Below are 72089 nucleotides of genomic sequence, written 5' to 3' on the forward strand. Positions count from 1 at the left end.
CTGGGGCAGATTGCTGGACAATGGGGCAGATAGATTGCTGGACACTGGGGGCAATGCTGGACACAGGGGCAGATTGCTGGTCACGCTGGGGGCAGTGCTGTACACTGGGGCAATGCTGGACACTGGGGCAGATTGCTGGACACTGGGGCAGATTGCTGGTCACACTGGGGGCAGTGCTGTACACTGGGGCAATGCTGGACACTGGGGCAGATTGCTGGTCACACTGGGGGCAGTGCTGTACACTGGGGCAATGCTGGACACTGGGGCAGATTGCTGGACACTGGGGCAGATTGCTGGTCACACTAAGGGCAGTGCTGGACACTGGGGCAATGCTGGACACTGGGGCAGATAGCTGGACACACTGGGGGCAATGCTGGACACTGGGGCAGATTGCTGGACACACTGGGGGCAATGGTGGACACGGGCAGATTGCTGGACACACTGGGGGCAATGCTGGACACTGGGGCAGATTGCTGGTCACACTGGGGGCAGTGCTGTACACTGGGGCAATGCTGGACACTGGGGCAGATTGCTGGACACTGGGGCAGATTGCTGGTCACACTGGGGGCAGTGCTGTACACTGGGGCAATGCTGGACACTGGGGCAGATTGCTGGACACTGGGGCAGATTGCTGGTCACACTGGGGGCAGTGCTGTACACTGGGGCAATGCTGGACACTGGGGCAGATTGCTGGACACTGGGGCAGATTGCTGGTCACACTGGGGGCAGTGCTGGACACTGGGGCAATGCTGGACACTGGGGCAGATTGCTGGACACACTGGGGGCAATGCTGGACACTGGGGCAGATTGCCTGGACACACTGGGGGCAATGATGGACACTGGGCAGATTGCTGGACAACCTGGGGGTAATATGCTTGACATACTGGGGAAGATTGCTGGACACACTGTCTGGGGGCAATGCTGGACACTGGGGCAGATTGCTGGACACACTGGGGGCAGTGCTGGACATACTGGGGCAGATTGCTGGACACACTGGGGGTAATATGCTGGACACACTGGGGCAGATTGCTGGACACACTGTCTGGGGGCAATGCTGGACACTCTGGGGTAATATGCTGGACACACTGGGGCAGATTTCTGGACACACTGGGGGAAATGCGGGACACACTATGCTTGACATACTGGGGAAGATTGCTGGACACACTGTCTGGGGGCAATGCTGGACATACTGGGGCAGATTGCTGGACACACTGGGGGCAGGACTGGAGGCATGGGCAGAATGTAGACACGGGGCATGATTGGAGACACGGGGCAGAATGAAAGACATGGGGCAGGATTGGATCATGGGGCAGGATGGATACGAAGGAGACAGAATGGGGCAGGATGGGGAGATCATATGGGGTAGAATGGATACTCATGAGGGCAGGATGCGAGAACATATGGCTGGAGCCAGGAATGAGATAAACGGGGCCAGGGTGGGGAATATTATTACCATAGGGGCTAATTAAGGGATATTATTACTGCAGTGATGTATTTATTTTATTTTTTGAGGACACTGTTTTAAATGGGGGGGCGGTCCTGTTAGTGTGCAGAGTGACACTATATCGCCTTTTTTTCTTCATGTGGTGTAATGTAGAAGTTGTGAAAAATTAAGTAATGTGTTCTGCAAGCGGAGCTCGAGATAACTGTGTTATTTCCTGCAGAAACAAGTCCTGGCTGGATGAAGTGACGGTGGTCTGTGCTGGATGAAAGATGAAGGACTTCACCTAGAGACGTCACTGGTGAGTCAGTGTTACCTATACACTGACACTATACACTGTATACTATATAGAGAGGTCCTGTGTACAATGTCACCAGTGATCACTGTATTACCTATACATTATATACAGAGCTCCTGTGTATAATGTCACCAGTGATCTCTGTATTACCTCTACACAGACACTGCATACTAAGTACAGATCTCCTGTGTATAATGTCACTTAGGCTGCCATCACACATTCAGTATTTGGTCTGTAATTTACATCAGTATTTGTAGCCAAAACCAGGAGTGGGTGATAAATACAGAAGTGGTGCATATGTTTCTATTATACTTTGCCTCTGATTGTTCCACTCCTGGTTTTGGCTTACAAATACTGATGTAAAATACTGACCAAATACTGCTAGTGTGACGGCAGCCTTATGATGATAGTATTGTGTTTTGTTTGTTTGTTTTTTATTTCTGATCAGTATTGTAGTATTCAGTCACTATGTGGTGGTAATATGTGGTCTGGAAATGGTGTTGTGGTATTTGTCCCTTGTATGTGCTATTTGGTCACCAAGTGGTGGTAATATGTGGTCTGGAAATGGTGTTGCGGTATTTGTCCCTTGTATGTGCTATTTGGTCACCAAGTGGTGGTAATTAGGGTTGAGCGACCTTTACATTTATAGGATCGGGTCCGGTTTCACGAAACGCGACTTTTTCAAAAGTCGGGTCGAGTGAAATCGGCCGATCCTATAAAAAAGTCGGGGTCGGGGTCGGCCGAAACTCGAAACCCAATGCAGTGCATTGGGTTTCCAATGGTTCCCAGGGTCTGAAGGAGCGGAAACTCTCCTTCAGGCCCTGGGATCCATATTTAAGTGTAAAATAAAGAATTAAAATAAAAAATATCGCCTTACTTACCATCTGATGCGCCCTGGTACTAAGCGGGAACCTTCCTTCCTTAGAATCAGCCTTCCAGGACCTTGCGGTGACGTCGCGGCTTGTGATTGGTCGCGCGGCCGCCCATGTGACCGCTCGCGCGACCAATCACAAGCCGTGACGTCACCGAAGGTCCTGGAAGGGCTGATTCTTAGGAAGGAAGGCTGCCGGAAAGAAGCCGAGGGTGAGTATATTCCTATTAGGTATATACTCACCCTCGGACGCGCCCTGCTTCTTTCCGGCAGCCTTCCTTCCTAAGAATCAGCCCTTCCAGGACCTTCGGTGACGTCACGGTGACGTCGCGGCTTTTGATTGGTCGCGCGAGCGGTCACATGGGCGGCCGCGCGACCAATCACAAGCCGCGACGTCACCGCAAGGTCCTGGAAGGCTGATTCTAAGGAAGGAAGGTTCCCGCTTAGTACCAGGGCGCATCAGATGGTAAGTATGGCGATATTTTTTATTTTAATTCTTTATTTTACACTTAAATCTGAATTCCGATACCAATTCCCGATATCTTAAACATATCGGGAATCGGTATCGGAATTCCGATTCCAGATTCAGAAGATCGCCGACTTCATGGCCGACCCCACACAGGGGTCGGGTCGGTTTTCATGAAACCCGACTTTGCCAAAAGTCGGCGACTTCTGAAAATTGCCGACCCGTTTCGCTCAACCCTAGTGGTAATATGTGGTCTTGACATGGTGCGATGGTATTTGTCCCTTGTACGTAGTATTATTCGGTCACTATGTGGGCTGGTCATGGTGTGGTGGTATTTCTTCCTGTATGTGGTATTATTGGACTTGGTATAGTGGATTGTGTTGTGTATGGCGGTCATTTGTTCTCTCTGATATTAATTAGGAGAAGATTCTTTATTTCCATTAGAGTTGTAATGCTTTGTACACAGCGGCGGAGATGCACTTACAGGGGTTTCCTGTGGAAAAAAGTAATCACCTCTCCACAGGATAAGTGATAACGTATTGATTGGTGGGGGAGGTCTGACTGCTTGGACCCACTCCGCAAAATGTGGAACTTTTTATCCCCATTAGACTGGAGTGGCACGTCCGACTAGATCACTGATCCATTCATTCCCTTAGTGGCTGCACTTGTTTTTTTCTGGAAGCCCCAAAGAGAATGAATGGAGCTGCGGTCAGAAATCCCACCTGCCGCTGCATTTTAAAATAGTGATAAAAGTGTCCTGTCAGGGATAAAACTTCCCCATTCTTCTGATCGGTGCAATTTCTAATAGTCGGATCTAAGCGATCACCTATCCTGTGGAGCCCATGGATCAGTGATAACTTGTTTTAACCAAGAACCCCATTAATGTAAACTACCGTAATTATACATCCCAGTTATTGGGGTACACGTTAGATGTGCAGCAGCCGCCGGTGTTTTACAGCCGATGCTCCACTATAATGACAGATATTTGCATATAGCTGTAGGGTGGGCCCCTAGAGTCCATTCCTCTGGTGGGCCCCAGACACCCCAGTCCGACGCTGGACACGGACTTGTTTCTCGCAAGTGGAAACAAGCCCTAAGAGGGAGGAATACACTTCTGCACTACTGACACCGAAATGGTTAAGCGCCTTTCCCTTCTGACCAATGTACAGGTAGGGGGTTACCCTCCTTGCGAACAAGCTATGCAGATGGTTGAGGAGGGGTGCCATTCCAGTGGACAGGAGAGCAGTAATTCAATAAGTCAGCAGTAATGTGAAGCAGAAGGCGAGGTCGGCTCAGTGACATCATCACTCAGGGAGAGCGGAGAGATGGTGGAAATCAGGTCTGGACTTCAGCTGCTTTTAATTACATGTACTGACTGCGCTAATGTTTGTGTAATTGCTGCAATGTTCTTTTGGTTAGATCTCGCTCTTGCTGCGGTGTCTCAGTGGTAGTAACTAAAAGCCTTCCTTCAAAGGAAAAGAATATTAGATTAGGTAACCCTCACCAGTCTAGGGCAAAATAATTACTTTGTTTTCTGCTGTTTACACTATATAACATTCTCATTTGCATCTTCTTCCCAGTGTACTTTGCACACAGACACTAAACAGGTGTAAACAATTTCAAGCACAGGTACCAATGTCTCTTTGCCATATATAGTGGGGAAAATAAATATTTGATACACGGATGATTTTGTAAGTTTTCCCACCTACAAAGAATGGAGAGGTCTGTAATTTTCATCGTAGGTACACTTCAACTGTGAGAGACAGACTCTAAAAATTAAAACCAGAAAATCACATTGTAATGATTTTTACATAATTAAATTGCATTTTATTGCATGAAATAAGTATTTGATCATCTACCATCCAGCAAGAATTCTGGCTCTCACAGACCTGTTAGTTTTTCTTTAAGAAGCCCTCCTAGTCTGCACTCATTGCCTGTATTAATTGCACTTGTTTGAATTTGTTTCCTGTATAAAAGACACCTGTCCACACACTCAATCAATCACAGTCCAACCTCTCCACCATGGCCAAGACCAAAGAGCTGTCTAAGGACACCAGGGACAAAATTATAGACCTGCACAAGGCTGGGATGGGATACAGCACCAGAAGCAAGCAGCTTGATAAAAAAAATACAGACCTCTCCATTCTTTGGAGGTGGGAAAACGTGCAAAATCGGCAATGTATCAAATACTTATTTTCCCCACTGTATAATTTGGTCAGCTGCTCCTTAGCAGCAGGAGTAGGCCTCATTCACTTGTCCACGTGTAAGCACATATGTTAAAAAAATGGTAACTGTGTCATCCGTGTGTCCGTTTTTTCGCCAACAGTGCGGTCATCAGTATTTTTTCCGATAAGGAAATACGAAGCCCTCAGCAGGGCCACAGGTGTCTTGAGCCATAACTCAGCTTTGAAAAAGCAGGCATGGGTTAAGTAAGTTAGAATAAGAAAAGTGCTGTTTTTTGTGGGGTCAAAAGTTTAAGGGGGTGGAAAAAAGAGCAGTGTGATCAGAGATAGAGGGGCTTATATATAGTTAGGAAGGGCGTGGGGTCTGCAAAACAACATGTAGGCACCACAGAGAAAGGCACTGCTCTCCCAACTTGGGTAATAAGTATTTTATAAGTATTATAGATAATGTGTACGTGTGGTATCCGTAAAAAAAAAATAAAGAATACAACATGTACATGCAACACGGACGTCTGAATGAGGCTCATGCCAACATTTGAAAAATAATTGCAGGACCTTTAAGGGTATGTGCACACGTTCCGGATTTTTGGGGCTTTTTTTTGTCGGTTTTCCGAGGCAAAAACGCTTAAAAAAACGCATACAATAAGCATCCCATCAATTTTAATGTATTCCGCAATTTTTGTGCACATGTTGCGTTTTTTTTCCGCGATAAAAACGCATCGCAGAAAAATACGCAGCATGTTCATTAATTTTGCGGATTTCCCACTATTTAATGCATTGGGAAGTTTCGGAAAAAAACGCAAAAAATCCGCAAAAAAAGCACGCAAAAACAGAGCGTAAAGCGCGATAAAAACACGAGAAAAACGTGTGCAGATTTTCTGCAGAAAATCTCTGGTTTTGTTCATGAAATTTCTGCATAAAATCCGGACGTGTGCACATACCCTTAAGGGTATGTACACACATAGGGACCAATACAGCAAACTGTTTAAACCAGAAAAAAAGAACACTTTGAACAGTCACAAAATTTTTGAGTTGAGCAAAAATTTTGCAACTATTTGCATTTTCACAATAGTTTCCAGTTGATATGCCAAATTGGGCAGAGGTGGGGAGGGATGGCTACACCTGCCCATCAAATTCAGGAATTCTTATGGCAGAATTGTTATTCCAGTCCCTGAACCACGTAAAAAAATTTTTGTTCTCCTAAATTCAATCATACGTAATATATAGTGGCATGTAAAAGTTTGTGCACCGCGGGTCAAAATGACTGTGAAGAGTTAAGCAAGTTGAAGTTGAAATGATCTCCAAAAGGCCTAAAGTTAAAAATGACACATTTTCTTTGTATTTTAGTAAAAAAAAAAATGTCCTTTTATATTTGTTAAAATGTAAAAGATAAAAAAATATATATTTTTTTGCCTAAAATACAAAGGAAATGTGTCATCTTTAACTTTAGCAAAGCGTTTTCAAGTTGCCCTATCCCCAGTTTTGAAATTTAATACTTGCAAAAGGGGGTGCTACTAGGTACTATCCGTGGAGGGTGCCCAATCTTTTGCATCAGCCCACTTTCCTTTTTGTAATTTTTAAAACGTAAAATATATATAATTTTTGTGCCTAAAATACAAATGAAATGTGTCATCTTCTTTAAGTTTAGGTCTTTTAGAGATCATTTCATCTTCAAACTTGATAAACCCCTTTCTGACATCAGAAGTAATAGTCCATCCATGTGCCCTGGGCCTATTTGACCATGGACAGATTATTACGTCTGCGCGATCCCGTACTAAGTGCCAGGAGCGGTCACAGACCACTCCCGGCACTTTAACCCCCAAAATTCTGCAATCGAACACGACGGCAGCATTCTGGGTGCCGGTAGAGGGCTGACAGACCCTCTTCTTTTGGATCGGAGAACCCGCAGCGTGATGCGGGGTACCGATCATTGCCATGGTGACCGGATGTTGTCATGACATTCGAGTCACCAGAGCTAGGAAAGCTGCTGATCATGCGCAGTGCATGATCAGCATGTCTCTCTGTCATTGCAGAGACGACAGTTTCTACAGCATGGGGATGCCGCTGGATCTCCATGCTGTAGAAGCGATCAGTCTCCAAAAAATGATTGTCCCATAGTGGGACAAAGTAAAAATAAGTTAAAAAATTTTTGTTTCAATAACTGTAAAAATTAGTGATGAGCGAATATACTCGTTACTCGAGATTTCTCAAGCACGCTCGGGGGTCCTCCGATTATTTTTTAGTGCTCGGAGATTTAGTTTTTCTTGCCGCAGCTGAATGATTTACATCTGTTAGCCAGCATAAGTACAGTCATGGCCAAAAGTTTTGAGAATGACACCAAAATTATATTTTCACATGATCTGCTGCCCTCTGGTTTTTATTAGTGTTTGTCTGATGTTTATATCACATACAGAAATATAATTGCAATCATGTTATGAGTACCAATAGGTTATATTGACAGTTAGAATGAGTTAATGCAGCAAGTCAATATTTGCAGTGTTGACTCTTCTTCTTCAAGACCTCTGCAATTCTCCCTGGCATGCTCTCAATCAACTTCTGGACCAAATCCTGACTGATAGCAGTCCATTCTTGCATAATCAATGCTTGCATTTTGCCTGAATTTGTTGATTTTTGTTTGTCCACCCGTCTCTTGATGATTGACCACAAGTTCTCAATGGGATTAAGATCTGGGGAGTTTCCAGGCCATGGACCCCAAATCTCTATGTTTTGTTCCATGAGCCATTTAGTTATCACCTTTGCCTTATGGCAAGGTGCTCCATCATGCTGGAAAAGGCATTGTTGGGCGCCAAACTGCTCTTGGACGGTTGGGAGAAGTTGCTCTTGGAGGACATTCTGGTACCATTCTTTATTCATGGCTGTGTTTTTAGGCAAGACTGTGAGTGAGCCGATTCCCTTGGCTGAGAAGCAACCCCACACATGAATGGTTTCAGGATGCTTTACAGTTGGCATGAGACAAGACTGGTGGTAGCGCTCACCTCTTCTTCTCTGAATAAGCTGTTTTCCAGATGTCCCAAACAATCGAAAAGGGGATTCATCAGAGAAAATGACTTTGCCCCAGTCCTCAGCAGTCCACTCCCTGTACCTTTTGCAGAATATCAGTCGGTCCCTGATGTTTTTTCTGGAGAGAAGTGGGTTCTTTGCTGCCCTCCTTGAAACCAGGCCTTGCTCAAACAGTCTCCGCCTCACAGTGTGTGCAGAAGCACTCACACCAGCCTGCTGCCATTCCTGAGCAAGCTCGGCACTGCTGGTAGTCCGATCCCGCTTGAAACAGTTTTAAGATACGGTCCTGGCGCTTGCTGGTCTTTCTTGGGCGCCCTGGAGCCTTTTTGACAACAATGGAAGCCCTCTCCTTGAAGTTCTTGATGATGCGATAGATTGTTGACTGAGGTGCAATCTTTGTAGCTGCGATACTATTCCCTGTTAGGCCATTTTTGTGCAGTGCAATGATGGCTGCACGTGTTTCTTTAGAGATAACCATGGTTAACTGAAGAGAAACAATGATACCAAGCACCAGCCTCCTTTTAAAGTGTCCAGTGATGTCATTCTTACTTAATCATGACTGATTGATCGCCAGCCCTGTCCTCATCAACACCCACACCTGTGTTAATGGATCAATCACTAAAACGATGTTAGCTGCTCCTTTTAAGGCAGGACTGCAATGATGTTGAAATGTGTTTTGGGGGTTAAAGTTCATTTTATGGGCAAATATTGACTTTGCAAGTACAGTAATTGCTGTTAAGCTGATCACTCTGACATTCAGGAGTATATGCAAATTGCCATTAGAAAAAATGAAGCAGTAGACTTTGGAAAAATTAATATTTGTCTCATTCTCAAAACTTTTGGCCATGACTGTATATGTGGGGATTCCCTAGCAACCAGGCAAACCCCACATGTACTTATGCTGGCTAACAGATGTAAATCATTCAGCTGCAGCAAGAAAAACAAAATCTCCGAGCACTAAAAAATACTCGGAGGTCACCCGAGCATGCTCGAGAAATCTCGAGTAATGAGTATATTCGCTCATCACTAGTAAAAATATAAAAAAAAAATAAAAAAAAAATTATGGAAAAAAATATTATAAACAATAAAAGTACACATATTTGGTATCTCCACATCCGCAATGACCCAACGTATAAAACTCTCCCACTAGTTAACCCCTTTAGTGGAAACCATCAAAAAATAAATAAAAAACAAGGCAAAAAACAATGCTTTATCATCATACTGCCGAAGGAAAAGTGGAATAAAACGCGATCAAAAAGACGGATATAAACATGGTACCGCTGAAAACATCATCTTATCTAAGCTGCCATACAAGCACCATCAGTGAAAAAATAAAAAAGTTATAGCTCTCACAATAAAGTGATGCAAAAATAATTATTTTTTCTCTAAAATATGTTTTGGCGCTTTTACACAATAAAAACTAAGAAACCAATATCAAGGAGGTATCGCTGTAATCTTACTGACCTGAAGAATAAAACTGCCTTATCAAATTTACCACACATGGAACGGCATAAAACCCCCCAAAAAAGAAATTCCTGAATTTTTTTTTTTTTTTCAATCTGCCTACCAAAAATCAGAATAGAACGCGATCAAAAAATGTCATGTGCCCAAAAATGATGCCAATAAAAACGTCAACATGTCCTGCAAAAAACATGACCTCAAATGACTCTGTTGGCCAAAATATGGAAAAATTATAGCTCTCAAAATGTGGTGATGCAAAAACTATTTTTCCAGGACGTCCCTCCTGACAGCACCACCAGGAGGTTGTCCTTCATATCCTTGATAGGGACAGGAAACACAGAAGAGGTTAAATAGCCCCTCCCCACCTCCACCCTTCAGTGCTTTTCCTGTCCCTATCAGGGACAGACGCAGGAGAGGAGCACAGACCTGCGAAGAAGCAATTTACCTGAAAGGCTCCAGCTCCTCCAGTGGGGTTGAGGCAGTGGGCGAAGGTGTAAGCCCACGATACCGCGAGAGGTCCCTCAGCGGTCGGTAGAGCGTGCGCTCCCGATGTCAGCCGCATTCCTCCGAGGACCCTGGGCTGCAGCTGCTGTGTGGCGCCCTTTGGGCAGGCGTCCGCGATGCTGGTTCCGGCGATGCAGCGCCACTGCAGGTGGCTGGAAAGCTGCCGCTCGCCGGGTCGGTGTCTCCCTCCAGTACAGCGCCATGACACCGGAAGTTGCACGATGACGATTTCCAGGGGCGGCGCTGAGGATTGCAGGCCGGCAGGTGCTCCTGGAGGGGGCACGGTTTCTACTGAGGATCCAAGAGCCAGGATGCGTTCCATGGGGCGCATGCGCTGTCAGAAGCAACAGCAAGGATCCAAATGAGCACCAGCTGTGATCGGAAGGAGGATGAATCAGATGTATTGAAGCCGGGTAAGACAGACTACTTAAGACAGACAGCTGACAGCACACACTAACCCAGTAAGATGGAGAGTGTTAGCCGTCCTGACATCCAGTCCGAATCTCCCTTGGACCACGTGAGTGAGCTACAATAAACATCTTCCCAGCCAGGCTACATAGAGATAGCTATAGGACCTTCCTTTCCATATCTTTTTTTAGGATAAGGAAACGACTAAACGCTCGACAGCGGTCAAAAGGAAATCTAATAAGTGCCCATTGTGCACCACAAGACTTCCAGACGCATATGACAAGAAGTTGTGCGAGTCATGCATCGCCAAACTGCTCAAACAGGAGCAATCATCCTTATTGGATAATATACGCACCATGATCAGAGAGGAGGTTCAGGCCACTATATCTACTACTGAACCACCCCAAGTTCCCTCCCCTAAAAGACCCAGATGGAACATGGATCCGAACTCGGAGAAGTATCGGGCTACTCTGATCTAGACTCAGCGGAAGGTGAAACCTCCTCTGTACTTCTTTCCGGCGATCGGAAAATATATTTATTTTCTTCTGAAGACACGGACACCTTGTTACAGGCAGTCCGAAACACCATGAAAGTGGAAGAATCCACGGAGCCAATGACAGTCCAGGATAAGATGTTCGGAGGACTAAGGGCCCGAAGAGACAGGGTCTTCCTCATGAATAATCACATATCAGCAATGATATTAGAAGGATGGGAAGATGTGGGGAAAAAACTTATGGTCCCAAAGGACTTTAAATTCTGACTTCCCTTTAATCCTGAGGATACTAAGACGTGGGAAACGGTTCCAAAAATTACATACCAGTAGCCAGAGTGTCAAAGAAACAAGCCATCCCATTTGGCCTTAAGGACCCGATGGACAGAAGAGCGGAGGACCTCCTTAAAAAATCATGGGAAGCTTCAGCAGCAATTATGAAAGCTAATGTAGCTGCGACCTCAGTAGCCAGGTCAATGTGTATCTGGGTTGAGGAGTTGGAAACCCAAATAAAAAATAGAACTCCCCGAGAGGAAATTTTAAAATCCTTACCACAGGTTGCCGCGTGTAGCCCAATCAGAGTCTTCTAAGTAGGTGAACAATGATGATACTTCTAACGTTCTTTCCTTCTACTAAAATTGTGAGGAGCGGGTGAAAAAGATCTGTCCCGGCCGGTGACAGTCACCCCTTACCTCGTCTGTAGTGAGCCTGGGTCTTCAGCGTGAGCCAGCGCTTCCACACGCTTGTTGCCGACGAGGCGCAGAGAGGCTGCAGGACCTCGTGTGACGTCACATGCACGTGATGTTCCACGTGAACGGCTAAAAACTGCACACAGAACCAGAAAGGATAGATCCTTTCTGGTTCTGTGTGCAGTTTTTAGCCGTTCACGTGGAACATCACGTGCATGTGACGTCACACGAGGTCCTGCAGCCTCTCTGCGCCTCGTCGGCAACAAGCGTGTGGAAGCGCTGGCTCACGCTGAAGACCCAGGCTCACTACAGACGAGGTAAGGGGTGACTGTCACCGGCCGGGACAGATCTTTTTCACCCGCTCCTCACAATTTTAGTAGAAGGAAAGAACGTTAGAAGTATCATCATTGTTCACCTACTTAGAAGACTCTGATTGGGCTACACGCGGCAACCTGTGGTTCTAATCCAGGAAACTTGGACTGCAACCGCCCGGTAAATATCAATATATATAATTCAGAGGTAATTTAGTAACTAATTTCAAACTGGGCTACTCACGGTAGAGTGTATGTTGGGTGACATATGTAAAATATTATTTCTATCAACAAATCTCCCTTGTAATCTACAGCGCAGATATATATATATATTGATTCTTGGTGTTGGTTCACTCCATTTCGGACTTTTTGGTAGTTATGTCCGTTTATCTGCAGCAGTAGGATTACCAGTGTTAATACACTGTGTGCAGCGCCCGCAGTTGTTTTTATAGAATGTTTTTACTTGCCTGTTGTCTCTTGTAGCGAAGAGATCTATGTCGGGCATACCCCATTTTATAGTTATCATCTTGAATATCCGACGATTTAACACCCACTCCCCCTGATGGAGGGTATGACGACTGAGAAAGTCTGCTTTTGCGTTGTCTATCCCTCGGACATGAAGTGCTGATAAGGACAGAAGATGATTTTCGGCTATAGTCAAGATGTTTTCGGTTATAGACATGAGAGTGCCTGATCTCGTTCCGCCTTGATGGTTGACATAAGCCACTGATGTCATGTTGTCTGAGAGTACCCTGGTATGTGTTCCGTGCAACTGTGGGAGGAATTCACATAGGGCATGATAGATGGCTTTTAGTTCTTTTTTATTAGATGAGTCGCCTAATTCCGTAACCGACCACAACCCTTGGACAACCTGGTCCCCCAAGTGTGCCCCCCAACCATGAGGGCTGGCATCCGTAAATATTATGTTTGAGGGTTTAACCTCCCAGGGAACCCCGCTAACTAGATGATCTGGTTGTAGCCACCAGGTTAGGGATTGGATTACGTCATTAGAAAGGGAAATTTTACCGTCTAACCGCCCTTGTAATTTTATCTCCTCATGTAAAATTGTATACTGTAAGCACCTCGAGTGGAACTGGGCCCATGGAACCGCTGGGATACATGACGTGAAGGAGCCAAGCAAGGACATGCCTTCACGGAGGGAAATTATAGATTTATCTAGTATAGACTGAACTTTATTCCTAACTGTTATCTGTTTAGTTTCCGGGAGAAAACATTTTTGACTTACAGAATCTAATATAATTCCCCAAAATACCTGGCGAGTAGTCGGGATTAGCCTAGATTTTTCCCAATTTATTAACCATCCTAAGTCCTGCAAGGATGAAATCATACGACATAATCTTTGCTGACATTGTGAGGGGGATTTTCCCACTACTAGAAGGTCGTCTAGGTATGGGATTATGAGGGTGTCTTTCAATCTTAAATATGACATGACCTCTGACATTAGTTTAGTGAACACCCTTGGAGCAATTGATAGCCCAAAGGGCATTGCCGTATACTGAAAGTGCCGGACACAACCATTCAACACAACCGCTACGCGGAGAAACTGTTGATGTTCTTTAAAGATTGGCAGATGATAATACGCATCTTTCAAGTCCAGAACCGCCATAAAGCAATGGGGAAACAGGAGTTTTACGGTGGATCGAATAGATTCCATTTTAAAGGTTTGATTTTCTAAGAAGGTGTTCAGCTTTTTAAGATTTATGATGGTTCTGAATGATCCATCAGGTTTTGTAATTAGAAATAGCGGGGAATAGAACCCTTTCCCCTGCTGAAGAAATGGAACCTCCACCAAAACTCCTTTGGATAGAAGATTCATTACTTCTTACTGTAATGCTTCCTGTTGAGACTGTGATTTTAAAGAAGTCAATAGAAATGAGTCCGAAGGGACTCGGGCAAACTTTAACTTTAAGCCAGAGGTGACGAGGCTATTTGCCCAAACGTTCAATGTTATTCTTCTCCATTGGTTTGAGAAGGAGGATAATCTACCTCCCACAGGTAGATCTGCCTTAACGGGGCTTGTCTTCAGTTTTAAAAGGGCGCTTCCCAAAGAATGCACCCCTCTGTTTGGTGTCTCTAGGGGTCCAGCGATCTTGGTTTTTAAAATCTTTTCTTTTATTAAATATGGGCTTCCGGAATGCTTTCCTATAGAATGGAAGGTAATTATTATTAGGGAAGCCTTTCTTTCTTTCTCACGCCTTAGTTAATATTTCATCCAGTTTGGTACCAAACCGGTACTCACCCTGACATGGGAGGCCACACAATTTGGACTTCGTCTGGGGATTGCCTTTCCAGCCCTTGAGCCATAGGGCTCTACGTGCCGCATTTGTGAGACCTGCTGATTTGGCCGCCAGGCGTATAGAGTCGGCAGATGAATCCGCCAGGAAAGCTGCAGCTCCTCTAATTAAGGGTATAGAGGACATCAGTTTGTCTCTAGAAAGACCATTTTTAAGTCCTTCCTCCAAGTCACTCAGCCAGACCAACATAGATCTGGCGGTGCAAGTAGCGGAGATAGATGGCCTGAAGGCTCCCGTACACGACTCCCAGGCTCTTTTTAATAGTGAGTCGGCTTTACGGTCTAACGGGTCTTGTAATGAGCCAGAATCCTCCACAGGTAGCAAGGATTTTTTTGATGTGGATGCTACCGCAGCGTCCACTTTGGGTGCTTTTGTCCATGTCGAAAACTCTTCATCATTGAAGGGGTACCGTCTTTTTGAGGACGGAGGCAATCCTCTTTGGCCCTGGCTTTCCCACTCTTTTTTAACTAAAGTTTTTATTGCTGCTATCACCGGAAAAGAAGGCCTTTTCTTTTCCGATAAGCCGGCAAACATAATATCCTGCTGTGTCCTGGGGACTTTAGAATCCTCGATGCCCATCGTATTACACACAGACCTGACAAGGTTGTCAATACTGTCGGTGGGAAAGCATGTATCCTGGTCTTCCTCAGAGGATACATATTCGTGGGAAATATCAGAGTCTGCTTTCTCCACGTCAGAGGATGGATCAGATATAGGGGATTCGTATCCTCTTTTACCCTTGGCACGCGGTTCTTTATCTATACTATGTAAGGCTTGTAACTCCTGTCTGATTAGAAGCCTGATGTCCTCTGATTTAACTGAGGCTTCCTCCCGCAAGGTGGAATCAATACATAACTTACAAAGCCTCTTTTGGTAACTATCCGGGAGGGGCTGGAGACATAATGCACACTGTTTGTGTTTCGTTTTTTCAGTTTTCTTTCCCTAGGGTGTGTAGAAGGAAAAGGGAACACTAGTCAGCCTATGTGGGTAGATGCACACTTACCCCAGTGAAGCCTTGACAGTACCAATTGACGAGGGGGAGACCGAGACAAAGGACCAGCCTGGTCCGACTTTTTCCTTGAGGATCCGCTCTGCTTAGAGCGACTGCTGCTGCCACGAGTACGTGGGGTAGATGCGGCGGTGTCTTCTACAGAAAGCATCGCAGGGATCTGCGATGAATCCATTGTGGACGCCGGGGCGATGCGCCGGCGTCCTTTTCATATGGGGGCCGCCATCTTCTTCCGGTTGAACCCGGAAGTGCTAACCACTTTCGGGTCGCGGCCCTGCATTATGCGCCTGCGCTGCCACCGGAATCAGCGCAGGTGCCGTCTGTCTCCTCCCTCACCCCGGAGGATACCGCAATCCTCCCGGGGAAACAATGGACCTCTACGCTGCCAGAACGCTCCACAAGCGGTCCTCTTGCGCTTGGTCCCGCAGACGATCCCCGGGTGGATTCCCATGAGCCAGAAACTCCCACAGCTCTGGCCTCACGGCGCCTGCCAGCAGAGGGGGGAAGCTGAAAAGGAACCCCCGACGCTGCATCCAGCTCTGGAGCCCTTGCCGTCCTCTCAGGTAAACCGCGCAAGCGGCATCCAGGCTGGGCATCCTCTTCTCCGTGGATTCCCGTAGGAACAGGAAACCAAACTGTGGGAGCGAGGGGGACCGCCCCTTTTATCTCTCCGTAGGGTTTCCTGTTCCTAGGGGCGGATCCCCTCTCTCAGTGGGTGCTGTCGTGGCGAAGAGAAAAATGTGATTTTGTTATTTTCATGAATCAACGTTATACACTTCTGTGATGCATCCGTGGGTTCAAGGTGCTTACCATGCATCTAAATACATTCCTTGAGGGGCCTATTTTCCAAAATGGTGTCACTTGTGCATTTTTTTCACTGTTTAGGCACATCAGGGGCTCTCCAAATGGGACATGACATCCGCTAATGATTCCAAGAAATTTTGCATTCAAAAAGTCAAATGGCTCTCCTTCCCTTCTGAGATCCGCAGTGCACCCAAACAGTGGTTTTCACCCTCATATGGGGTATCGGCGTGCTCAGGAGAAATTGCACAACAAATTGTATGGTGTAATTTTTCCTGTAAACCTCAGGAAAATGCAATATTTTGTGCTGAAAACATTTGCGGGAAATTTTTTTTTAATTTTTTTATTTTTATGGCTCAACGTTATAAACTTCTGTGAAGTACCTGAGGGTTCAGTGTGCTCAACACACATCTACAGGTCCTTCTCAAAAAATTAGCATATAGTGTTAAATTTCATTATTTACCATAATGTAATGATTACAATTAAACTTTCATATATTATAGATTCATTATCCACCAACTGAAATTTGTCAGGTCTTTTATTGTTTTAATACTGATGATTTTGGCATACAACTCCTGATAACCCAAAAAACCTGTCTCAATAAATTAGCATATCAAGAAAAGGTCCTCTAAACGACCTATTACCTAATCTTCTGAATCAACTAATTAACTCTAAACACATGCAAAAGATACCTGAGGCTTTTAAAAACTCCCTGCCTGGTTCATTACTCAAAACCCCCATCATGGGTAAGACTAGCGACCTGACAGATGTCAAGAAGGCCATCATTGAAACCCTCAAGCAAGAGGGTAAGACCCAAAAAGAAATTTCTCAACAAATAGGCTGTTCCCAGAGTGCTGTATCAAGGCACCTCAATGGTAAGTCTGTTGGAAGGAAACAATGTGGCAGAAAACGCTGTACAACGAGAAGAGGTGACCGGACCCTGAGGAAGATTGTGGAGAAGGACCGATTCCAGACCTTGGGGAACCTGAGGAAGCAGTGGACTGAGTCTGGTGTGGAAACATCCAGAGCCACCGTGCATTCCCCAGGTAAAGCCACTTTTGAACCATAAACAGCGGCAGAAGTGCCTGACCTGGGCTACAGAGAAGCAGCACTGGACTGTTGCTAAGTGGTCCCAAGTACTTTTTTCTGATGAAAGCAAATTTTGCATGTCATTCGGAAATCAAGGTGCCAGAGTCTGGAGGAAGACTGGGGAGAAGGAAATGCCAAAATGCCTGAAGTCCAGTGTCAAGTACCCACAGTCAGTGATGGTGTGGGGTGCCATGTCAGCTGCTGGTGTTGGTCCACTGTGTTTCATCAAGGGCAGGGTGAATGCAGCTAGCTATCAGGAGATTTTGGAGCACTTCATGCTTCCATCGGCTGAAATGCTTTATGGAGATGAAGATTTCATTTTTCAGCACGACCTGGCACCTGCTCACAGTGCCAAAACCACTGGTAAATGGTTTACTGACCATGGTATTACTGTGCTCAATTGGCCTGCCAACTCTCCTGACCTGAACCCCATAGAGAATCTGTGGGATATTGTGAAGAGAAAGTTGAGAGACGCAAGACCCAACACTCTGGATGAGCTTAAGGCCGCTATTGAAGCATCCTGGGCCTCCATAACATCTCAGCAGTGTCACAGGCTGATTGCCTCCATGCCACGCCGCATTGAAGCAGTCATTTCTGCCAAAGGATTCCCGACCAAGTATTGAGTGCATAACTGAACATTATTATTTGATGGTTTTTTTGTTTGTTATTAAAAAACACTTTTATTTGATTGGACGGGTGAAATATGCTAATTTATTGAGACAGGTTTTTTGGGTTATCAGGAGTTGTATGCCAAAATCATCAGTATTAAAACAATAAAAGACCTGACAAATTTCAGTTGGTGGATAATGAATCTATACTATATGAAAGTTTAATTGTAATCATTACATTATGGTAAATAATGAAATTTAACACTATATGCTAATTTTTTGAGAAGGACCTGTACATCAGTTCCCTGAGGGGTCTAGTTTCCAAAATGGTGTCACTACTGGGGGATTTTCACTGTTTAGGCACACCAGAGGCTCTACAAACGCAACATGGCGTCCACCAATTGTTCCAGCAAATTTTGCATTCAAAAGGTCAAATGGCGCTCCTTCCCTTTCGAGCTCTGCCGTGCGCCCAAATAGTGGTTTTCTTCCTCATATGGGGTATCGGCATGCTCAGGAGAAATTACACAACAAATTTTGGGGTCCATTTTTTTTCCTGTTACCCTTGTCAAAATAAAAAAAATGGATCTATATTTTTTTGTGAAAAAGTTAAATGCTATTTTTTTTTTTTTTTCCTGTGAAGCTCCTGAAGGGTTAATAAACTTCATTAATGTGGTTTGAGTACCTTGAGGGGTGCAGTTTTTAGAATGGTGTCACTTTTGGGTATCTTCTTTCATATAGACCCCTCAAAGTAACTTCAAATGTGAGGTGGTCCCTAAAAAAATGGTTTTGTAAATTTTGACGGAAAAATGAAAGGGAAAAAAAACAAAAACAAAACGCTGGTCAAATTGTAACCCTTAATGGAATAACTTCCTAACAAAAAAAAAAAAATTTGGCTCCAAAATTGTGGTGATGTAAAGTAGACATGTGGGAAGTGTTATTTATTAACTATTTTGTGTGACATATCTTTGATTTAAGGGCATGAAAATTCAAAGTTTAAAAATTCCAAAATTTTCTAAATTTTCCCAAAATTTCCGTCTTTTTTTTTTTTTTTTTTTTTAAACAAATAAACACAAGTCATACGAATTAAATTTTACCACTATCATTAAAGTACAATATGTCACAAAAAAAAAAAAAATATAACAACAATCTCAATCACCGGGATCCATTGAAGCGTTCCAGAGTTATTACCTTATAAGGTGACAGTGGTCAGAATTGCAAAATTTGGCCCAGTCATTAACGTGCAAAACCACCCTCAGGGTAAGGCCGGGATCACACATACGCGAGATACGGCCGAGTCTCGCAGATGAAAACCCAGCTCTGGTGCCGGCACTCCAGAGCGGAGCGTGCAGCCGCACAGCAATACATGGAGCTGCACGCTCCGCTCTGGAGTGCCGGCGCCAGAGCTGGGTTTTCACCAGCGAGACTCGGCCGTATCTCGCATATGTGTGATCCCGGCCTTAAAGTGAACCTGTCAGCAGGATTATGCTTAGTAACCTACAGTGTCAGGTAGGTGCAGCTATACTGGTTAAAATGATACCTTGTTTGATGAAATCTGACTTGTGATTGTTGTTTAATCTTTATTTGTAGCTTTCAGTTAATGATATGCTCGTGTTCTAGGCTGTGGGCGGGGCTTCATGTGGAGCTCTGCTTAGATATTCATCTGTATGGCTGATGACAGGTCACTAATCCCTTACTGACCTGCCCCCTATATTACATACTGCATATCTTATTGTTTGAAAAAAATTAAAAATAACATTCATCATGCAGGCGGCAGCACCTGCGCTGTAGCATGATACCATCTGGAACATCCATATTTTCATTTGATTGTGATATAAAATTTACTGAGAAAAAAAAAAAATTCTTAATCAAAATGGCGCCAGCTGCCCAGTAGCATAATTCAGAACACGATAGATGCTACTGTGCAGGCGCCGCCACCATTTTGCTAGAGAAAAAAATGTGGCTATATGGCGCCAGTCCGAATGATGCTATTGCCGGCGCCAGTATGATTAAGATAAAAAAATTAAAATTCAAATGTAAGAAATTTACACCACAAAATCAAAGGAAAATATGGATATGATAGATCGTATCATGCTACAGAGCAGGCGTTGCAGTCTGCATGATGAATGTAATTTTTTTCCAAACCATAATTCTGTGCAGTATGTAAAATAGGGTGAAGGTCAGTGACCTGTCAGAAGCCATAAATGATGAATATGTAAGCAGAGCGCCACATGAAGCCACCCCAGAGCATGAGCATATAATTACCTGAAATCTACAAATAAAGATTACACAACAACCACAAGACTGATTTCATCCACCCAGGTATCATTTTAATCAGTATAACTGAGCCAAGCTGACACTGTCTGTAGGTTACTGTGCACAATACTGCCAACAGGTTCACTTTCACGGTTTACAACAGTAATTTTGACCAGGGGTACCCAAACTTTTACATACCACTGTAATAGAAAAAATAACTAAAAAAATGTTGCCTTCAGGTATTCTCTCCAGGCAATAATACGGTGCCTCATGGAGGTATTATTTGGCACCATGTACAGTGCCTAGATCTACACATATCGCTCAGCTGCAATTTTTTTTTCCTACAATCCCCTGGAAAGACAGCAAAATTGTAAAATTGAGTCCAAGTACTAGTGATTATTCTCCCAATACTCCAGTACTACATATTGTTAATGAAGACTTCAACACTACATCTCAGTCGCAGGTGTATATTATCAGGGTTTCCGGATTACATTGATTAAAAGAAATAGCTTACTTCAAAAATACTTGTAAGTGCAGGTAAAGCCCATATTAGATTTCCGAGAGTAGGAAATGCTGTGAGACGGAGTCAGACTTTGAAGCTAGTGGTTGATACACTCTGGGGAAAAGTGAGGAAGTGCTCTCTTACATTAAATGCTCAGAAAACCCATGAAGAGCTAATGGTTAAGCAATTCTTGAGGAAAGCATACAAAACGAGCAGAGTACGCTAAAATGAGAGCACATTGTGATTAATGCTCCTCACCCTTGTGTGACACTTTCCATTCTATATACAGGAAAAGTGACTGATAAAAGGGTTCTCTACCCTGCCAGCGATAACGTTAAAAGGACAAATGTCGTTCATACAATGATTTGTAGGATATCATCCTCAGTCATGTGGTTCAGGAAAGATGTGATCACTTCAGTCTTCTAGCATCAGCCCTTGGCTATCACCGGGGGGGGTATCATTGCTACTGTATAAAGCAGAGGTGCGCAAGCTTGATTTCGGGTACATTCATTGTTTGGCAGATCCCAGTGGTCGAACCCCCAGCGATCAGAAACTTGTCTCCTATCCTTTGGATAGGGAATAAGCCAGTATCCCACACTGGGCACAGCTCCTGTATAATGTTTTCTGGTTTTATGTAACTCGTGTTTAATCATTGTATAATTATATCTGCAACTTTACAATTAAGTTTTATTTCCTCACCATTTTTAAAGACTTTTGAGCAGTTCTCTTTCAACACACCAATTAAAAGGATTTGCTCTTCTCAGTTTTGGACAATATATACATTGCACAGTTATGTGGATGGGCTCATATAAGAGTTTGACTAATGCCATGTGCAAAGAAAGGAAAATGTAGGACCGAGAAACCTAACTTCAGCAGAAAAACGGCACAAGTTTGTGTATGAAGTGCACAAAATGCACTAAACAAATTGAGCATAATTTGAACCAGTTTACAAAACTTCGTATAGATGCTAAATAAATTTCGACCACATGCGACAAATTACTTCTGTTCCCAAAACTAAAACCATGGAAGAAACTGCATGCTCGTAATATATTAAAGGGAGATTTAATAGTGATTCAGTCTCAGGACACAATGTAATTTTTAGATTTTTATTTAAAGTGTAATGGATATTTTCTTCATATTGCTTTAATGAAATGACAGACAGCAGTTGCAGAAATTCTTTGCTTAGAAAAACCAAAACAAAATATTTACAAAAAAAAATAAAAAATAAAATGGCAAAATGTTTAGCAATTGTGAGGGATTCCAGAAAGATCATTACAAGCCATGTCAATAAATACCCAAGACAAATCAGACATAAGACATTCTTACATGAATGAAAAAAATAAAATAAAAAGTAATACAATCTGAAGGGTTTTTGGCACAAAAATTAAATGCATACGTTATGAAGGCAGGAAATGTCATTTACCTTAAATTAATCAATCAATCTGTTCTAAAAAGAAAAATAAACGTAGGAATGTTGTAACATGGTGTTAGTGCCAATAAATAAAAAAAAAAAAAAAAAAAAAAAGTACCAGAGTATTGCCAGCATTTTCAAACACAAAACACTCAGATTTTAATGCTGCCGGGACCAGTCTATCATGTACAAGGTCTCCAAATTTACTGGGAATGTTTGTTACTTGAAATAAGAGAAAATGGATGCATAAGAAATAGCGGTGGATATCAGGTGCGTCCTTCCAAGTACGTCCCCATTGGATTATCCCTTCTAGTTTGGCATGGTAGCTGAAAGCATAAATACTAAGGGCAGAATCAGACGGCCGTATAATTCAGAGCAAGATCAGATGCAGTGCCCGGACTGGCCGGTGGCTCTTCTGGCCTGAGTGTGACAGCGGCATAGAAATAAATGAAGCATTCACACTCAGGTGGGGAGAGCGGCCCGCCAGTCCATGTACTGAGTTCTGATCTCTCTCAAATTTATATAAAGAAAAAAAAAAAAATAGCGAAAGCAGCAACAGGCAGACCGTGTATCTGGGTGCCGTGCCTCCAAGGCAACAACCATACCTCAGTACACAAGACAAAAAAAAAAAAAAAAAAATCAGATTGCACTTTCCTCAATGTTTCAGCTCACAACTCCAATTATTTTCTCATGCAGATTCGGCATGTGAAAACCATTGCAGCATGCTGCGATTGCACCCAAGAATCAGATCGCACACACCCCAAAAGTCTATGAGTTTGTGTGAAACACCGACGCCAGCAGCAGGGGAGATGGAGAAATTACTTTCTCTGTCTCCTCCGCAGCTGTGCTCTGATCTGGTCATGCTGGAGGATCAGAGCACTGACACTCGGCTCACAATGAGGCTGAGCAGGAGCCTGATTAGTATATCGCATCGGATGCCCTCGCTAATGGGACCCTGTCCTAAGCCTAAAAATGAGGGGAAAATAAAAATTCACTAAAAGGAGTGTTTCTCTTTTTTTAGCCTAGATCTGGTATACTTGGAAATGCAGACCTAAAATACTGATGAAAACACCAAAGAAATTACTAGATGGGTAGGTTTGCAAAACTTTCAGCCTACAAAACAGCTGCTTCTGCTCATATAAAAAGGTGTATGCCAGGTACGGTGTTTACAGGCACAGTTATCAATTCTTTGCTCTGCAGACTTAATATGCAATCACAAATTTAACCATAAAATGGAATTCGCCTTTTGGCTACAAATTAAGTAATGTTAACGCAAGCCAGCATTATTCCTTCCAGTAAGTGAATATTGCTGCACTGATCAGACGACAGACACTCCAATCAGAAACACATTAAAGACATATGAAATAACACCGGCATACAAAAGTAGAGCTGGCAAAGGCACTTGTGTGTATCGCTAGAATGAGAATTATGCCTAAATAAGATTTCAAGAGTGCAACGCACATAAACGACACCCTAAAGTTTATTTAATACACAGGATTGGAGGGTGTAAATGTGTCATAAGTCAATATATCCACTGGACATAGGCATAATAAAAGCCACCATGTATTATGGCACATTTGCTTCGGTAATTAAATAAACCTTAGTACATGCATGGTAAACCTTTGGCACACAGCTTAGACCACGAGATGGATTGCAATTAATGTTTCTTTTACCACTTTAGCCATTGAGGAACCAAGAATGGTTTATTAATTGGCATGGACAAAAATTTCTGCACATTTAACACTATCAGGAGGGGCTATTTTGGGATGCCATTTACATCCGAAATTTTTTTTTTTTAGGTAGAGCAAAATTCTGACAGTCCCATACAAAGACATCCAGCTAGAATTTGTTCAAAGCGTGTCACTTTCAAAGTTTGTCCTGTCAAGCAGGACAGTTTTCACAGTAGCCAATGAGGTCACACACAAACAGAAAACTTCACAAATAAAATCAGAAATATATCAAAAAATAAAAAATAATTGGACGGGTAGAGTAGTAGGCTGGTACTGGAAAGGCAGTTTAGATACTTTCTTCATAATGGTAATGGGTAACCTTTTGGTAGAACAGCAAAAAAAATAAAATAAAATAATGGTCTTGGTCTCTGGCATTAATAACAAAGTTTTATAATTTAGAGAAAATATATAAAAACATAATTTTCATCTTATTAGACACCATAAATGTTCATTTTCATTAAACACTATCAATTAAATATTTGCATTTTATTTTAAAGCTTAAATAGTGTCAATTTTCAGTTAAATACGTGTGGATTGAAGAAAAGAAATCCATAAAAAGATATTCACTGTGTTTTTAAAGGTCGTAAAGCAATAAATAATCTATTTTGTATTACATATACATAAATTTTCTTAAAGAAATTTAATATAAATAGCCGGGACCAATAATTACGGGGGAATATAGAACCCATCCATCTAGGCTTTCTAGTAAGCAGATGGAAAGAAACATTATCTTTGCTCATGCTGTTCTGGCTCCATGTAGCTTTAGTTATATTGCAATGGTTCCGCACCACGTTCAGCTGAAAATTGGGGTGCATTCAGCTGCTTAGGATCTTATGGCCAAATCCCCAAATTTAGCAAATAAATATGAAATAACTTATAGAAAGATTAAATAATGTAAAATTATGGCTTGCGAAAGGAGCACAGATGGGACATCTGAAGGGAAATTCTAAATTCAAATATAGAAAATGCTGTACTTCCCCAAAAACGTCCTTGTGCTTTTTTTGTCTTTAAAACATTGCCAGTGATATATAGAATTAATGGAGACTGCTGCTGTAATATTGCACAATAGGGGAAGAAAATGAATGAAATATTTAACTTATTGTACAGACGTTAGGAAAAAAAAAAAAAGTCTATAAATATGCAGATATATTATGGAAAAAAATATGATTGTACTCATAATACATCTGAGGTATTTCCAATTTAAATAAAACTCATGCTAGTTCAAGCTTCAGTCTCATTCCTGGAATTCGCAATAAATTAAACAGCTCTGTATAAAGTATGCGGTTTTCATTTATCCTCTTTTTTTGTAAACCCGAGTAGTGCACACTACCTCTGCAAATATTTTTACAATAAATACATGAATAGAGTTTCTTAAAAGCATTGAACACAATTTCTATGGGCACACTTGTTTACCCATTCCTAAAATAGTTTTTTTTGTTTTTTTTTCACAGTTCCACAAATTTAAGAATTTTTCTCCAAACTCTATGGACAAGTCTTTTACAAAATGATTTTTTTTTTTTGTTCAAACACACAAAGTAAACAGATTGCAGTGACAGTGTTCCAAAAAGGCATTTTTTTTTTCCTTTCTCCATAAAAAGACCAAAATAGAGTTATCCATGTAAAATCGACATAGAAACATTCCTTAATGTATTCACTGTTCCTGCAAATAATCCACAGCTTGGATTTTCCCCATTTATGCTACGAGGGATTCAAAAGGAGATGGCGATTTTAAGGCATCCTCTAAAAATTGATTGTCATTACAAGATTCTGAAGAACTAATTAAAGATTCCAAGAAGCTGGCAGTAGTATCCGCAGACGATGTAAATCCAGGAAGAAGAGTCACCGGACACTGCTGAGAACACAAGTTTTCAAATTCATTCAAGGAATTGTAAAGAGGTCCAAAATTATACTCTGTTTCATCAGAGATATCAAAGGCTTCCGAGGAAAGGCTGATATCCATATAATTTTTTAAAAGTGGCTCTCCTTGTGCCACGGTAGAATCAGTAGAGATGGCCACAGATATCTCATTGTCAGTAAAGCAATCTGCGCCTTGGTTTGCATTTTCATCTACGCACTTTGAAATGTTCGATAAAGAGTTGGTGTACAAACCACCATCTGATTTTTCGGAGCTGTAGAGAGATTCGTAAACCTTATCGCAGAAGAAATCCGTAGTATGAAAGAAACTCAAGTTGTCCTGGCAGTCACTGCTATTCTCCTCATACTCCGAATCATTGAAATGAAGAATCCTAGCCAGATAGTCTTCTTCAAAATCTGGCTGGGACTTATCAGAAGATGCAAGTTCAAAAGGACTTTCTGAGCTTTCGCTCTGCCCAGAGGATGATGAGCTGTCCGTTGTGTCACTGCTGCAACTGTTTTCACCAGCTGGCTCCAAGTCAGTGTTGAAATGATAGGGAGTAGTGGATGAGGTGGTGCTAGTAGTGGTGGGAGCAGTCCTTTCTTCATCCTCACTAGACTCCATAGAGGAGCACCCAAAGGGGTCCAACCTTTCGCTGCATGACAATTCAGACTGGTCATCTCCATCGTCATTATTTTGACTTTTTTCCTCAAGCTCAAGTTTCATGACCGTATGGATGAAATGGGTCTGTACCCTGGATGAATTGAATTCTACTCTTCCATTTCGATTTCCACATCCATCCTTAGTACATCCACATGGGAAAGTTGAATGATCTCTCTAAAAGAGAACAGAAACATAATATTAATCAACGTTTTTGTGTACCGTATAACAATCTTCGAAAATCCTTCTATAATGAGAGGCAAATCTAATTCTGTTACAGGGTTGTTATAGTGTTACTGCGGAGAATTGAATAGTCCCAAGACTTAAAAAAAAAAAAAAGGGTTCAGCTAGTGGCTATGGTGTTGAAACAAAGATAGTTTTGTATATCTAGAGCTGATGCAGAAGGAAATAGGACTCAAGTATTAAAAAGGGAGGGTAAGAACATTTCTGAGGAGCCATCACAAAAACTGATACAAACCTGACACTTGATGCCTGCTAAGGTGCAACTGCAGGTCTCTGGCTCGCAGAAGTCCTGGCAATCGCAGCCACATTGTTCTCTTGACTTCCGAATTTCATTAAGTTCACGTTTTTCACTTTTGTCAATCTTCTTCACACCTTTGCGCTTGAGCAATGCCCGTCGTTTCTTGGCAGAGTACACTAATGGATTGAAGCCATCTTCAATTTCTGCATTGGTCATGTCAATGTCTTCATCACAGATGTCATCTATGCTGAGGTTATTAGCCTTTTCTGACTCTATTGTACCATTCTTTGTAAACTAAAAGCAAAGAAAAAAAATAAATACAATTAAGAACATTGAAATATTATATATGTTATAGGAACATAGGAGCAAAAATGCCTAGTCTAGAAAAAATAAAATTATAATTGGGCATTTTAAAGGGTTTGCCTAGGATCTTTGAAATTTGCCCAACAGCGGGACACTTAAAGGGTTGTCTGACCTTAGAGTAAATGGAGACTTGTAACCTATGTGACTGAAGACTTGTAAATTCTCACATTAAGTGCACTGTGAGGATTCTCCGGTGTTGGGAGCATTGGGCACATGACCACAAGTATGTGATTTGCATACATGCAGTCACGTACCAACTAGATGGGTGCAGCCTCGCTCATTACAAGTGTATGGAGCACGGCAAGACTGTCTAGTTGGAATGTTACTGGTAGTATGCAAATCACGTAACCACCCTCTCCTTGCACCAGAAAATCCCCACAGTGCACACAATGTGAGGATTCACAAGTCGGCAGGAACCAGCCTGTATACCAACAAACAATGCAGCTAGGATGTATAACAAGTGACTGACTGCAGTGGTCACTGCTGCTGGACCAGAGACTATCAGAGGTAATTGATCAGCTAATAACTTACATTACTTAACAGCTACAATTTGTTTTTTGCCACATGCAGAGACAAAACAAAACAAAACTACTATACTATTAAAATATATTTTTAAATAGTAAACCTACCATATTCTTTAAAGCCAAGAGCTTTTTTTCTTTTAAACATTCCATGAGTTTTTCCCTACGCCGTATCAACTGTTCCCTGGAAAACTCTTCCAATGTGAATTGTTGGCTGTAGCTGTGTTTTTGCCTCATGCCCAGAGTGCATCCGCCCCGACTTGGCACGCTTGTGAAACCTTGGCATCGTTGGAAATAGAAGACAATCACCCGATCAAAATGAACCTGGTTCTTCTTAGCCCTTTTTGCAGTCTTTAAGATGGATATTGCTGTAAACAAAATAACATCCATCAATACATGAAAAAGGATCCACACATTTTACTGACAACTTTATTGCACGCCTGTTGAATATGAAAATGTGGATTTTCAGGAAACACAGAGCCAAAGCAGCTTTGTCTGTCCCCAAAACGGAAAATACACAACTGTAAACATTAGACCGAAGGAGAGAGCCTCAAGAATAAAAGTTGAGCGATCGCTCTCGAGGGATAAACTGTATATACATGACTTGAACGCACTGAGCTTACAGATTTAAGCCAAAGAGGAAAGGTCTCAGTGTTTACTCAGGTGGTGAAGAGTTGACATCTTCACTGCTGCTTTTACGGAAACTATGCAGATTATTTAAAGCCCAGTTTACTGTGATACAGCACAACAGCTGGGATACGAGGAGCGAGCGGCCGAGTCTAAGAAAATCCTGGCCACTATCCATTAGCTTTGTATGCTTAGGAGCTGCACATAAGAACATAAAAAGTCATAGTGAGGATGAGCGAAGAGGGGAATATCCAGTCCACTTACGCGTGAAGTCGCTCAGAAGCGGCCTGGGGCTGCTGTTAAACTCGTCATCAGACTCCCCTCCAGAAGAAGAGGTCGCCGACGATGACGGGGATGAAGACGAAGACGAGTATGTGAAGTCATCTTCCAATGCTTCATATTTGCGTTTCAGTATCCCACTCATGGCTATTGTGTAGGTTTCACAGTCCTGTGAAAGAAAGAGAAAAATAAAAGGTTACTTTACAAATCACGTTTTATATTGTTTGCAGCCAATGAGGGTGTTGTACAAAATAAAATACTGGATGGAAGGTTGAAAGCAAATCTGTCATTAAAAAGTAATGAATAATCACTGCAACTAATGTGAAGTCAAGCATAATTAACAGATCCTCCTCGTAAGGAAAGGCAACCGGTCCCTAGAACATACAGGAAAAATCATGCTGGACGATAATAATGCAGCAACTGCTTCCTGTCACATCCCATTCAGCTTGAGTGAGCTCATTTACCAAGAGGAGGAAAGGAAGAGAGAAAAAAAAAATGCCTAGCTCTTCAGAGAATACTTCTCGCATGATTTGCATGCTGCACCTCCCCAGGGAAACACAGACAGAGCATCTTATTAAATGAAAAACTGAAACAAAAACACATCAATTGCACAAAATTGCAGCCCATTTTTTTCCCCCCCTCTCCCTTTCCTCCTACTTCCTCTGTTGGATTTTTTGCAGCCTCCGGACATATCAGTGAAAACAGATTTCAGACAAGGACATTTTGTGTTTCAGGTCTCAGTATGCACTTGGCTAATTCTACGGGCAACCTGTTAACCTCATAAATGCCAATGTAATGAGTGGGCTTGCTGGCATATACCGTAAATGACGCCTCTACACGGTTGATCATTGTGTATTGCACTGTTGCCTGCATTAGTCTCTGCCTCGAAGGGCTTGAGTAATCCCGGTGAATAGAAGCGCTGTGCTTGATCACGATGTTATCGCACGCACATAAGGTATCAGTTTAATATTAGCAGTATGTAGGAGGGAACGAGCAGCAGACATCACGGATTCACGGCACAGGCATTATTCGGAAAGATGACTCAGGGTGACTCAGTAGTCTGCCTCTGTGTTTACTGATGGACGTGACAACAGCGTAGGAACTGCGAAGGGGAAGCGCCAGGAAACTTTTTTTTATCTCTTTACTAGCATACCGACGTCAGTTTTGAGAGTGACTGGTCATGACGAGAGCTTACTGCAATGCCTCAATGGAAGATTGCAGCAGGCTGACCTTATGAAATTGTGCGTTTTCTCGAGTTTAACTAGAAGTACAGCGCTGTCAAAGAGGTAAAAGCCAGAACAAAGCTAATTATTCCCGCTTTTCTGTAATCCAATCATTATTCATATGGACATCCCTTAGTACAACAAAATATTAATACTACTGACCCCCAACACGAGTTTCCTTACATCCCTTGCAGATAAAATTCTGCACAATAAGCCACCATCAGGGAGTATAGGGAACCCGGTGAAGAGGACATTCCCAGGAGACACTTTGGATGTCCATTAGTCATTCATGGGCCAATATAAGGGCAGCAAATAATATCGGCATCAGCAAACGGAAACTTTAACCTAGCCAAGTGCACTGGGCAGGTGATTAAAGCTAAATGAGTGCTATATTTGCAGAGTGGGGAAGCAGTGCGCTAGTTAATTATTTACAACCTTGTTATGCGATACTCTAGCCATGGCCCTGGTGTATCATTTAATGTACAGCATGCGGACACTGTGTGTAGGGCTAACCATTCATTTTCCTTAATGCAATTGTCCAGTACAACTGTATATGTCCATGTTCCTGTTGCTTTCTTTCGGTACTTTGTATCACAGTGGAAGGATTGTAACATGCAAGGTATTAGCATTACTAGGCAATAAGCAACTAATGTCCAGTGTTCTGGCAAAAAACGCTTCAGCAGTTCACACAAAGAGTGTAAACCCTACATATCCCTCCTTGCACTTGTGTTGACACAGGCCAAGGTTCAAGAGTTCATACCCAGGCATTTATAGACCTGTAAGCAGAGAATCCTCACATTGCATGAATTGCCAGCACCGTACGTACAACCATCACCAGCCAACAGGGACCCACACACTTATGACACCGCTCATCAAGAGGGGTTCTTTGTGCCACTTGCTTGAGCTTCTTTTTCTTTTTAAACCTAAGTTCTCTAATCGTCAAAAAAAAAAAAAAAAAAACACCACACAAATCTTACTGTGCACTCAGAACAGTTTAGACAAATCTGTGATAGATGCTGACCCGAGATCAGCCTTCTAGGTGGCCTCTGCACATGGGACAGACAACATTTCTCAGCTGTATCACAGGCGAGGAACAAAATGATGTACAAAGGTTATAAATATGATGAAAAATATAAAAGGTTGATGTTGCAGCATTTTACACCCCAGGAAGGCTGCCCTTAATTCTAGAAATGTAGTCTTTTGTACAACTTTCTATTCTTAGAGGATAGAAAATACATTCTCTAAGAAACAGCGGAGGAAATTCCTAGTACTTTTCTTGTTGCTAGGAAGGTCGGATTACAATTACATGTTCTTCCACAGAACACATTAGCCAAGTTTCCTACATATCTACCAAGCCTTGTATTGAAACATGCCTCACTCCTGTATTCCACCATTGTTACGCAGGTGTTGCACTCAGCAGCCAGAAAACGCTGGTGGTGGTGGAGTTTGGGAGGGATCTTCCCTGTGGGAGTTGCAATGGTGCTGTACTTACAGGGTTTCCCCAGGAATAGATATAACTTCTAGGAAATAGATGAGCTGCAGTATATTCACTTTTTCTTAAAGAGGGAAGTTTCTTTTATTTATTTATTTTTGTTTACCAAAGTAGTAAAATTCCAAGAATACAAAGGGAACCCCACAACGTTCTCCCACAGCGGTCAGGTCTTTACAGTTGACCTCACAAATTCTCCAAACGTATAGTAAGCGCAGCCTTGGGTTTCTGAAATTCTGCAATTGTTTTCCCGCTGAATTATGTAAAGTCAATTGCTGCCAGATGTTTTATGAAGTGGCTCTAGACTGCACTAGAAAGTACACAGTGTTAAGCGGATTTACTAGCAGGGCTGGTACAAAGAGACCGCGGTGCTAAACTGTCAGGGAGCCAGTAGCAAAGTGTCACCCAAGCTTTTGTGTCAAGGGGTCACATGAGGACATTGGGACCTAAAGAAACATGGATTTCAGATCCTTTCACAACAACAAATGCATGCTGTCCTGCAAAAATATATTTACATAGTGCACTATATGCACACAGCAGTGCTCAATATTTACACAGTGTACGGTACCAGGTAAAAGTGAGGAGCACACAGTGTTACAATGTGACCATCAGGGCCATCCCTGAAGCATAAAAGAACGGTTCATCCAGAAGAACCACGAGTCACTGGCACCCTATAAAGAATAAATAGTCAAAGGGACTATCACATCTACAACTCCTCCAAACAGAATAATCACAATAAGCAGCTACATGATAGGGCTTATCTCAAAGAAACCATAGAATTGGATAGGAATTATACGGAATTACCAATGTAGCCCCCTCTCTATACACAATAGATATCTGTCACCTGAATGATGGCTTTATGAGAAATAGATAGATATATTTACATATTAAAAACTAAAGAACCTAAAAGATTCCCTTCCTAAATATCATGAGCTCCATTGTCATGTAATTCAGGTGTCATACTCCAGGTATGAGTCCAGCAGGGCTGGAGTCAGACTAAATTTCTGATTCAAAGGTCTGTATTTTCGCCCAGACTTCTTTCTAAATGACATTTTCAAAAATTCTAAACTTTTCTTACATTTCTATGAAAATGTAAACATGCACTCAAATTTCCTAAGCAAAATTGATAATATTCTAGAAGCACGGCTTCTGTGATGGCACTAGCTCTCAAAATGGTTTAATTTCAGCTCTCAACTTATGGGCAAAACAGATAATTGCCACTTCCACTTGAGCTGGATTCTTCATATAGAATTAATTGTCAAGAGCCACAATGTATCATATATGTCACACGAGGGCAGAGGCATTTCTTGTACCGTGTAGCACAGGCACACAAATGTTCATACAGTCATACAAGGAATAGATACAGTTACATGAACCACTAGATGAAGTAAAAAAAAATATATATATATATATATATGTACACACATACTTTTGAAATAGCTCTGCAGAGGATGGGGGGGGGGGGGGGTATTTTTAATCAGCATGTGCTAAGTCCAACATTCAGCGCCATACAAGAAGAACTATTTTATTTCAGGTTATTAAAAAAAAATAATAATCTGCCTCACTTGCTGCTGCCAAAAAAGACATTCTGTTCTTGGCTCAACCATCTTACTCATCTATTTTACTAAAAACAGCTTTTTAAACAAGTACAAGAGTCGATGGACCAAAACCGCAGGAATTCTTGTCTGGCACCACCACTCCCACTGAGCTTTAAAGGTGCAGGGCCAGGAAAATGAAATTTAAATAAAAAAATAATACATGGAGCAGATGATCTGTAAGGGGACACACTTGCTCTACAAACACTACAGCTGAATATTGTGTAAATAGTCACTGACTCAAAATAAAAACATCCAAATCTATGCCAAAGGAAACAATCCATAAGGAGGCCTCTGCTGGAGACCACCCCTGCCCCATGTTCCTGTGTCATAATCTTCCTAGTAATGGGTGTGATCAAGTAAATAGTAAGGAAGGGAATGTATGATTCCGCTCCCTTGCTCTCACCCTTGCTTTGGGTATTATCCATGTATGTAGGAATTTCAGGAATGAAGGAGCCTCCGCGATACAGCATGGTAAACACGGAGGAACGGAACGGGCCAAGGCAATTTGCACTTTGGGAAATCTGAGCACAGTTTATATATCTGTTCATAGTGTTGGGAGTCTTTTTCCTGTGTTTGCCCTGAAGCAGCTCAGCTCAAAGGTCATCCTGGAAGTACAAGTCATATCTAGAGTGCAATTTGCAATGTATATACTAAGCTAAACACCGGTGACTACCAGAAACATGATCATGCCAGGAAAATATGCAAATTGCCTCTTCTGAGAAAAAGAGGACTTAACTCTATAGCGCCACCTGTTGGAAGTAGCGATCCTACAAGTCACAATCAACCCTTTAACGAGTCGTGCAATATGACTTAGGCCGGCGTCACACTGGCGTATTGCATCCGATGCAAGATCATCAGATGCGATATGCTAATGACACTCGGCTCCTGCTCGCAATCTTCGATTCTCTCGCACAGGGAGGATCGGAGCACAGCTGCGGAGGAGGCGGAGAAATGAATTTCTCCATCTCCTCCATTGTTGGGGTCCGCTTATAACGCACAGCACTCGGATGATATCCAAGTGATGTGCGCTGTCTCACTCGCACCCATAGGCTTATATGGGTGCGAGTGAGCCGAGAGTTTTCCTCGGTCCGAGACAATCGCAGCATGCTGCGATTGTCTCGGACTGAGGAAAACGGCCGACAAAAAGTCGGCTGGTGGGAGCTGCCCCATAGCTGAACATTGGTCCGAGTGCAATGCGATTTTTTATCGCATTGCACTCGGCCGTTTAAAACGCCAGTGTGACGCCGGCCTTAGGATAAAAGCCAAATCAGTATCTCAATTCACAGACACGGTGTTTCGGGCTGTTGGCCCTCGTCAGTGCGAAGCATGAGAACTGATTTGGCTAGGTAAAATAATATTTTACTTTATAATAATATTCTTGCCAGGAAAAATAAGAGTAAAAACTTAAATTAATTTCTCACATTTGGAAACCCCTTTTTTGGATTGTCAAGCCTAAAACTACAAGGTTGTAGAACCTAGCTTATAAAAATCTCCTTATGCGGACTTGGCACTCTGAACAATGAGAAACTTTACTCTTTAGATGCCGCTAGAGGCCTCTCACTCAGCTAAATCAGAATCGGTTTTCCAGCTTTGCCCTGATGAGGGGCAAACACTCCAAAACATGGAAATGTAAATGGAGTTTCTGGTTTTACTTGTTATCCTAACTCACATGGCAAGTCTCCATAAAGGGTCAGTAATGACTTTTAGGATTGCTACCCCCAATAGGTGGCACTAGAGGTCCTTTCCTCTTCCTCTCTGATGAGGTCATTTGCACAGGTTGGTTAGGCTTAGGCAGTGCACATCCTGACCTGCCTGCCCACCTCAATATGCACACACTCAATGGTGCATGCATATGTCCTTAGGTGGGAAAGATAAGCAACCTGCAGGCAGGCACAGCGAGAACAAAATGATCAGGCATATTGAATTTCACTACATCTGCCATCAGGAGAGAGTCCGGACACCCCGATAGGAATTAGATGGTCAGCTGGGCCCAACTTTAATATTATGGCCATACTCTGTCACTTAAAAAGCCGGAAGATGGCCAATATGACCACCATATAGCCAAGAGGTTTGCCACTCAGGACATTTATTTATCAGGACAATCAATGGAAAATGTCCCCAGTTTTCATAATGCTGCACAACTAGGCAGATTTTCCCTTTCAGGAATCTCAGAAAGCTGGGTGATAATCTACACTGACAATAGAAGAGGGTTATTTGCATGTCAACTCGAGAAAATGCCATATATACTTAAATACTTTTACTTTATTATGCTTACAAAAATAAATACTTGTCTATTAAACCCTGTGGAAATACGTATGAGCGTGTGGAGCATCTCTGAAAGCCAGACACCTGTTTAAAGACCATAAAAGCCACGTGCAGAACTTGCAGGGCAGTAGTCACTGGATCATTCAGATGCAAATCCAGGGGAAGGATTAGAAAATGTGGTAGAACAGGATCTGCTTGTTATGACAGCTAACTCCAGGTTCACGCGTACAACAAGCATATTCCCAGATTATCTAATGGCAAACATACAGCAACAGCCATAAAAGACCACCGGACCGTATATATACACACACACACGCTTCATAGGCTATTTATTGTCATTATGCAGAGGCTGGAACATCCTAGAGGTCTCCATGAAAGGCGGTTATGTAATAAGGGGTTTTGCAAGTATCAAAATTGCCTTTCTGCAGAAGGAACTCGCTTAGTATATTTGTGTTTGTAGGGCAATGGCGTTGTGCCGAATTAAGGCATTTTTCATAAAATTGTTTTACCCCAAGTTTATCTGAAGGACTGGAAAAAGGACAGATAAACAGAAAAAAAAAACACTAAATATTGTATATAAATATATTTTTTCCTGCACCAAAAAAAAAAAAAAAAAAAATGTCGATGTTAGACTGGCCTTCTAAGTAGGATCGAGCATCACTGGTCTGCACAGCGTAGTATTTGGTCCTAGCACCTGATCGCAGCATAAGGCCCGGCCAGGGTCACACACGCTGTTTGTGGCATGTTTACCATCTGTGGTTTTTCCATAAAACTCTGATCACACCCAGAAGGGAAGAGGAGATATAAAGAAAGCTTGTGTGTGGTTTTAATTTACAGATAGATCTATAAACCAACCTGCAGCCCAGAAAACAAAAAAACAAAAAAAACAAAAAATGTTTTCTCCTTGCAAAATAAGTCATTCAGACCAAGGCTGGTGCAAAACAGGGGAAAAAATATGACATTTCACAACTTGTATTAAATTGAAAAATAAATAAAAATCACTTTCCATCCTGTGAACACCTGTGCAGTCACCAGGAAAAAAAAAAATCAATGGCAAAGTCTCAGATCCAATGAATTACAGGTCTGTAGGAATAAAGCACATCAGCCTGCACTCAATGGTATTAATCCAAATCCCACTGGGCGACCCGAAATCCCAGCAGCTTGTCTGGCTGGATATGAGAAATCAGTGACATAACGGAGGACACGGCTTGTTGTAGGCACTGTATCTAACACAAGAACATTATTTACCTACGCCTGAAAGAGGAGACCCCCAGGGATAGCACATAAGATGGGGTTCCCCACCGGTGAGGATGACCCTGGTTTATGGGGCACCTGTGAATCCCGAGTGCACAATACCTCCACTCAGCGCAGATCGGAGAATTTTCCCACACAATACAATATAATAGGAAAAGGCGGAGGAGGAGGGGGAACCTCGGAGTAGGAAGGTGGAGAGGCGTTCTTGGAAAGACGAAATTCCATCCCTTCCAAGGATATGCATTAAAGTCACATCGTCCAACACAATGAAGGCAGATGTCCTGGGAACATGTTCAATCGGCTGCTGCCCACAAATGGGGGGCGGATAGCGGAGCCAAATATGGCCACGGACTGGGGAACCCTGCAAGTGATCAAACCATCCACTGCACAGCGCTGTGGCCTATGTGGGAGCTACAGTATATACATAAAATCATCATTAGAACCGGGAATCATTGGTCGCAAGCCAATAGGACTTTTCCCTTTCAGTGGATTGGAAACAAAAGTCACCAGATTGTTAGAATGTGATTGTGGAAAATTCTCTGTGGTGTACATCTAACAAAATAGCCATTAAAGGGGAGGGACACCCCTGAGATTTTATTATTTTGTTACTAAAGGGGTTGTCCAACTTGTTGGGGATATATAGATAGATAGATAGATAGATAGATAGATAGATAGATAGATAGATAGATAGATAGATAGATAGATAGATATATACACACACATATAATGTATGTTGCCCCAACAAGTTGGGCAACCCATTTAATAACAGAAAATAAATAAAATTGCTTATAGTTTGAGCAGAAATAAAGCCGTGACCTCTAATTCCGCATATCCGGCTCCATTCCTCAGTTACCTGTCTCAGGGGGTCTCCTGCCTCCTCTCCCACCACAGTCACACTATGTCTGACTGTACATCCAACTTAAAGACTGAGGAAGGGGGGGGGGAAGTTCCAAGAAACTTTTTTTTTTTTCAAAAGGGAGGGAAAATTCCACAGCCATCTGAGGTCCCTTCCTTCCAATGTGAGTCACCGGCGGCCCATGACGTCACTGCTCTCCCAATTGCCACACAGCAGCCCAGTGACGTCACCGGGCTCCCTCCTCAGTCAGCGGGGGGCGCCAAAAAAACTGTGTGGTGACGCCACCGGCGATGCGACCCCGACCCGCTGCGACATTCTTCCCAGACGAGACAGTAGCAGCGACTTATCCGCGACGTCCACACTCACTACACATAATACGGGACACGATGAGAGAAAACAACGAAGTTTTTTTTCCCACCAAAAAAACAAAACAAAAAAAAAACACCCACAAAACTCATTCATGCTAGGACTACAAAAATAAAAGAGGACGCGTTTTCTACGTCACACACATGCAGTAGCGGCGCATTATACACAGGGAGGACAAGTGCCAACTAATGCCGCTCACACCCGGGTAACCGTATAGCAACTACAGAACACGGACGTGACACGAGCGGCGCCATCACCCGCATCCACCGACACCACGGGACGAGCGGGGACCGGCCGCAATGCCACGTGTGGCCAGCAGAGGGCGCGCCGCGCTCACTCTCCAGCGACCAGACAAAGTAACAATCACCAGAGAACCCGCTCCAAGCTGCACCGAGCAGACGGGCAATGGCGACCCCGCAGCCGCTGCACTGTGGCAGCTCCCATGTAATGCCCCTGCGGGCAGTCACTCACCGTGGCCGTCCTCCTCCGGTGTCAGGCAGCGGGTACTAGATGCAGCGGGCGAGAGCAGCTCTCATAGTCCGGAGAGCGCAGCGAGTGCTGTCTGTGGCAGCTCCTCCTGCTCTGACTCCGCTCAGTAGAAGCACAGCCTTTTTCGTCAGTGGAAAACTCCTGTGCTGGTGACGCAGGCGGTGACAGGGAGGCAGCCAGCCAGCCCAGAGCCTGCCCTCCGCCTCCTTCCTCCGCTTCCTGCCCTGCTGTGTGTGCGCCTCCGCCTGTGTCAGCAGCACATCCCCTGCCCGCCGCCCTGTGTGCAGCAGCGGCGGCCTCCTCCTCCTCCTCCTCCTCACAGGACCGCCATGGAAATGAGTGCACGACGCCTGGGCCGGGGGTGATGTCTGCTCCCTGCTGTGTCACACTGCCTGCTGCTGCTGCACAGAGGCACTGTATACACTCTATCTATATACACCCATGGAAAATATGTATCTTCATACTCCCACATATGACAAAAATGTGTGTGTGTGTGTATATATATATATACACATATACACACGCACCCATTCATAAACGTGTATGTATGTATACATGTATACATTTTTCTAATATATATGTGTATGTATGGGTGTGGAGATATATATGTATACTGTATAGATATATACACATATATATATATATTATATTTATATTGAGAAATGCTCCTAGCATGGTTGCAGAGCATCCATGGTTATTACAGAAACCCTCTACTATGCAGAGCGCTGGTTAAAAGAGGACCGGACTAAATCAGATGCAGAACATACAGAATATAGTTCTCCTATGTGATGTGTCGGATGTTACAGCCTGTCTCCCTCCATTTTGGGTCAAAATGTTACATGGGCTAATTAAAATCTCTGTTTTTTTTATCATCTGATTTTACAGTGATGCTCTCCATTTTTGGGGGGGACTTACATACAAATTGCAACCAACACCAAGAAGGAAAAAAGGTTGCGGAGTCCTAGAGTCATAGAATGGATAGACACGTTATTGATCTGCAAATTATGAAAAAAAATAATCAAAGCATCTCAATTTATTGAGTCTTGAGTACGAGCGCCACAGGCACGTTATAAATAGGAGCTGCCCACTCATCTATCAGTTGATAACTGAAAGTTTTCTTTTGCCGAGCTGCCAACTCTGTGACATTCTTTAGAAAAAAAAAAGGGCAAACTATTAAATTTGTGCAAATTAGATTAAAATTCAGACAGTTTTTTGATGCATTGTAAAACAACAAACTTTTCAAGCATAAACTGCTTCAGGAAACACTGCCTTTTTGGGGACGGTGGGTCAGAAGAGCTTTGGAAGAATTTTTGGAGGGGCTGAAGTTGTTCTTTGCAGGCCTTTGGTTTGGAGCAGATTCCATCAGGATCTGCTTTAAAGAAGTGACATGCTCTTTTTTTCTCAGTCAAGTGTTTTTCAAAATCTCTTCCGGAAAAAAGGAATGCTAAAAAAACTCATATGAACAGCAAAGTGGTTTTCTCATAGAAATGAATATGAAGCATCTTGCGCATGAAAAAACACCTTAAAAATTGCTATAAAAACTATTGAAAGTCTCTTCCAATTAACTTCAATGTCATTCCACTTTGCTTATACGTTCATTTTTTTGTATGTTTTCTCCCTCTTCAGATTTTGAAAAATGAAATTTACCCCGGTATATTTAGTCAAACAATTAATTACGGTAACTTACCCTTAATTTGACGGTTGGAGCTGCTTCTCTTTGGTGCAGCTGTGATGTTAGGTGATACTAATCATGTTGCTTCTCACAGCTGCTTTTTCAGGGGTGGCATGAAGATCACAGGGGGGAACAGAAATCACAGGGGGGCACAAAGATCAAAGGAGGGCACATAGCTGGGGGAACAGAGATCAGGAAGGGGCACATAGATGGAGGGGACAGAGATCATAGGGGGCTTATAGTTGGGGGGCAAAGAGATCATATTGGGGCACATAGCGGGGGGGGCACAGAAATCACAGGGGGCACACTGCTGAGGGGCACAGATCACCTGCAGACAGGCACAGCTGCCAGCACAGAGATCTCTCTGGACTCTGTGGTAGCATCTCCTCTTCCGGGCCAGGAGGACGGGAGAGCATTGGCCAGTAACCCCGCCAACCCCGAAGACGTCATCATTCAAGCGCAGGGCAGGCAGCTTTCTGTAATGAACGCTGTGTACCGTGCACTTGGGGGTTAAAGGGCCGGCAGCTGGCAGGATACGTCTGCCACCCGGGCATTGCGGACTCCGGGGACCTTCCTGCGGGCCGCATGAAAAGTCACAGCGGGCCAGAGGTTCCCCACCCCTGCCCTAGAGCCTAAGGGGCCCCAAAAAGTGCCTAAAACCTATATGAGAAGATCAGTACTATTAAAGATCCATGATAGTTTGGGGTCCTGTTGGAGATTTTGCACTGGGACCCCCACACTGCACGTTATGCTATTGACAGAAATTAATAGACCCTTGAACATAGTTTAAGTGGACTAATAATGGTGAACATTACTGGACAACGTGCCACATGTGGAAAAGTGGTGAAAAGCTGTAGTAACTAGTGACTAACTGGGTACAATGTGCCCCCTGCAGTAGGATTCAGATGGGGAGGCTTATTTTACTCAGTGAAAATTCTCTGATTTGCTATTAATGTGTTATTTGGCATTTCTTTATAATACAGAACTAATATGGAAATAAAAAAGTAATTGTCATGATCCATGTCTGGATTTGTGGCAGCTCTGGTTTCACTCTGTTTTAAATATAGCTTTTCTTTTCAGGACCAGCAGGGGTTAATATCAGTCCCCCCCTCCAAAAATTATTTAGTGTGACATCATCACCATGCTATAAACTTAATGTGGCTAATTCGCAGTCTCTATCGCTATTGCACTCTACACCAGAGGTGTCAAACTGCATTCCTCGAGGGCCGCCAACAGGTCATGTTTTCAGGATTTCCTTGTATTGCACAGGTGATAATTTAATCACCTGCACAGAATGATTCCAGCACCTTGTGGAATGCTAAGGAAATCCTGAAAACATGACCTGTTGGCGGCCCTCGAGGAATGCAGTTTGACACCTCTGCTACACGACCTCAAAAAGTGCACATTTTATTTTTTTGGGAATTTTTATGCCATTTTTAATAACAAAAATTATTGGAGCAAGGATAATATTATTTGTGTGCCTCAATATCTTGCTGCGTCTCCACATCCCCCACTTATAGATCTTATGTCATAGAGTGACTTGAGACCTCCTGTATGAAATGAGCCCATGTTGCAATGTGTGTCTACGTGCTTCTATGGTTTCCCCATATTTGCCTTAGCTGCTTACAATGTCCCTTATCTTGTGTCTCCTGGCTTGTCACTATCTGATCCACAATAGTATTGGTTAATCTGTATCTTATGCATGTCTCCTTCACCTCTGCAGAAACTAAACAGTCTCCACTTCCCTTTTTCTTGGGTATTGAAACTTTTTCTTCTTTTGCAAGCCCTTTAAAGCTTTGAATAACAAAAAGGTGACCAGAGATATATTTTTATTGATCCACCAAACTTCCTTAGAGACTCTAGCATCTACATTAACTTAATACCACATTGACATGACATTCAGGTTGGACAATTTTCCCCAGTATAGACATTGGGCCCGCTGCCCCATAAATACAAGTTTGTAGGTTTTTTCCCAAATCTCATGCTTTGACCAGGCTTTGATCTGTTGTGGTCATGCAGCTCCTATGCCGTATCAAAATAAAATAAGCAGATAGCTGTGAGAACTAACCAAGATCTTTAATCAATTTATGGCTGTCCATAAGGCTACTTTCACACTAGCGTCGTGCACTGCACGTCGCTATGCGTCATTTTGTAGAAAAAACGCATCCTGCAAAAGTGCTTGCAGGATGCGTTTTTTCTCCATAGACTTGCATTAGCGACGCAGTGCGACGCATTGCCACACGTCGCAACCGTCGTGCAACGGTTGCGTCGGTCCATCACCACCAAAAAACGTTGCATGTAACGTTTTTTGGTGCGTCGATACCGTCTTTTCCGACCATGCATGCGCAGCCCGAACTCAGCCCCCGCCTCCCCGCACATCATAATGGGGCAGCGGATGCGTTGAAAAACAGCATCCGCTGCCCCCGTTGTGCGGCGCTTTCACTGCTTGCGTCGGTACGTCACAACGACGAAATTTGTCGTGCGTCGTACGACGCTAGTGTGAAAATAGCCTTACCAGATGAATTGTAAGGACAAGTATGTCAGTCAGGTGAGAATTGGGTTATGTAGGAGAGATAATGAGAGCTTCTGAAGTTTTACATTGTAGGAGGCTGTCCAAAGAGGGTCAGATAACTTTGTCCACCCTACTCCTTATCGGTACGCTTTCTTTGAAAATCCCCCACTTACAGCAAGATGAGCGAAACATAACTAACCAGTCTTCTAACATTGGGTAATTGAGATGTTCAACTACTTAACCTAAGTTCATGTTAGGCACACTGTATAGCAAGTACATAGATGTGTATGTGTACATATATGGGCAGAACAAACTATCTAAAATTACAAAAAAAGAGGATAAAGCAGCACTAATAAAAAAAAGTGTAGTTGCAATCCACAGAGTCCAGACCAATGGAGTATAAGATACAAACAATGAAGAATGACTGCACTCATTTAAAAAAGAAGTGAAACATTTTGTTTAAAAGTTAATCTGTATCTTGTGCTTGTCTCCTTCACCTCTGCGGAAACTAAACACTCTCCACTCTTTTTTGGGGGGGTCTTGAAACTTTTTCCTTCTTTTGAAAGCCCCCGTAAAGCTTTTAATAACATACAAAAGATTTCCACAGACATATTTTTATTGGCTGATTCACTAAACTTCAATGGAGACTCTAGCATCTACCTCCACTTAAAGATAATTTGTTACATGAAAGAAAGCCATATGGGGTTAATCTGCAGATTAATAGCACACTTAGAGCACTGCTGTCAGTAGGAAATTAACTATATTCCCCCCAAGCTTCGTTTGGGTTCCAGTCATGGGGGTGTCACCAGTGCAGATTTAGTCACCGCTCTGAGTATAGAGAGCAGCAGCTGTGTCTGCGCCCCAAGCACTGACTGACAGCCAACCCCTATAGAGCGAGTGTCAGTCACTGCAGGGGGGACAGCTACAGCTCTTAATAGAAGACTAGATGGTGGCCTGATTCTAACGTATCAGGTATTCTAGAATATGTAGGTAGTATATAGCACAGGCTACTACTATGTAGTATATTGGTCAGCCACGTAGTATATAGCAGAGCCACGTAGTATATAACATAGCCACGTAGTATATTGTAGAGCCACATAGTATATTGCACAGGCACGTAGTATATTGCACAGGCACGTAGTATATAACACAGTCACGTAGTGTATTGCACAGCTACGTAGTGTATTGCACAGATATGTAGTATATTGGTCAGCGACGTAGTATATAGCAGAGCCACGTAGTATATAACATAGCCACGTAGTATATTGTAGAGGCACGTAGTATATTGCATAGCTACGCAGTATATTGCACAGTTGACGTAGTATATAACAGAACCGACACAGCCACATAGTATATTGCACAGCTACGTAGTATATAACACAGAGCACGTAGTATATTACACAGCCACGTAGTATATTGGACAGCCACGTAGTATATTGCACAGTCACGTTGTATATTGCACAGTCACATAGTATATAGCACAGAGATGTAGTATATAACAGAGCCCACACAGTATGTAACACAGCCCATGTAGTATATAGCAATGTGGGCACTATATGCGTGGTTAAAAAAGACTTAAAATAAAAAATAAATATATACTCACCTTCCGAAGGCCCTTTGAAGTCCTGGCGCCTGTGTACGGTGCACGCGGCAGCTTCCGGTCCCAGGGTTGGTATGAGCGCAGGACCTGTGATGACGTCGCGGTCACATGACCCTGACATCATGGCAAGTCCTTCTCGCATAGCATCCTTGGCACCGGAACCTGCCACTTGCACTGCCGAGGACAGCCGCGACGTCGGAAGGTGAGAATAACCTTTTTTTTATTATTATTATTTGTAACATTAGATCTTTTTACTATTGATGGTGCCAGGCAGCATCAATAGTAAAAAGTTGGTCACACAGGGTTAATAGCTGCGTTAACGGAGTGCGTTACACCGCGACATAACGCGGTCCGTTACCACTGCCATTAACCCTGTGTGAGGGCTGACTGGAGGGGAGTATGGAGCAGGCACTGACTGCGGGGAGGGAGGAGTGGCCATTTTGCTGCCGGACTGTGCCCGTCGCTGATTGGTCATGGCTGTTTTGCCGCGACCAAACAGCGACTTGGATTTCCATGACCAATGAATATCCATGACAGACAGACAGACAGACAGAAGGACAGACGGGAGTGACCCTTAGACAATCATATAGTAGATGGTGACCGAACATGCGCCGGCACCACCCCCTGAACGCTACTGGAGGCATAAAGTTAATTTTCTCCCGGCGGCGGGGGGCTCAAAGTGCAGGTGCCCGGCAGGGTCACAACACTATTAACCTGCAGATTAACCCCATATCTACAGGTAAATAGGTTTTTTTCACGTGACAGGTTCCCTTTAATATCTCATTAACATGCCATTCAGGCTTTTCCAATATTTCCCCAGTATAGGCATTGTGTCTGCCGCCCTGCCCCATGCACACAAGGATGCTGGTATTTTCCAAATTTCACCCTATAAGGTATACACAACGTTTCAGCTCTAGCAATGAAAAATACTCCTTTCTTGTTTCCTTTTTTTTTAATAGGAGCTCTGCCATTTTTATCTATCTATCTATCTATCTATCTATCTATCTATCTATCTATCTATCTATCTATCTATCTATCTATCTTTAAACTTTGGGTATGGTAGAAGCTGCTCTAATGATCTCATGAATGACACATCTGGACCAGCACCACTCACATATTGATGGCATATCCTAGCTATAGCTTATTCTTAGTATGGAGTCTTCAAACCCAAATAGTCTCAGAAATATTCAATGGTTACAGAGAATAGCTCTCATCTAGTCTACAGCTTTTTGTCTAGTTATGACATATGACATCCTGATAGGGGAATTTAGATTACAAACCCCAGTGAGAACTGTGATGGCATTGTCTGTAAAGCACTATAGAAGTTATTGGCACCATAGATGTGAATAAAAGAAATAAGGTAGATTGGTGGATTGAGGAACAGTTTTAAATGGCACTAATTGCCAACTTTTCCTTGGGCATACATTTTTTTACCATAGACATGACAATAAAGTCACCAATCTGACTGTAAAATACATTTTTATTAACTTATAAAATTTATGAGACTCAAATAATAATTACCAATTGCGATGGCATTGCAGTTTATTAGATATCATATGAAAATGTCTGAGAAGCAATGCACATAACTGACACAATAATAGAGATGATTTTCTTGGAAAGATTATAACAAAACTTACCAATATGATACAGTGTGTGCTATTGTAATAAGGAATACTGCAATAGTGCAAAATGGGGGCAATGTCCCACATATATGGTCTGCCTAATGGGCTTGTTTGATAGTAACGACCTTTATGCATATTCCCTATTAGAGAAGAGGTTGTCATGTTGGGAGATATGAGCATTGTGTCTTAAAATGGAAGCCCGTTTTGCTTTGACTTGGAAAAACGTCCACCACCACAATTAAGTTCCAGCTCTTATGTCAATCTCTTAGGTATATTTAATATATTAAAAGACAATCCCATTACGGGATGGACATAAGGCTTCCTTCACACACTTTTTTTTTTTTTTTTTTTTAGATTTTTTTAAACTCTTGTGAAAAATGCCATAAATTTCAGTAACTTTTCATATCTTATTTTATGACTGTTTTTTATTTATTTTCTTTTATTCTGTAAAAAAAATGTATAAAACATGTAGGAAAATGCCTCCCCCACCAAAAAAAAAAATGCAACCAGCTACATTGTAAAAAGTCAAAACCAACAAAATTATTACCGGTAATCAATAGAGAAGAAAAAAATATTTTCAATAACCAGATACTTAATTCCCTATAGGTGATAGAAACAGTTCTACCTCTTCTGAAATGGCATGAAGGCTTTAGGGGAAGTGGGAAAAGTCAGAGGCCAGGATGGGAGATAGGTGTTAATTCAGTGTTATATGCAACAATGCCTTTTCCTCCAGGTGTATTTGTCTAGATTTTTCCTTAGCATTTCAAGAGGCAAGTATCAGAGTAGACCATTGTTTGTCAAAAGTGATCCTACTTGATAGCATCTTTTAATCTTGTAATGGGCAGAACATATGACCTTGCAGGTTCTGTGCCCTTGTTGTGTAGACCATCCTGTTTGTTCAGAATCTAATCTTATTATGTATCTGGAGTGAAAAGAGGAATTATCATAGCTTGATCTATTCACAGAATGATAACGAATTTCTATTAGCTAATCTTTACTGAGACAATTAAATCTGTCTATCGTGAGATTATAGTATAAATTTAATATGGATGCTTTGGTGGATGTTGAATGTATTCAATAATAATTAATTTGCAGACAAAAAAATCTCCATAGGTCCTCCACATTTGATGTAGTCTTTATAGGTCTGTGGACAAAGTGAGCAGAACCTAGGATAGCGCAATGTATCTACCCAACATTATTTACCCCCAAGAGACATGCTGTATTTTGGTTTCCCAGGACCGGGATTCTAATGATAGGTGATAACTTAAGGTACCTTCACACGAAACAACATTATAACGATATCGCTAGCAATCCGTGACGTTGCAGCGTCCTGGCTAGCGATATCGTTTCGTTTGACACGCAGCAGCGATCAGGATCCTGCTGTGATGTCGCTGGTCGCTGAATAAAGTCCAGAACTTTATTTGGTCGTCCGATCGCTGTGTATCGTTGTGTTTGAAAGCAAAAGCAACGATACCAGCGATATTTTACACTGGTAACCAGGGTAAACATCGGGTTACTAAGCGCAGGGCCGCGCTTAGTTACCCGATGTTTACCCTGGTTACTAGCGTAAAATGTAAAAAAAACAAACAGCACATACTCACATTGCGTCCCCTGCAGTCTGCTTCCTCCTCTGACTCAGCGCCGCAAAGTGAAAGTGAAAGCAGCACAGCGGTGACGTCACCGCTCTGCTCTCACTGTACGGCGCTCAGTCAGTCAGGAAGTGGACGCAGGGGGACGTGAATGTAAGTATGTGCTGTTTGTTTTTTTTAGATTTTACGCTGGTAACCAGGGTAAACATCGGGTTACTAAGCGCGGCCCTGCGCTTAGTTACCCGATGTTTACCCTGGTTACCAGGGGACCTCGGCATAGTTGATCGCTGGAGAGCGGTCTGTGTGACAGCTCTCCAGCGACCAAACAGCGACGCTGCAGCGATCGACATCGTTGTCGCTATCGCTGCAGCGTCGCTTCGTGTGAAGGTACCTTAACTGATCAGACAGGTCCCCACGTTTCCCTACTGGTGGGACCCCACCTATACTGATAACAAGGTTTTGCAGAGTCCGGTCTGATTGGAGCGGTGCCCAAGCATGCAAATCATCGCTCCATTCATTTTCTTTGTCATTGCCAGAAAAAAAGCCAAACACTTGTACTCAGTTAGCTCTGGAAATTCCATAGAAAATGAATGGAGCAGAATATTACAAAGTGATATCAATGGCTGCATCAATTGGTTACACTAAAATGGGTGCGTTTATAGGCTTGGCATTTACAACTATGGTAGTGGGGATTTCATTTGAGGATTTTCTGCACATAACATCTGCAGCATTGTACAGCATTAGCAAATAGGATGAGTTTTTAAGATTATTAACCCTACAAGATTATTGTGAACGAGTATTCTGCTCTTTTCAGGGTAATCTTGGAGTCTAATCAGGCTGTCAATCACCGGACGTCACGTGACATGATCTTTTCAACACTCATTGGTCAGGTGAAACACTCGTTTGTCAGGTGAATTGATGTTTCTAGATGCACAAAAGATAATCCATTTTACCAGCATATTGTCCTATGTAAATAAGACTCATACTACCTAAAACAATTTATTTTACCAGCATATTGTCCTATGTAAATAAGACTCATGCTACCTAAAACAATGACAGCCTATGTCTGTAATAAATCGTTCAGTGCTCATCTGAAGAGCGGTTTTCCTATGTAAACACGCTATTAATACAGCTTCAAATCGGATAGTGCTCACGCGACTTAAAGTGAACCTGTCACCAGGTTTGACCAATATGAGATACGGCCACCACCTTTCAGATAAGCCCCCAACCCGACCTGCAAGATTAGAAAAAAGACCTTTTATTATACTCACTTGTGGGGGGGTCCGGTCCAAGGTGTCCTGCTGGTCTTGGTCCAGCACCTCCCTTCTTCTTTCGATTACATCCTCCTTCTTGCTCTGTATGGATTATGTGTGGCTATGTCATCAACACAGTGTCACCGGCATCACGCTTCTGCGCAGGCGTACTTCTCTGCCCTGATGAGAGCACTGCAGTGCACCGGCGCCGAGAAAGGTCAATGAGCCCCGGCGCATGCACACTGCAGTACTTTGCCCTAAGCAGGGCATAAAAGTTCACCTGCGCAGGAGCGCAATACCGGGGACCCTGTGTCGATGACATAAGGACGCGTCATCCAAACAAAACAAGAAGGAGGACGGCATCGAAAGAAGAAGGGGGCCAAGACCAGCGACAAACCTCGGACCGGACCGCCCTGTAGGTGAGTATAATATAAGGTCTTTTACTTGTCTTGCAGGTCGGGTTCGGGGGAAAGATATACAGCATTATAGACAGACCTGGTGACAGACTCGCTTTAATCTGATCCACATGATGCTTTTTTTGATGCAGAATAAGTGCAGAAATTGGTTTATGTTGTATTTTTTAAATCACAGCATGTCAATTTCTGTTGCGGTAGTTTCAAAGGGGACCGTAAATTCACAAAAATAAACTTCAGGGCTGGCATTTTTTTTCTGTATTGTTGCTGTTTTTCTGTAAGGCTAGGCTCACATTGCGTTAGTGGGTGGTCGGTAACGGACAGCGTTGCACGGCGAAAATGTCGCAATTAACACCGTGCAGTGGGTCCGTTAGCGCACCCATTGACCGCAATGTAAATTTCACCTGCAGCGCATCGCTAGCGTGTGCCTTTTTCGGCTCGCGCTAGCGATGTGCCGTTCTTTTGTAGCGCGCCTCGGACGCTGCTTGCAGCGTCCGCGGCGCGCCCGAGGTCCGTTCCCCGCTCTCGCAGATCGGGGATCTGTGAGAGCGGGGACATTAGCGCGACCCCTAAACGCGGCCCCTACAAATACATTGCGTTAGCGCAATCCGCTAGCGCTAAACGGATTGCCCTAACGCAATGTGAACCTAGCCTAACAAAAAAACACCCATAAAAACTTAAGAATAAGTGCAGAAAATATGCAAGGGTTTTAGATGCAGGACAGCTGCAGATTTTACTTTATGAAATCTGCACCAAAAGCTCTGAACACAGCCTAAAATACTTCTGTACCACAAATGTAACAACATGGGGAGTAATATCAAAATAATAAAAAGTCTGAGCAGTATACAGCTTAATATTTAGTACTTGTTTGGACAAGGATATTGTCGGACTCCATACAGTCTAATGTCTTAAGGTACCGTCACACTCAGCGACGCTGCAGCGATATAGACAACGATCCGACCTAAACTAGATCGCTGGAGCGTCGCTGTTTAGGTCGCTGTAGAGACATCAAACACAGCAACTCTAGAACGATGCAGGAGCGATCCAGTGACGTAACGGCGACTCACTTATCGTTCTCGCTGGTTGTTAGCTCCATGTCAAACAGCCGGAGTGTACCGATCCGACACACAAGGGGCATTGCAGCGTAGCCAGATAGGCGTGTTTCTCCACAGGGAGACACCCAGGATGTGGCGTCCCGGAATATAAACCGTGACTCTACAGCGATTCAGTCGTTCCATATTTTTTGAGAGCTGCGTCCTCATGTTCTGCCTTTCCAGGGTCCTGAACGACCCTCCGCCAGCTACGATCCTCTTCTCCCGGGAGCGTTCTGTCCGGAACGCCATACTCAGTATACTGAAGGCTTCTTCATCGGTTCTTTTTTTGCTCATCAACGGTATGAAATATCTTTGAGTTGTTGTTTGTTTCTTCTGTGTATAGTTATGGCTATGCAGCAATGCTTATCTATGTACTAGGTAAAATGATGTATAAAACATCTCTGGCAGCCATCTTCTGCATCTGGCAAGCGGACGCACAAGATGGAGGCACTTTAGGATGCGGTTTGCAAACTCTTTTGCGCTGGCTGCCATTTTGTGCGCACACTATATGGAAAGGTAAACCAACTCTTTTGAGTCTGCCTTGGCTTGGCTGGCCCTGGCCTGTTCCGCTAGTTAATAAAATCAGCACACAACATAACAGTAATATAAAACATGATGTATTTTTTACAACTATAAAACAAAAAAGGAAAAACAATTCAAATCCTCCCACGGCGGTGGGCCAACAGGTGTCGCAGCGTACGACCCTGCTGCTTTACTTGCTGCGACATCTGTGTCGCGGCCTCCAGCAGGCGTGCTGCTGTCTTCTCCAGGCGCTTCTGCCTGGTTAGGCAGTAGGTGTCCATCTCGCTGTACTGGTGTGTGGCCGTAGAAGGTCCTTGCGAAAAGTCACCAAAAGAAGGGGGTGGAGGTGGTGTCCGGAACTGCAAATGATGTGGGACCGGTCTGCGGACAGGAGAGCTGTGCATGGGCTCTTGCTGGTGTCCCCAATAAAACAGGCCACTGGGCTGACTGTCGCTGCTGGTCAACATTGTTGTCTCAGTCAGTTTGCCTGCGGCTGCCGCGTTCAAAACCTCGAAAATTACTCTCTCCGCGTGCGTCCGCTGGGTAATGTCCAATCTATTTAACCGTTCTGCAACGAAGGATGGGAATCCGGTGAGCTGGGTTGTGGCATGCTGGGTCATTATGTTGTTGGCCAGTGCCAGGAGATCCACAGGTGTGCCCGCAGTCGCCTTTCTTTTGCGAGATGGGTACTGTGGACGTGTCTGCTCCTCGACACACCGGCTTATGGAGGACTGAGGGGTCTCGTCATCGTTGCCTTCCGGTGTTTGGAGCTGTTGAGGAGGCACCTGCGAGTACAGGGAAAAAAAAAAAAGAGTCAATAACATCCAAACAAATCAGCCCTAGAGAGCCCCCACCTCCCCAACACCTCTATGCCCGTCCGTGGGAAGCTATGAGGAACAGTTATCTAGGTAGCAAACCACAGGGGTTACAGAGCTGGGCTGAACTACTTTTGCCGGCTATACTGTACGAATGTGCGGAAGACACAAAATTTAAATTTATGTTAGACTTTTTAAATAAGACAGCATTTAAAGGAAGGGAAGGACTGTTTGGACATACTTATCTGAACAGGAAGTGGCAACTGTTATTATCTGGTGGATTAAACATGAAAAACGTGAATTATTATTATTGGAAACCGTGCAGTCTCATAAACATACAAGACACACGGCATGCTACAAGCAGGGAAGCTAGGGGGTACTTACATGCTCGTCAGGAGACTCGAGCAGGATCTCTTCAGCAGATGGCGCACAAAGGCTTGTCACGGTCTGGCACGGGCGAGGGATTTCCTGGTCCCGAGTGAACGCCAGCAGGTCATAGTACCACAACTTGGGCACATAGACGTCGTCGGTTCTGGCCCCAGACTTCATGGACTTTTCGACCTTGTTGACTTCTTTCTTGTACACTGTGCGGAGAGCCTGGATCTTCTTCCGCAAAATGTTTTCATCCACCGTCTCAGTGGGATGATGCTGCTTGTAGAGGGCCACCAGTTTCTCGTACGCAGCTTTCTTCTTGTAGCGGTTGCTGTAATCCGCAGACTTGATCTTCCACAAGCAGGGCAGGGAGCGGTACATCTCGATGAGTGCCCGAACAAACTCCTGGTCATTGGAAGACATCTGAAAGAAAGAAATAGGTAAGTTACAGCAAGCAAGAAAGTGAATGCTCAAAATGGCTGCCAGCCAGCGCAAAAGTGTATTTGTTTACCTTTCCATAAAGCAAACGCTCAAAACGGCTCATGAAGGGAAGAGTCATGTTAAACAATGTAAAAGGCTTATGAAGTTGTGTGGAATGCCAGAAGGGGGGAGTTTACAGCCCATGGAGTGGAAGATTGTCTTGAAAAAAAAAAAAATAGGTATCCTAGAAGGTAATGGATTGTTGTCTACTGCTAGGGCATGAGAAAAAGTCTCTGAAAGTCTATATAGAGAAAATTGGGTAGAAGAGAAAAGGAATAAAAAGAAAAGAGTTTTGAGTTGTGTATTACAAAAATATATCCTGTGAGGGGCCACCACCGTATAATGGTAACAGAGCCATGTGCTTAATCTGATGGCAGCCATTTTGTGGATGGGCCGTGTGCTTTTTTCCTATTGTTAGCAGCCATTTTGTGGATGGGCCGTGTGCTTTTCCTATTGTTGGCAGTCATTTTGTGGATGGAAAAAGTGTTAATTCTAATGGTGGCTATTTTGTGGATGGCAAATGTAAATTTGGCGGTGGCCATTTTGTTGGTGAACATCTTAAGGCTACACACCACATCACCAAATCCTTGTTACCCAGTAATGACCACTAACGGCCAATACTACAGCGCAAAAGCGTATTTGTTTACAAACTTGCAAGCTCAAACAGATCACTGCAGAGATGTAGTATACATCACTCTACAATACACATAAATTAGCATTGCTGCATGGCAGGTGAAACAAACAGCACAAAGATATTACTTACCGTTGATAAGCTGAAAGAGATAGAGAACGAAGACGATGCAGAGTTCTGGATTTCCAAACAGGACGCTCACGTGAGGCTCGTAGGTGGCGGAGGATGCACAAGTGATTGCAAAGGAGTAGAGTCGCGGTTTATATTTCAGAACGCAGCTACAGATGATCCCGCTGTGGCCTATCAGCGTTCACAGGGAGACGCCCAGCTACCATTGTTCCTGCTGCAAGTTCCCTCCCAGGCTTCGCGGCTGAGGGCGTCTCCTTTTGTAATGTAACACGCCAACCTAACTAGAAGGAGACGCTGCGACGCCCCCTATGCTCGTTGCTTGCGTCTTTGCTTTTGATGTCAAACATGACGATACACGCCGACCTGATGACGAAATAAAGTTCTGGACTTCTAGCTCCGACCAGCGATGGCACAGCGGGATCCAGATCGCTGCTGTGTGTCAAACACAACGAGATCGCTTTCCAGGACGCTGCAACGTCACGGATCGTTGTCGTTCTCGTTGCAAAGTTGCTAAGTGTGATGGTACCCTTAATTTATAGCTGTCTAATTCTATCAGTCTGATTACTGTATGTTCAGTTGTGAGTTGTACACAGACACAATCTCTTTTTAACAACATTCTCAGCCTTTTATGTGATACTGTAAACAAAGGACATTGTATGTAAATAGATGGTATTTTGCATTTACATATAAATACATTGTCAATTTTCACCTGTGACTTGGTAAATAAACATTCTTGATGATAAAGGTGGGTGAATGAGAGACAGGCTGGGGACTAGTAAAGACTTGTTCACATCCCTGAGTTCTAATGTGGCCCATACAGGGTCAGGACTTGATAAATGCAGATATCCAGATATTCAATTCGACCATGGCATGTAATGTACAACCATTATTCCTTCAATACTAAGCTTATTACCTTACAGTGGCTGTTGTATTGATTTGTATGTAATTAACTAGAGACCTAAATTGAAGTGATACCAGACTATACCATTGTGCAATTTCCGGTAACTGTATAAAAATACAACAGATCTGGTTTTATTGCAGACACTGGCCCAAGTTTGCACTAACCAAATTTGAAAAAGGCAAGAAAAGTGCAATTAGTCTCCAAGGAAATGTCGTATAATCCACATTTTGTAAGTAAATCAAGTTAAAATATGCAACTTTCTGGAAAACAGACATAGGTTTGATTTTTTGCACCTGGGAGTAGCCAAAATGCACTTACATTAAGCCTACATTCTCACAAGTGTCTAAAAATATTGTACAATTTTCATCCGTAAAAAAAATGGAAGATTTTCATTTCAGTTGCCATCTGTATGCAATACGTATGCCATCTGGTTTTATACATCAGCAGTGATTTCATTTTACAAGGTCAAATACAGGTTCCTATGATAAAGAATTCCAATGTATCCATAAATATTCGATGCTATATGGTTGATCCGTATACAATCTGATTTTTTTGTGCACCAATAAACTTAAATAGGTGAGTCTCGCCAATGGTACAATCTAGTAAATGCTGCAATTTTTTTTCATGTGCGGATTGAGTCCGTGAACAGTCTAATTGAATTACTTCGGTCTTAGTGCTATCTGTTTGATGATTGTTTTTTCACAAGCAGAACTCGGGCCAAAACCACAGACCTATGAATTTAGTCAAGGCACATGCACACAAGGCATACACATTTTAATACATTTGATGCAACACTCTCTAATCACTTCATTGACCGGCATAGATAACATCAAGGGGACGATTCAACAAGACTCGTGTTTGCTATGCCAATCTTGAAGAACAATTTGCTGTTGGAAGATGCTTTTTAATTAGTGATGAGCGAGCGGGCTCAGATAAGGTGTTATACGAGCATGCTCGTGTCATGTCCTAATCGAGTATTTTTGTTGTGCTAAAAAAAAAATCCTTGAGCCGTTGCGGCTGCATTTCTCGCGCCTGTTCGACAGCCGCAACACATGCAGAGATTGCCTGTTTGTTAGAACAGCCGTGAGACATGCAGCGGCATTTCGGGCATTTTTTTCAAGAACATTAATAATTTTGTCAAGGGTCCCAAGATGACATGTAACCACGCATGAGTCGATAGTCATCTGAACCCGCCGATAACGACAGGTTTGGCCTACGGTCTAATGCATATGGGGTTACCGGCCAACAGATGGTCGGCAAAGATGTCAATCGCACATATCCGATTTCGGACTGCCAGTCACATTGTTTTCCCTGAGATAAGCCACCAGCCGACATGTCAGTCAGTGACTTTCTCGTGGAGAACAAGCGCTCCTGTGTATGAGAGTGTTGGTTGAAATGGCTGTTGGACAAACGATCTGCCAAAGCATCGCTCGGCAGACAGTCATATGGTGCGCATGGCCAGCCTTAAACAATGCTAAAACCCTAGCCATATTTTGTGTTTCATAAAGGTTTGCCTCCTTCTCCCCATTAAATTAAATATGTCTAGTAGTTGTATATGACAGAAAAAGCTCTAAACGTGCACTTGTTAATTGACTCCACAAGTTACAATGCAAAATCATGCACCCAACTGTTGTTTTTATTGGGTATGAGTGAATTTGCAGGGAAAACTGGGGTATTATCATCAGATTTGCATGGCCAATTAAGAATGTATTTGTAAACATTAACTAAAGCAGATAGTATATGGTTTCATACACATGCTGCCGCCACTTTGTGTATTTTTGCCCTTAGGTTGGTTTCACTCATCCTACTTTCAAGGTCCAAGTACGGACTGAGATGACCGGACTAGGTGACCGGTTGCGGGTCTCATATATGCCCATGTGGCTGTAGAGTTCGAGTCAGGAGTAGGCAATACTCGGACCATCATCGGACCGTGAAGAATGGACATCTGAAAGTGGCCTTGTGGGGAGATCAGCGTAGTCAACTTTGTCAAAAGAATTGACAACTATCCTTTATACATGAACAGATTTCACATGCCACTAAATAAATTTGGTGTAAAAAAAAGTACCCCTTTCTAAAATATTCCCTACTATATTCCCAGGGTCATCCATCTAGCTAATTGGAACTCTGACATGTCCGCTCTTTGCCAGTCATTGTACTGGCTGCCCATTCATTATAGGATCCAATTTAAACTGCTTCTTCTCACCCACAAAGCTCTCCATAGTGCTGCCCCCCTACATCTCCTCCCTCATTTCTGTTTATTGGACTGCCCACTCATTACACTCTGTAAGGGACTTTCCTAACCTCTACACTAATCCGTACCTCCCACTCCTGGCTTCAAGACTTCTCCCGTGCTGCGCCAATCCTCTGGAATTCTCTACCCCAAGAAATTAGGATTATCCACAACTTACACAGTTTGAGGCGCTCCCTAAAAACATATCTGTTTAGGGCGGCCTATCACCTTCCCTAATCGAAGTCCTTTTGTGGGTGTGTGTGTAACCCTTTCACTATCTGAGAATAACCCTCCATCAAACCTCACCGCACCCAATAGCACCACAAATACTGGATGGTGACCACCTCATGCAGCCTTTATCTATCCCCCATTCAATCAAGATGGCCAGACCATCATAAAAATAAGACCCTGTTCTTTGTCTCCCTCCCATCTCATTGTAGATTGTAAGCTCTCACGAGCAGGGTCATCTTATTTTGCTTTATTGTATTATTGTTAACGTTGTTACTTATGACTGTTGCGTATCAATCAACTGTAAACTGTAAAGTGCAGCGGAATATGTTGGCGCTATATAAATAAAGATTATTATTATTATTATTGAATATGTGGTCTAAAAAATCTAAACAAAATGTAAAAATGTAGCAATAATCCATATGTGTATTTTCAGGTTTTTTTAAGTCTAAAAATATATTTTGTTTTCAGGGATATCATCAGTAATCAGATAATCTAAAAATTATACAAAAAGGTCAGCACAAAAGCAACATCTAGTTATGAAAGCATGATGTAGTATATCATAGTTAAAGAAGGAGGCAGATGATCCTAATTCACCCACAAACTCGTTACTGTGCTGAAAGATAGAATAAATTCTCGCTATTTGGTTTCTAAGCATGGCTGAAAATAGACGCAGTATATCTATGATCTATCATATCGTAACGATTGCTACACATGTAAGAGAGGCATTCTGTAATTAGCAAGAGCCGACGGATAACCCAATATTAGTAAAATGATAGGTATAAATGTATCCTGCTTTTTCCGCTGCACAATATGCATTAACTTTTGCTGTAATTGAAACCCAATTTCTGGCACCAGTTACAGATTAAAATCTATCATCAGCCACAACACATCCCGATATATTACTTTTTTTTGCTCTGACATTTTGTTCTAACGGAATCTTGAAATCTACAATTCAGGGTAAAATTCTCTTATAGCAATATGTCTTCTGTTGCAGGTCAGTGAAATGAATATGTTACTATTCAGGGGTGTCATAAAGAGCCACAAGTATGACAAGAAGGTTAAGTAGCTGCTACTATGGTACAAGATGTGTGACTACTGTGAACAAGTACATTATTTTTAAAATCGGTTCTAAAATTAGCCAAACAAACTAGATTAATGTTAGCTGAATGGACCAGATGATAATATATATATATATATATATATATATATATATATATATATATACATATATATATATATATATATATATATATATATATATGTGCATTGGGGCCTTCCGACTCTAGACATATGATGTTGGGGAGAAAGGGATCAGGCCAGGATGAATTTCAAGACCCATTATTTTTTTCAAAGTTTGCTGCAGATGTCCATCAGTGTTTTGCTTCACTCTCTGCATATAGGTCGCATGCATGCCCTGCTGAACCCACCAGGTATGTGTATGCGGGGAGAGGACGGAGTAGTGCATGGCCAACTATAGCTTAAATTGTATTTACTTGGATAGACTTTTGGGGGTACCGTCTCACAGTGGCACTTTGGTCGCTACGACGGCACGATCCGTGACGCTCCAGAGTCGCTCTATTATTGCTCCAGCGTCGTAGACTGCGGTCACACTTCGCAATGCATGGCGCTGGAGCGATAATTTCATGATGTATTTGCGATGCCATTTGCCATAAATTGCCATTACATCGTATACAATATCGTGCACACCTTTGTTACACGATGCGATCATGCCGCCACAGCGGGACACTTGACGACGAAAGAAAGTTTCAAACCATCTGCTACGACGTACGATTCTCAGCGGGGTCCCTGATCGCAGTAGCGTGTCAGACACAGCAAGATCATAAGTATATTGCTGGAACGTCACGGATCGTGCTGTCGTAGCGACCAAAGTGCCACTGTGAGACGGTACCCTTTTGGACCATTCTTGTTTTCTAATTACACAGGTACAAATACACAAGATATCTGGTGGCTTATCTTATAGATTTCAACAGGAACCAAAATCGAAGGATTCCTTTCCACTTGTCTACCTGCAGCTGTAAATGATCAAAAGCACTAAAGGCTAAAACTGACCTGCAATTATGATTCTCCAGGTCATTACGAGTTCGTAGACACCAAACATGTCTAGGTTTTTTTATTTAAGAGGTGAAAAAAAATCCAAAGTTTGGTAAAAAAAAAATTGTCGCCATTTTCTGAGACCTGTAGCGTTATTTTTTGCTCTGAACTGACGTTTTTATTGATACCATTTTAGTGTGGATACGATCTTTTGACCGCTCGTTATTGCATTTTATTTCAATGTAGTGGCAACCAAAAAAAAAAATTTTGACTTTTTAATTTTTTTTCTCGTTACGCCGTTTAATGATTGGGTTAATGCTTTTTTATATTGATAGATCGGGCGATTCTGAATGCGACGATACCAAATATGTGTATATTTGATTTTTTTATTGTTTTATTTTGAATGAGGCGAAAGGGGGGTAATTTCAACTTTATTTTTTTAATATTTTTAAAAACTTTTTTATACTTTTTGCATGCTTCAATAGTCTTCATGGGAGACTAGAAGCTGCAGAACTTCGATCGCCTCTGATACACACAGGAGATAATCAGATCGCCTGTGTGTAGCAGAAATGCTCACTTGCTATGAGTGCCGACCACGGGGCTGCACTTATAGAAATCCAGCAATTACAACCATAGAGGTCTGCTTCAGATTGGGAGTTCGACATCGGGCGTAACAGTATGCCGATGTCGGAAAGGGGTTAACCCCATTGGCACCCTGAGATCTTTATTGTGTGGTCCTGATGTTTGCCATGGCAATTCACGGCCGAATAACGGCCTCAGAGTCTGCTGGCTATAGCAGCTTGTTAAGAAGTTAGCAACATTTAGGTGGTAAAAATAACATTTTTTCTTCTTGTCATGCCACTTTGTATTAATTCATGAAAAGCACCCAAATGGTTAATAAACTATCTGATGGCAGTTTTTAATACGTTGAGGGGCGCTGTTCTTAAAATGGTCTCAATACTGGAGATTTTATGACATATAGATCTGTCAAAATCACTTAAAAACTGAATAAGTCCCTAAAAAAGTAAGTTTTGCAAATTTTCTTGAAAAAATGAAAAATTGCTGCTACAATTTTAAACCTTCTAACATTTTAACAAAATAAAAAAATTTTAAAAAATGGTGCTGATGTAAAGCAGACATGAGAGAAATGTTATTTAATGACTATTTTATGTAGTATGACTGGATTAGATAGATAATTATTCAGAGTTTGAAAAATACAAATTTTTAGAATTTTTTTATAAATTTCTGGTATTTTTATAAATAAACACAGAAAATATTGGTTTAAATTTACCATTAACATAAAGTACAATATGTCACAAAAAAACAGTCTCAAAATCAATGAGATCTGTTGAAGTGTTCAAGAGTTTCTACCACTTAAAGTGACAGTGGTCAGACTTGAAAAATGTGGCAAAGTCACTAAAATTCTCACTTGACAAATTGGGGTATTGCTCCTTTGTTGGGTGATTGGCAGCTTGTTTATACTGCATAATTTTGGGGAAATTATTGTTCACGGGTATGAGACAGTTTAAATGCAACCATATATTTTGGGTCAGATGTCTGTCCTTCAATGCCTTCTATATATTTGTAGATTGTGAGCCCTTGCGGGCAGGGTCCTCTCTCCTCCTGTACCAGTTGTGACTTGTTTTGTTCAAGATTATTGTACCTGTTTTTATTATGTATACCCCTCCTCACATGTAAAGCGCCATGGAATAAATGGCGCTATAATAATAAATAATAATAATATTGGGGAAAGAGACAGTTTTCAGGCCTTTGCATTTTAACCCCTTAGTGACCACCAATATGTCTTTTAACTGACCTGAGATATAAGAGAATAGCCTCCCCATACGGGTGACAATCCAGCAGCTGTACTCTATAGCTGACAAATTGCTGGATCAGCGCCATGATCAGTGTTTGCACCGTCCAAATCTGTTTAACCCATAAGATGCTGCTATCAATAGTGACTACATCATTATAAATGGTTAAGGCCTGTTTCACACGTCAGTGGCTCCGATACGTGTGGTAACAGTTTTCTCACGTACCGGAGACACACGCTGGGGACAGCGCTGTCTCCTGCACGGTCCATGTGGTACTCAGTCGGCACAGGGGCGGCACACGGCTGCCGCACGTGTGCCACACTGATGTGCCACGTGAGCTCACGGACACAGGGACACGGATAACTCCGGTACCGATTTTTCCGGTACCGGAATTATCTGGACGTGTGAGACTGGCCTAACAGAGTGTGGGGCTTCCTCTTTATCCCAATTAGTGCCCTCAGATCATGATTCCGTGATCCTGATGTTTGCCATGGCAATTCACGACCAAATAGCAGCCTTAGAGTCTGATGGCTACAGTAATCTGTTCAGAAGTTAGAGGCATTTAGGTGGTAACAATACACATTTTCATTTCTGTCATACCACTTTGCATTAATTCCTGTAAAGCACCTGAAGGGTTAATAAACTAGCTGACAGCAGTTTTCAATATGTGAGGGGGTGCTGTTATTAAAATGGTGTCACGTTTGGGGGTTTCCCAATATATGGGACCCATAAAGTCACTTCAAACATGGATAAGTCCCTAAAAAAATATGTTTTGTAAATTCCCATGAAAAAATAAAAAATTACTGCTACATTTTTAAACCTCCTAAAATGACATTTTACAAATGGTGCTGATGTAAAGCAGACATGTGAGAAATGTTATTTATTCATGCTTTTCTGTGGCATGACTATCTGGATTAAATTGATAATCATTCAAACTTTGAAAATTGCTAATTTTTTTACATTTTTCTCAAATTTCTTATATTTTTTATAAATAAACACATAACATATCGACCTAAATTTACCATTATCATAAAGTATAATGTGTCACAAAAAACATTCTCAAAATCACTGGGATTTGTTGAAGCGTTCCAGAGTTATTACCACATAAATTGACACTGGTCAGATTTTAAAAATTTGGCTCCGTCACATACATCTGATCCTTGGTATCTTTTAGAGATAGGTGCACCAATGGAGTCAGATAGTCCCTTGCTTACTTTCTGAGACTGGACTGTGTAATGTTGAGGAATGGTTTTAATACTAAAGAGCTGCTGTAGCCCCTTTCTTCTGTTAAACAAGGAGCAAATCAATCACACCTGCAAGGTCTATAGGATAGTTTATTGATATATATACAAGAAACCCTCATTAAATGTATTCTTTAATTATTCATCACTAATACAAAAGCCAGGCCTATCTTACTATTCACTGATGCTAGTGAGGAGGGTGGAGCTGTTTTAACAAAGAAGGGGAAGTCAAAGTAACATGTGTGAGACTAAAGAAAATGTAAAATGGCGAATGGAAACCAAGCCTGAGACAAAAAGGAATTGTGGGTTTGTCTATTTTGGGTGAAGATACTTTTAAGGACAATTGTATTAAGATTGAGTTCTTGTTATAGCTGATAGTCCACAAACATGGAACCTTTGTCTCATGAGCTCTAGGTATTATCATTGATCCTATGTTCAGTTTTGGGTGTGAAACTAAAAATAAAGAAACTTGCAATGTTCGGTCAATTAATATCTGAGGTGTCACTGTGGTGTTACATTCAACGGACATTAATTATGCTCAGAAGAGGAATGAATTGCAATTTGTATGAATTACAGATCAAAAACACTTAATATAATGACTTGTTATAATCACGTCTTTATCAGGAGCGTATGAACTTTACTGTATATAGCTTGTCTTCTGTATGCTAATAATATACTGTTGTGATTATTCTGTGATACATTACATATTGAATATATTATAATTAACACTTCTAAATTTTCACCTTGTCTTTTGCTCATAATTAACATAATCTAGGTATTTTAACCAATGCTTTCATTTGCCAGAGGCAAGCCATGATAAACGCATATGACAGAAACAGCGTCGGACTGGAGCACCTTGGGCCCACCAGAGAAAATCATTCTTGGGGCCCACTATGTAGCTACATAGAAATAGATACAAGACCACCAATTGTGCGGTAAAAAGCGCTAATATCAGGGTATAATATAAGGTAGTTCACGTCTTAATTATGTAGCAAGGGTTGGGGTAGCCCCCTCACAGAATATAATGTAGCCCCCTCATAAAATATAATGCGGTCCCCTCTCATAGAATATAATGCAGCACCCCACAAAATATAATGCAACCCCCTCAGGTATGACGCAGTCCCCACCATAGAATATAATGTAGCACCCCCATAGGGTATAATGCAGCCCCCCTCATATAGTATAATGCAACCCACCACAGAATATAATGTAGTCCCCTGAGAGAATGCAGTTCCACCACAGAATATAATGCAGCCCCCCCATAGAGTATACTGTAGCCCCCTCATATAGTATGATGTAGCCCCCCATAATATAATGTAGTACCCTGAGTATAATGCAGTCCCCCCACAGAATATAATGTAGCCCCCCCAGGGCCATATTTAGAGTTTCTGCTGCCCTAGTCACTTTTAGTGCTGCCTCCCCCTTTGGTGAGTATGACACTATCGGCAATGACTTTGGCTAAGAATCTCTGATGTGAAAGTCGCCTTTTGCAGCAGATCTGGCAGTTTTTCTGCATGTGCCGCGTAACGGATCACTTATAGCAACACTGCGTTCGGCCTCATTCATTCCCTATGGGATTTGCGGCACTTGCCGTGATCTGCAAATGCGTTACCATACCTCCCAACTTTTGAAGAAGGGAAGGAGGTATAAAGTTTGCGGCGCACGCAGTGCGCCGCGGCAAATTTTAGGCCACGCCTCTGACCACACCCATTTCACAACTAGTCACACCCATATCCACGTCCCAACCACAGCCATTTAGCACTGCTGATCACACTGTTTTATATACAATAATTATAAACAAAAAAAATATGGCCACACAGTGCTCCATACTGTATAATGGCCACACATGATACTCAATACTGTATAACGGCCACCACACATGATGCTCCATACTGTATAATGGCCACACACAGTTCTCCATACTGTGTAATGGCCACACATAGTGCTCCATACTGTATAATGGCCACACATGATGCTCCATACTGTATAATGTCCATTGGCCACACATGATGCTCCATACTGTATAACGGCCACACATGATGCTCAATACTGTATAATGGCCACCCAGTTCTCCATACTGTATAATGGCCCCCCTCCTGTATGCATGGCTCATCTCCCTCCCATCCCATATGCATGGCTCATATTCCCCCCCTCCTGTATGCATAGCTCATAGTCCCCTCCTGTATGCATGGCTCATATTCCCCCTCCTGTAAGCATGGCTCATATTCCCCCTCCTGTATGCATGGCTCATATTCCCCACTGTATGCATGGCTCATACTTCCCCCTGTATGCATGGCTCATACTCCCCCCTGTATGCATGGCTCATATCCCCCCGTATGCATGGCTCATATTCCCCCCTGTATGCATGGCTCATATTCCCCCCCTCCTGTATGCATGGCTCATAGTCCCCCCTCCTGTATGCATGGCTCATATTCCCCCCTGTATGCATGGCTCATATTCCCCCCCTCCTGTATGCATGGCTCATAGTCCCCCCTGTATGCATGGCTCATATTCCCCCTCCTGTATGCATGGCTCATATTCCCCCTCCTGTATGCATGGCTCATACTCCCCCCCGTATGCATGGCTCATATCCCCCCTATGCAAGGCTCATATTCCCCCCTGTATGCATAGCTCATATTCCCCCCCCCCTGTATGCATGGCTCATATTCCCCCCCTGTATGCATGGCTCATATTCCCCCCCTGTATGCATGGCTCATATTCCCCCCCTCCTGTATGCATGGCCCATATTCCCCCCCCTGTATGCATGGCTCATAGTCCCCCTCCTGTATGCATGGCTCATATTCCCCCCCTATGCATGGCTCATATTCCCCCCTGTATGCATGGCTCATCTCTCATGTGCATATTCATGACCCTGATGAGCGGTACCACGTGACTGCTCATTCAGGACGAGCTGCAGACGCCGAGACCATCGCTTGAGCTGGGTGAGTATCGTCTTCAAGGAGGGTGGGAGGCGGGCGGCCGGGGGGGGGGCCCTGGAGCAGTGGGGGCCCTAGGCAGCTGCTGGCCAGTATGCCAGCAGGTGTCAGTGCCAGGGCCCACCGGAGAATCCTCCGGTTCTCCGGTGGGCCAGTCCGAGCCTGGACAGAAATACGTCATTGTAAGTAGAAATGTTACACAAATGTGTGGCTCCTTTCCATTAGGCTATGTTCCCATGATGCGCTTTTTGTGCATTTTTGATGGTGCGTATTTTTGTTGCTTCAAAAACTCAACATCTTCCCGTTCCAGCAAAGTGCATGGAATTTATAGAAATCTGCCCATTGTGATTCTTTTTAACGCAGCATAAACTGACCTACTGTGCGTGTTTCAAATCCTCAGCAAGTCAAGTTCTCTTTCAGGTACGCTGAGTTTTCTGTACAGATTTTCTCCATAGAATTGCATTAGGTATGTGCATTTTAAGTGTATTTCTGCTGAGGAAATGCATCAAAAACACATGTAATCCGCACCTAAGTACAGTTGGGTGAAAATATTTGCCCCTTCGTGATTTCCTATTCTTTTGCATGTTTGTCACCCGTAAATGTTTCACATCACCAAACAAATTTAAATATTAGACAAAGATAACACAAGTAATCACAAAATACAGTTTTCAAATGAAGTTCTTTATTATTAAGTGAGAAATAAATCCAAGCTTACAGGGTTCTGTGTGAAAAAGTGATTGCTCCTTAAACCTAATAACTGGTCGCGTCGCCCTTAACAGCAACAACGGCAGTCAGGTGTTTGTGATAACTGGCAGTGAGTCTTTTACAACGCTCTGGAGGAATTTTGGCTCTCTCATCTTTGCAGAATTGTTGTAATTCAGCCACATTGGAGGGATTCCAAGCATGAACCGCCTTTTTAAAATCATGCTACAGCAACTCAATCAGATTAAGGTCAGGACTTTGACTAGATCACACCAAAGTCTCAACTTTGTTTTTCTTATGCCATTCAAAGGTAGGCTTGCTGGTGTGTTTTGGAAGTGCACTTCAGCTTGAGATTACGAACACACTACCACCACCATATTTTACTGTTGGTATGATGTTCCTATTCTTACCTTTTGTTACTTCTATGCCAGATGTAATGGCACATGTTCTTGTTCCAACAAAATTGCGCCACCTGCATAGTAGCATCTATTGGCAAGCAATACTCTCAATCTGCGCACGCACTGCTCACCATTGAATAGATGCTACTGTACAAGTGACGCCACAGACACCCGTTTGCTGAAGGTAAATCAGCAATCTATTAGTTAAGCCCATAAGGACGAATATGAAAACAGAGCACCACATTAAGACCCCCCCCACAGACGGCACTGGAGCACAAGAATCTCAGTAACTGAAAACTGAAAATACAGATTATACAACAACCACAAGACGGATTTCATTAACCAAGGTATAATTTTAATCAGTGTAATGGTGCCAACCTGACACTGTCAGTAGGTTACTTAGCACAATCCGGCTGACAAGTTCTCTTTAAGTGATTTCTTGATTGAGAACAGGTGTGGCAGTAATCAGCCCTGGGTGTGGCATGAGAATTTGAACTCCGCTTCCCAAAATTGTCATAAATCACAGTTAATTCATGTTTTTAGAGAAGTGCAATCACTTTTTCATACAGGGCCCTGTAGGTTTGGATTTCTTTTTACCTTAATAAAGAACTTCATTTAAAAACGGTATTTTGTGTTTACTTGTGTTATCTTTGTCTAATATTTATATTTGTTTGGTGAGCTGAAACATTTAAGTGTGGCAAACGTGCAAAAGAATAGGAAATCAGGAAGGGGCAAACACTTTTTCACACAACTGTGTGTTAATAAAATTTTGTCAAAGCCAAATAACAGGAAGTATCAAAAACAAAGCAGCTATATTTAAAGCATGACACACCAAACAGACTAAAAACGCAATAAAAAAGCAGGTAACCTAATTTACATAATAGGTGCAGAGATTCTGCCACATCAAAAACTCAACAGAAACTCATCGTGGAAATGTAGCCATAAAGTCTATGCAAGATGCAGAAGTTGTTGTGAGTCCTGAACAGTCCTAGTATCGGGATAAGTAAAATAATAAGTAATAGATCAATGAAATTATCCTTAAGAAAATCTATTTAGGCTACTTTTCCATGATGCCTACTTGGGAAGTTTTTGAAGTTGCAGCACTTTTGCACCTATTATGTTAAATGCACTTTTTTCATTGCGTTTTTAAGTATATCTTTTTATATGCATTTATATCTCGATTTTGATGGGTTTTTTTGGTATGTCATATTTTTAATACAGCTGCTTTGTTTTTGATACATTCTATTATTTGGCTTTAACAAAACTTTTCTTGATTCAGTCATGTGTGGATTACATACGTTTTTTAAAGTGGTCCACAGCAGAAACAGATTAAAAACAAATGTGCTTTTTTTACCTACTGATTTTCCTGCATCTAATGCAATTCAATGAGGAAAATCCAATCATAAAACTCAAGTGTACCCGCCAGAGAGATCGCCATGTTGTGGATTTGAAACGCGCACCATAGGTATGCAGATTTTATTCTAGATTTGCCAGGTGGGAAAGAGAGCATATTACAGTAGTATAAAAGTGGATTATATTTTACCAAATGTAATTCCCATGCTCCTGAAATTATCAATGCAGTGTGGATGGATGGTGATGTCAAAATCTACAACAAATGCCCTTTGTTGTGCATCATGCTGCAGATTCTTGATGTTCACAGAGTGTTTATATGGATTTTGGAGCAGATTCTGCTTCCAATTCCATATAGAAAAAAAATCCCACTTAAAATGCTTGGAATAAATGTCATACTGATTTATAGTGCACATCATGCAGTTTTTATTTCAGAATGGAAAAAAAGGAGATTTTATTATTGCGGACCTACCGTCGGTCGGTTCACATTGGGGATATTCTGGATTTTGTGTCCAGAATCTGGGGTTAAATGCAAATTATAATTCAATTAATGTTTCTTTTAAACTAGGAATTTATAGTTATCAGTATTTGGCTACTGAAAGTCTGTGGCAGCTTTTGCTTGTGTTGGCTCTTGTTTATCTTGTTTATTGATGGTAGATTTAGTTCACTTCAGGTTTCCTGCTTCTTTTATCTATTTTGTATTTCAGGTAGCAAATTGTTTAGTTGTAATACCAGTGAATACAACTTGTAGAGCAATGTTTGCTTTTCTCATTATGAGAGCAGCAGAGGACCCATTCATGTTAATTACATTCAATCACTCTGATAAAATAACAATAGCACATGGCCTCTTTACAACTAGAGGAGGCAGACAGCAGTCTGGAGGTATCAGTTCAGGGCTGCCAGCCTGACTTCAGCATCTAAATCACTCCAGGAATCTATGACCATGTCAATAACAAATAAGGTTACATTTGCACTGGCCAATATTCGTAAATTCTTAATCCTTGGAATGCTCATTTTCTGATTATTGACATATGGAAATAGACTGACAATCACATGAAAAATGAGCAAAATGCTTGTTTGCTGGGTAAAATACTTTTTACACTTAAAGGGGTTTTCCCACTAACAAAGTTAATTTTAATCAACATTTTATTCAGTACATTGTGGAATAATAGTAAGTTCCACAATTGGATGTGTTCAAATAAAATGTTCCTGTGCTGAGATAATCCTATAAATGTTCCCCTGCTGTGTACTGTGTAATAGCTGTGTCTCACCGTCCAGGAACTTGGTGTGATCATACCACAGCTCCTGTGCAGGGGAGGAAGCAAAAGAGAGTATACAGACAGGCAGAGTTTCTGCTTTTAGTGCTGCCTCCCCCATTGGTGAGTATGACACTATTGGCAGTGACTTTGGCAAAAATCGCTGATGTGAAAGAAGCCTTTTGCAGCAGATCCGGCAGTTTTTCCACATCTGGCACGTAATGGATCACTTACGGCAACACTGCGTTCGGCCTCATTCATTCCCTATGGGACTTGTGGACATGTGCCGCTCTTGCGGTTTTGCCTCAATCCGGGAAATGCGGTATTTGCAGCAATGGAAAAAAAAACGCTGCTAGTAGTGTTTTTTTTTATCTCACAGCAAGTGCAAAACCGCAAGTGCTGCACATGTCCGCAAGTAGCCATCACTACCTGTCCGTGCACCTTGTTAGCTCATCCCTAACCATCCCTCCCTGACCTAAAACTACACTATAAAGCTTTAGAAAGACAATTTATTAACTGACATATTCCTATGATAATGAGGGCTCCAGGCTACGGCGTAGACTGGGACGGGCAGTCTCCGGGTCTCCATTCTCTCTCTGTGCACACCCTCAGTCCCTGCCTCACTGCCTGTGCTGCGCTGTGCACAGATCTCCCTCCACCGGACCTGGTAATCGCCGCTCGCAGTAGCATACCGGCAGAGGTGTATCTAGGGTTTCTGGCACCAGGGCAAGAATTCATTTTGGTGCCCCCTCCAGCAAGGACATATGCGATTTGCACACTTAGGCCGGAGACACACTGGTGCGAGATACGGCCGAGTCTCGGTGGTTAAAAGCAAGCTGTGGCACCTGCACTCCGGAGCGGAGCGTGCAGCTGCATAGCAATACATGGAGCCGCACGCTCCGCTCCGGAGTGCCGGTGCCACAGCTTGCTTTTAACCACCGAGACTCGGCCGTATCTCGCACCAGTGTGTCTCCGGCCTTAGTCATGTACCCACGAGCTCCTCTTCCTAATGCTCTCAATGTTCAGTGAAAAACTGAGAGAACCGGGAAGAGAAGCTCGTTGTCACAGGACCAGAAGTATGAAAATCGCATATGAGTGAAGTGTCCATGTGACGACTACTGGAACCTGCAGAGCTGAATCCTGACACCGCAGGCTTCTGAAATCTGACAACTAGTGCACTGCACACTTTTAGGATGCTCCCTTGCCGGTGGACGGTCATGTCAGCACAAGCATGTAATTTGTATACTTCTGACCACATTCTGACTAGACGTGCCCGGCCTCGCTCAGTTCATTTTCATTGAGTGAGGCCACACATGTCTAGTCAGCACGTGACCACATGAATGTAAATCGCCGGCATGAGAGAATCCTGACAGCGTGCAGTGCGCACTGTGAGAACTCAAAAGTCTGCAGTCACATAGAATGACTGCAGACTCATTACAAACCTGGACATCCCCTTAATGCTCCTAACATAAATAAAAACATGAGAGTTAGTCAGTATCACAAATAACATTTACATCCAGGTACCTTATAGATGACGTCGTCTCTGGAGTCGTTCCCCTTTTCTTCATCTTGTCCAGACCCCATGATGAGGTTTCTCATCCACGGCCGTCTTTGCAGACTTCCATCTTCTCCGCTCTTTTGCAGAAAATCTCCACATGATGCCCTTAAAGATACAAGTGTCATTATAATGCTCCTGAATAAAAAATGCCCCTCACTATATTATCTGCACAGAATATGACCCCCACACTGTCCCTCTTATGGTACATGCTCTTCACACTGACCTCTCCTTTCCATACCGCCCCCTCTTCACACTGTCCTCTTACACTGTGTCCCCCCTATAGGGCCCAGTATTTATACTGTACTCTCTCATCATACTCCCCCTCCTTGGTATACTGTCCCCTCCTGGCTGTGCCCTTACACTGTCCCTCCATGCTACGCCCCCACTACTCAGTTTCTATTCTGTGTCCACTCACTTTTCTCTCCCCATATTGTCTCCTCACACTATTCCCCTCCCTCCTCATACGGACTCCTCTCACATCCCCCTGTTCACCATACTGTCTCCTCATATATTTACCCCCTCACTTTCTATACTGCCTGCTCACACATACCCTCCGACTCCACATTCTGTGTCTGCACACATCCCATTTCCCTCACTACCTGAACTCTGTCCACATACATTTTTCACATCGCTACTCATACTGTGTCCACATACATTCCCCCATTCGCTCCTCATACTGTCTGCACCCATCTCCCATACTGTTTCCTCATATATGCCTCCCATTCCCCCATACTGTTTCCTCAGACATGCCCCCCATTCCCCTGTACTGTTTCCTCATACATGCCCTCATTGTCCCATATTGTTTCTTCATACATGCTCCCCATCTTGTGTGCATGGCTCGGCTCCCCCCTCCCATCTTGTATGCATGGTTCGGCTCCCCTGTCCCATCTTGTATGTATGGCTCTGCTCTCCCCATCCCATCTTGTATGAATGGCTCTGCTCCCCCCCTCCCATCTTGTATGCATGGCTCAGTTCCCCCCATCCCATCTTGTATGCATGGCTCCCCCATCCTCCCCCTGTCATACTTACCTTTCTCCTCCGCGCCAAGTCCCTGCATCTCTGTCCCGGCACTGCAGCTTCTTCCTGTGTGAGCGGTCACGTTGTACCGCTCATTAAGGTCATGAATATGCATCCATATTCATGACGTTAATGAGCGGTACCATGTGACCGCTCACACAGGAAGAAGCTGCAGCGTCGGGACAGAGATGCAGGGACTTTCGGCGCGGAGGAGAAAGGTGAGTATTATGTCTGCAAGGAGGGAGGTGGGCAGGTTGGTTGGCGGGCGGCAGGTCCGGGCGGTGACCCCGGACTTCAATAAAAAATAAAATAAAAAAACACAACAACTTGCTCAGGTGCCGCCCCCCGCATCCTAGCGCCCTAGGCACGTGCCCTCAAGTGCCTAGTGGCAAATACGGCCCTGCAGACAGGACAGCACAGCTGGTTCTTTAAGGTAAAACACTGCTTAAAAACAGACAGGAAAATGTTTTGCCTCACAAAAATAATCAGCTGTGATTCCGTGCCCAAGAGCTGTGGTATGATCAGACCATGTTCCTGCACGGTAAGACACAGCCATTACACAGTACACAGCAGGGGCACATGTATAAGATTATCTCAACACAGGAACATCCAATTGTGGAAATTATTTTTATTCCAAGATCTATTCATTTTATTACCAAAAAATTTAAATCTATGGTGCTTGTATACATATGAGTCCAGTGGGCAGTACTACTCAGTGACTGACGGTCTTTCTTTCATTACTGGACATGTAATGAAACCATATGTAATGATCCATAACTTTTATGGTTGTTACTGCCAGCTTGCTGTTAGCGCCACCCAGTGGTTGGTGCTCATAGCAATGAGTGATTCAGCTACATACAGGGTGAACTGATCATCGCCTGTATGTAGCAGAACAAATCAGGTTATGACAGCTTCTAGTTTCCCATGGAGACTATTGAAGCATGCAAAAAGTAAAAAAAAAGTTTAAAAATTAAAAAAAATGTAAAAGTTCAAATCACCCCCCTTTCACCCCATTCAATGTAAAACAATAAAAAAAATCAAACATACACATATTTGGTATCGCCGAGTTCAGAATCGCCCGATCTATCAATATAAAAATGAATTAACCTGATCGCTAAATAGCGTAGCGAGAAAAAAAGTAAAAACGCCAGAATTACTTTTTTCGGTTGCCGCGACATTGCATTAAAATGCAATACCGGGCGATCAAAAGAACGTATCTGCACCGAAATGGTATAATTAAAAACATCAACTTGGCACTCAAAAAATAAGCCCTCACCCTGCCACAGATCATGAACAATGGAGACGCTACGGGTATTAGAAAAAGCGCAATTTTTTTTTAAACAAAGTTTGTAATTTTTTTTACCAGTTAGATAAAAAAGAACCTAGACATAGTTGGTGTCTTTGAACTTGTAATGACCTGTAGAATCATAATGGCAGGTCAGTTTTAGCATTTAGTGACCCTAGTAAAAAAGCAAAGCAAAAAACAAGTGTGGGATTGCACTTTTTTGCAAT

At 42.7% G+C, this 72089-nt stretch overlaps 1 protein-coding gene across 1 annotated transcript; it reads right to left on the reverse strand.

The window, feature by feature from the left end:
• Positions 1–21812: 21812 nt before the first annotated feature.
• CSRNP1 (cysteine and serine rich nuclear protein 1) lies at positions 21813–38590 on the reverse strand. Its single transcript, XM_077268680.1, has 5 exons — positions 38170–38590; positions 28633–28816; positions 27850–28109; positions 26855–27151; positions 21813–26553 (listed from the first exon to the last, which is right to left on the reverse strand). The coding sequence occupies exons 2-5, from the start codon at positions 28790–28792 to the stop codon at positions 25555–25557; spliced, it is 1716 nt and encodes a 571-aa protein (XP_077124795.1). The 5' UTR covers positions 28793–28816; positions 38170–38590; the 3' UTR covers positions 21813–25554.
• Between the last annotated feature and the right edge of the window lie 33499 nt (positions 38591–72089).

This window comes from Ranitomeya variabilis, chromosome 6 (assembly GCF_051348905.1).
Source record: "Ranitomeya variabilis isolate aRanVar5 chromosome 6, aRanVar5.hap1, whole genome shotgun sequence".
In the NCBI taxonomy this organism is placed as follows: Eukaryota; Metazoa; Chordata; class Amphibia; order Anura; family Dendrobatidae; genus Ranitomeya; species Ranitomeya variabilis.

Excerpts from the sequence above, each read along its gene's own strand:
- CSRNP1 (XM_077268680.1), bottom strand. The coding sequence starts at position 28,792 with ATGAGTGGGATACTGAAACGCAAATATGAAGCATTGGAAGATGACTTC. Across the intron at positions 28,110-28,632 it reads GCTTCTGAGCGACTTCACGC|CAATATCCATCTTAAAGACT; the intron begins GTAAGTGGACTG and ends TTTTGTTTACAG. Across the intron at positions 26,554-26,854 it reads TAGCAGGCATCAAGTGTCAG|AGAGATCATTCAACTTTCCC; the intron begins GTTTGTATCAGT and ends GTTCTCTTTTAG.